Source organism: Oncorhynchus gorbuscha, linkage group LG09 (assembly GCF_021184085.1).
Source record: "Oncorhynchus gorbuscha isolate QuinsamMale2020 ecotype Even-year linkage group LG09, OgorEven_v1.0, whole genome shotgun sequence".
NCBI lineage: Eukaryota > Metazoa > Chordata > Actinopteri > Salmoniformes > Salmonidae > Oncorhynchus > Oncorhynchus gorbuscha.
Window position 1 is genome coordinate 46,417,856 of NC_060181.1, and position 53,655 is coordinate 46,471,510.

The 53,655-nt window shown below is 44.1% G+C and overlaps 1 protein-coding gene and 1 long non-coding RNA gene across 2 annotated transcripts; one reads left to right on the plus strand and one right to left on the minus strand.

Annotated features, from left to right (window-relative positions):
• Nucleotides 1-643: 643 nt before the first annotated feature.
• nudcd1 (NudC domain containing 1) lies at nucleotides 644-45,269 on the minus strand. Its single transcript, XM_046362592.1, has 10 exons — nucleotides 45,059-45,269; nucleotides 41,583-41,737; nucleotides 31,611-31,796; nucleotides 29,256-29,448; nucleotides 27,902-28,093; nucleotides 26,573-26,780; nucleotides 12,881-13,028; nucleotides 12,104-12,229; nucleotides 4,446-4,605; nucleotides 644-1,377 (listed from the first exon to the last, which is right to left on the minus strand). The coding sequence occupies exons 1-10, from the start codon at nucleotides 45,171-45,173 to the stop codon at nucleotides 1,091-1,093; spliced, it is 1,770 nt and encodes a 589-aa protein (XP_046218548.1). The 5' UTR covers nucleotides 45,174-45,269; the 3' UTR covers nucleotides 644-1,090.
• Nucleotides 45,270-45,534: 265 nt separating this feature from the next.
• On the plus strand, nucleotides 45,535-48,590 carry LOC124042847. The gene is made up of 3 exons (XR_006840213.1): nucleotides 45,535-45,606; nucleotides 45,776-45,925; nucleotides 48,535-48,590. It is a non-coding gene; the product is annotated as an uncharacterized LOC124042847 (long non-coding RNA).
• Nucleotides 48,591-53,655: the final 5,065 nt, after the last annotated feature.

The following is a 53,655-nucleotide window of genomic DNA, read 5'->3' on the forward strand; positions in this document are numbered from 1 at the left end:
CATACTGGAACCAGCGCACTTGGCACCGACAATCATATCATCCTCAAAGTTGCTTAGGTCACCCGTTTTGCCCATTTTAATGTTCAATCGAACAGTAACTGAATGCCTTCAAGCCTGCTTTATATAGCAAGCCATGTGCCTCACTGTCTGTAGAGGTGAACCATTTGTACACATTTGTGTACCTAATAAACTGGCCACTTAGTGTATATGGGCACATCCTACATTGATATCACCATTACGCAAGCAATACTTTTTCAATTTATCCTTCTCTTACCCAGGCATGTCAAAATAGGAAAGGAGTAAACAGAAAAGCACAGGTGGATATGATGACACATTTTGGACTTTAGTGAGTTCCTGTGCTCAGAGGCTCTGGATACGTGCCTCGGGGGCCTGGACAAAAGTAGTGCCTTATTAAGGGAATAAATAGGGTGCCATTTGGGAGTCAGCTTCTGACATCACAAGGCTTCCCACCGGCCCACTCCTTCCTTGTTCTTGATTGATCAATTAAGGTAATTGATTAGTTATAAACTGGTTGACTAGGTCTTAAATTGGACACAAATTGAAAGGAAATAACAACAATCTGCAGACACATGGTCCTCCAGGAATTGAGTTTGACAGCCCAGGTATAAAGGTACAAAACTCATAACGTTGTTTGGTTTTAATGGAATATTTTCATTACATTCTGCTTCTATTGGTCAAAGCTTCTGAGGGCATAATTTAATGTGAGAACATGAATCATTCTACATTTGGTCTCCTATACAGTGTCAACACCAGTAGGATATTCACAGAATAAAATACAAATATGAAGACAGACATTTGAAAGTGTAGACATATTGCTGACAGATCAGACCCCTAACACAAATGACATTACACCACCACACTTACTGTAGGTTCTAGATACACTCCTTTTACTTTGTGGAATGGTATAGCTCTGTCTCAGGGGTGGACAGTGTGTATGGTGGATGGAAACATTCTAAGGGGCAGATTCCCGGACACAGATTAAGCTTAGTCCTGGACTAAAATGCTATCTCAATGGGGATTCTCCATCCCGGATGTGTCTGTAAAACTGGCCAAAAAATTAGTCCCCGATCTAATTGTTGATCTTCAGAACAAATAGGTTGTTAGAGGTCAGGACGAACAGTCTCTCATTGGTGGCTCTGAAGCCAAGGACAATGTTGTTTGACTCCAGGCTGGCCACCTGTTGCTTAGCGACCTGGCCCACCTGACGACCCTGCATCCTGTTGAACAGGACTGTGTCCACCTTTGACGGCTGCCGGTAGATGAACACACGGCGAAGACACTCCCCCAAAGCGGCATAGGAGAAGTTTGGGGGGCAGGTGGCAAATTTCTTGTCACGTTTCGATGCCTGGACGTAGCCTAGGAGATCCGAAAAATGAGAAAGAAAATTAGTAAGTTGGAAGAAAATCACGTTGGTAGAATACCTTCTACTCATCTCCAAAGACACTGAGAAACACAGGGCTTGTTGTGACAAACATCAGCCACACAGGAATTAGCATTGAACTAACTCAAGATGGCCCTGAAAGACATGGCAGCTCTGCTTCTAGCTCCTATGCAACTTCGCAGTATTTTCTTTTTTTGTGTTATTTCTTACATTATTAGCCCAGAATTTTGGATATCAGAGCGGCGGTAACCAGCATTACGACCAGCAATACGACTTTCCCGAATTGGATCCTTTGGATCCCCAGGGCAATTTAACTTATCCCAGAGGCTGCACCAAGACACCACCGGCAGAAAAAAGGTATTCGGAGTGGACTTCTAGTCCAACTCAGGAGACGTGCACACCATCCACTGCTTCAGAGTATATTAGTCGCTAATGTTCAGTCTCTGGACAATAAAGTAGACAAACTCAGGGCAAGGATCTCCTTCCAGAGTGACATCAGGGACTGTAACATACAGTTTCACGGAATCAAGGCCCTCTCCAGATATACTGTCCCCGTCTGTACAGAGAGCGGTGTTCAGTACATCGCGCAGACAGGAATAAATAACTCTCCAGGAAGAAGGCAGGTCATGCTGTATGTTTCATGATTAACTATTCATGGTGTGATTGTGATAACATACAGAAACTCAAGTCCTTTTGTTAACCTGATCTAGAAACCTCACAATCAAATGTTGACCGCATTACCTCCCAAGAGAATACCCTTCGGTTATAGTCACAGCCTCGTATATTCCCCCTCACCACGACAGCCCTCAAGGAACTACACTGGACTTGGTGCAAACTGGAAACCACATATCCTGAGGCCGCATTTATTATAGCTGGGAATTTTTACAAAGCAAATTTGAAGAACACGATACCTAAGCTCTATCAACACATTGACTATAGTGCTCGCGCTGAAAAAAAGCTTGGCCACTGTTACTCCCCCTTCTGGGATGCCTACAAGGCCTTCCCCCACCCTCCCTTCGGCAAATCAGATCACTTCTCCATTTTGCTCCTCCATTCCTATAGGCAGAAACTCAAACAGGAAGTGCCCATCGTAAGGTCTATTCAATGCAGGTCTGACCAATCGGAATCCATTTTTCAAAATAGTTTTGATCACGCGGACTGGAATATGTTCCAGGTAGCTTCTTAGAATAACATTGACGTATACACGGACACGGTGACTGAGTTCATCAGGAAGTGTATAGGGGATGTTGTTGCCACTGGGAGTATTAAAACCTACCCAAACCAGAAACCGTGGATAGTTGGCAGTATTTGCGCAAAACTAAAAGCACAAACCACTGCATTTAACCATGGAAAGGTGACTGGGAATATAGTTGAATACAAACAGTGGAGTTAGTCACTGTGTAAGGCAATCAAACAGGCAAAACATCAGTACAGAGAAAGTGAAGTTGCAATTCAACGGCTCAGACACGAGACGTATGTGGCAGAGTCTACAGACAAGATTACAAAGGGAAAACCAACCACGTAAGTTCGTAGCCCGGGGTCTGAACCACGCCCTGTGCAACTGGGTCCTGTACTTCCTGACGGGCCACCCCCAGGTGGTGAAGGTACGACACAACACCTCCACTTCGCTGATCCTCAACACTGGAGCCCCACAACGGTGCGTGCTCAGCCCCCTCCTGTACGCCCAACTCAATCATAAAGTTTACAGACGATATAACAGTATTAGGCCTGATTAGCAACAATGACAGGACAGCCTACAGGGAGGAGATGAGTGCCCTGGCGGAGTGGTGCCAGGAAAATAACATCTCCCTCAAAGTCGACAAAACGAAGGAACAGATCGTGAACTTCAAGAGACAGCAGAGGGAGCATGCCCCCATCCACATCGAAGGGACCGCAGTGGAGAAGTTCCTTGGGGTATACATCACTGACAATCTGAAATGGTCCACCACATAGACACTGTGGTGAAGAAGGCGCAACAGTGCCACTTCAACCTCAGGCGGCTAAAGAAATTTGGCTTGGCCCCGATGACCCTCACAAAATTTTACAGATGCACAATTGAGAGCCTGGTACGGCAACTGCACCACCTGCAATTGCAAGGCTCTCCAAGGGGTTGTGCGGTATGCCCAACGCATACCCGGGGGTACACTGCCTGCCCTCCAGGACACCTACAGCCCACGATGTCACAGGAAGGCCAAATATATAAATCAAGGACATCAACCACCCGAGCCATGGCCTGTTCACCCTGCTACCATCCAGAAGGTGAGGTCAGTACAGGTGCATCAAAGCTGGGACCGAGAGACTGAAAGAGAGCTTCTATCTCAAGGCCATCACTGCTAAATAGTCATCACTAGCCGGCTACCACTCAACCCTGCACCTTAGAGGCTGCTGCACTATATACATAGACACGGAATCACTGGTCACTATAATAATGTTTACATACTTCTTTACTCATTTCATATGTATATACTGTATTCTATTCTACTGTATTTTAGTCAATGTCACTCCGACATTGCTCCTCCTAATATTTATATATTTCTTAATTCCATTCTTTTACTTTTAGATGTATGTGTATTGTTGTAAATTGTTAGATACTCCTGCACTACTGCAGCTAGGAACACAAGCATTTCACTACACCCGCAATAACATCTGCTAAATATGTGAATGTGACCAATAAAATTTGATTCGATTTTAATTACTATTGTGTCATTTCTATAGTAGTTTACATGTCTCCATCTACACTCACTCCTCTTCACACAAAGAGAACATTGCAATAATGGCATCCAGCAATCACAATCATGTCATTGAAATACTTAAACGTACACTCGTGACTGGCAGGATGTAATTAAAAAAAATATTCCACCAGCACACTTTTTGAGTGTTTTGAACATGTTAAATAAACTCAGTCTGAGGCAATGTCCTAGCACAAAGATGCCATCTGAAAACACATTTGTTTCCCTGATTTAGAGTTGTAAGAGGTGTGTCTGAGGTGTTGACAGAACTGCCAGTACTAATAATTACTCATCTAAAAAGTTTCTACACCTACCAAGGGCGTTGAAGGTGGCGATGTGTTCCCACATGTTGCTGGGCTGGTCCGGGCGGGGCTGCCACAGCAGGGCATCCACGTCATGACGCAGGCAGAAACTAGGCATCTCAGATGGGTTCAAGTCCACCGTGAACAGGTACTGATGGCTCCCCAAGTTCACCTGAAGAAAAAGATATACTGTAGTAAGACTTTATTAGTCCCAAATAGATGGTTTGTAGATGTAGACATTTCAACTAACTTTCCACTAACCCTAATCTGTAACCTAAAGATATGCAGTTCTTCATCTGGCATCTCTTCATCCCTCCAATCATAAATTTTAGAGCTCAGTGAATCTCAACTCGATTAAAAAAAAGAAAAAAAGTAAAATAGTTCCCTCAAACAAACCTTTTAATCAATTATGCATTAACACCATCCATGAAACATACACAACATTCCAAATTAAGTGTCTATTAACTGGAGGACAGAAAAACAATCAATAGAGACAGAGAATCAAAGTATTCTAATCAGGAGAGGACATGGAACCAGTGCGTGCAACCATTTTTTCTGAATGCATCAGTCTGCCTTCATTATTCCTCCCACAGCGGAGGCCAGAAGAAGAAAGAGAGCGTGACAGAGAGAGATGGAATCAGAGAAAAAGATCAATTTAGAAAGACAAAGAAAGCCAGAGAATGATTGAGTCCCGTTTTGAAGCACATGTTCAGACAATTTATACTATGACGTTGTTCTCTTTATACACAACCTTGTACTATTATTGTATTGAAAGGTCTGATCATCCAGTGTTTCACATGTGAATCTCTTTGCCAACAAGTTTTATTGGTAGACAGTTCTCCCCTCCAGTTTCCATGCTCACTTGACATCTATTTAACCTTTGAATCATAAACAGGCCTGTAAGTGATTGATAGTTGGCGGTTGGTGACAGTTCCACGGACGTGGAACAATCCTCAAAGCTATAGTTCCCTTTTTTCTGGCTGCGTCCCTCACACTATGCCAAATCAGCCAATTGGGATTTCAGAAGTCTTGTTTGTGTAAATAGAATGACAATGAATGTTGTCGACAATAGCTTTGGCTGTAATTTAAAGTCTGCAACGACGTTCAAACATAATAAATTATGTAAGAGTAGAGTAAAGCATTACCCTCTGCTTGGTTGGATGCCGAGCAGTTGCCATACCAGGCGGTGATGCAGCCGACCAGGATGCTCGCGATGGTGCAGCATTATAACTTTTTGAGGATCTGGGGAACCATGCCAAATATTTTCAGTCTCCTGAGGGGGAAAAGGCGTTGTCGTGCCCTCTTCACCAATTTCTTGGTGTGTTTGGACCATGATCATTTGTTGCTGATTTGGACACCAAGGAACTTGAAACTCTCGACCTGCTCAGCCCCTTTGATGTGAATGGGGGCGGGCATGTTCGGCCCTCCTTTTCCTGTAGTCCACAATCATCTCCTTTGCCTTGCTTACGTAGAGGGAGATGATATTGTCCTGGCACCACACTGCCAGGTCTCTGACCTCCTCCCTATAGGCTGTCTTATTGTTGTCGGTGATCAGGCCTACCACTGTTGTCGTCAGCAAACTTAATGATGGTGTTGGAGTCATGCTTGGCCACACAGTTGTGGGTAAACAGGGAGCACAGGAAGGGATTAAGCACGCACCCGAGGGGCCACCTTGTATAGAATCAGCATGGCAGATGTGCTGTTTTCCACCCTTACCACCTGGGGTGTTCAAATAAACCTACCATTAAAATTCTAGACTGATCATTTCTTTGTCAGTGGGCAAACGTACAAAATCAGCAGGGGATCTAATACGTTTTCCCCCTCACTGTAGCTATTACAGACTCGGTCAGGTTGAAAATGTCAGTGAAGAAACTTGCCAGTTGGTCCGCACATTCTCTGAGTACACTTCCTGGTAATCCGTTTGTACCTGCGGCCTTGTGAATGTTGAACTGTTTAAAGCTACGGAGAGCGTGACCACACAGTCGTCCGGAACAGCTGGTGCTCTCATGCATGCTTTTGTGTTGTTAGGCCCTAATCTATGGATTTCACATGACTGGGAATACAGATATTCATATGTTGGTCACAGATACCTTAAAACAAAGGCAGGGGGCATGGATCAGAAAACAAGTAAGTATCTTGTGTGACCACCATTTGCCTCATGCATCGCAACACATCTCCTTTACATAGAGTTGATCAGGCTGTTGATTGTGGTCTATGGAATGTTGTCTTACTCCTCTTAAATGGCTGTGCGAAGCTGCTGGATATTGGCGGGAACTGGAACACGCTGTCGTACATGCCAAACATTGTCAATGAGTGACATGTCTGGTGAGTATTCAGGCCATGAAAGACCAGACATTTTCAGCTTCTGGGAATTGTGTACAGATCCTTGCGACACAGGAGCGTTCATTAGCCTGCTGAAACATGAGGTGATGGTGGGGGATGAATGGCACGTCAATGAGCCTCTGGGGTCTCATCAGGGTATCGCTGTGCATTCAAATTTCCATCGCTAAAATGAAATTGTGTTCACTGTCTGTAGCTTATGCCTGCCCATACATCACAACCCCAAAGCCACCATGTGGCACTATGCTCACAACGTTGACATCAGCACACCACTTGCCCACATGACGCTATGCCAGTGGTGATCGGTCCCATTTAAGATGAGGGAAGGACGTTTTTTTTACGAGTATGGCCTTATTTGTATTACAGCATATTGGATGAATGTCATTCTCATTCCAATCACCCAGTTCGACATCGATAGGTTTAGGCTACTACATGATACTCACATTTTCCCTATACCCATCATTCATAAGGTTGCTACAACCTAGTCTATGAATGAATGTTTACAATGTAGGTGCACACAGGTCGAGAGAAAAATATGAGGTGACAGACAGTGACACACTCATGACAGCATCTAGGGTGTAATCATCAGTCCAACAGTCCATCAGTCCAACAGTTTCAAACGAGAGTTTCTATTGAACAAATTCAGGGATGTTTACCCTCATTTCAGAAACGTTTTTTCAAAAGAATCAGCAGAATGAATACACCCGTGATAACACGTAAACACAGTTCAATTTCATAGCAGCCATGTTGTATTCCTTCTTGCATCTTGGCCTATCCACAGGGAGTACTAGAAATACCCATGAGACCATAGGCTAACTGGTAAAATGAACATGGAGGGGGTACTTCAGGGGTACTCTGGGCAGAGCAACAGTTTGTGGTACAGTACCCGAAAAATGTTGGGAACCATTGGCCTAAATCATTGTCATCATATTTGCTAAAGTAACGTCATAATCAACATACAGTGCATTCAGAAACTATTCAGACCCATCAACTTTTTCCACATTGTTTTCCATTTACAGCCTTATTCTAAAATAGATAAAATAAAACATTTTACATTTACATTACATTTAAGTCATTTAGCAGACGCTCTTATTCATTAACACACAATACACCATAAAGCGAAAACAGGTTCAGAATTTCTTTATTTACAAAAGGATTCAAGTGCAGCCTGTTTCCAATGAGCATCCTTGAGAAGTTTTTACAACTTGATTGGAGTCCACCTAGGGTAAATTCCATTGATGGACATGATTTGGAAAGGCACACACCTGTCTATATAAGGTCCCACAGTTGACAGTGCAGGCCAGAGCAAAAACCAAGCCACGAGGTTGAAGGAATTGTCCATAGAGCTTCGAGACAGGATTAAGTCGAGAGACAGATCTGGGAAAGGGTACAATAATATTTCTGCAGCATTTAAGGTCCCCAAGAACACAGTGGCCCCTATCATTCTTAAATGGAAGAAGTTTGGAATCACCAAGACACTTCCTAGAGCTGGCTGCCCAGCCAAACTGAGCAATCAGGGGAGAAGGGCCTCACAAAATTCAGAATGAGACTGATATAAGGAAATTATTAATTGGTGACTGATATGATATCTATATATTCTTGATTTAATTCGGGAGACAGTAACTCATTAAACAAACTTTTCCCATGGTGCCCCACATTTCTAATGAGTTAATTGTTACATGATTGATTTAAATTTAGTAAACATTTTACGTAGTAGGTAATTATTCGATAAATAGCAGTCATCACGCGACAGTAGCTAAGATGGGGAGAAATCTGTCCAACTACAACTGGCTCAGAACAGGGTAGCACGGCTGGCCCTTAAATGTACACGTAGAGCTAACAATAATATGCAAGTAAATCTCTCATGGCTAAAAGTGGAGAAGAGATTGACTTCATCACTACTTGTTTTTGTAAGTGAATGCACTGAGGTGTCTGCCTAAACTACTAGCACACAGCTCGTACACCCATGCATACCCCACAAGACATGCCACCAAAGGTATCTTCACAATCCCCAAGTCAAGAAAAGACTATGGGAGGCACACAGTATTAAATAGAGCCATGGCTACATGGAACTCTATAAAACATCAGGTAACTGATGCAAAAAGTAGAATCAGATTTTTAAAAAACAGATAAATATACACCTTATGGAACAGCGGGTAGTGTGAAATGACACACACAAAGGCACAGATGCACATACACATGATAAAGACAGGCACTCTACACACACGCACACATGGATTTTGTAGATATGTGAGTAGAGGCCTGAGAAGCCACACTTAATGTGTTATGAAATGTAATGTCATGTAATATTTTAAATTGGCTGTTGCCAATGTGATTTTCTGGATTTTTTTTCTCATTTTGTCTGTCATAGTTGAAGTGTACCTATGATGAAAATTACAGGGCTCTCATCTTTTTAAGTGGGAGAACTTGCACAACTGGTGGCTGACTAAATACTTTTTTGCCCCACTGTATATGTTTATTATACCTGTTGATACAGGGCTCATATGTGAAACTATTCTAACTGAAAATGTTCTTTCACAGTGGCACTGACTCCGACTGGAAAGCCCTTCCTCTCACAGAAAGCCTTCAGAGAGCAGCTCATCAAGGAGCTTGCTGGCTACAGCAACACTGCACCAAGCCCTGTCCCTTCTGCTCCTGCCACAAGTGTTCATCTGCCCAAATATATTTGTGCAGGCATGGATGTGCCTAAGGGCCAAAAGGGCACAGCATGGAGGCGTTGCTGTGTTGTTTGCAAGATGAAGTCTCCCATCACATGCACCACATGCTCAGTGACCCTCTGCTTTACATCAGAAAGAGACTGCTATAACATCTGGCATCAGCAGCAGAATATTGTCTAGAGTTTTGGCAAAGTTGGTGGGGTTATATGGCAAAGTGGGTGGGGGCTATGGTCAGTATGTTATATCTGGAGTACTTTTCCTGTCTTATCCGGTGTCTTGTGTGAATTTGAGTCTGCTCTTTCTTTCTCTCCTTCTTTCTCTCTGAGGACCTGAGCCCTTGGACCATGCTTCAGGACTACCTGCCATGATGACTCCTTGCTGTCCCCAGTCCACCCGGCCTTGCTGCTGTTCCAGTTTCAACTGTTCTGCCTGCGGTTATGGAACCCTAAACTGTTCATTTTTACTCTTGAGGTGCTGTCCTGTTGCACCCTCTACAACCACTGTGATCTCCACTCGGCACAGTCAGAAGAGGACTGGCCACCCCTCAGCCTGGTTCCTCTCTAGGTTTATTCCTAGGTTTTTGCCTTTCTAGGGAGTTTTTCCTAGCCACCGTGCTTTCCTAGCCACCGTGCTACACCTGCATTGCTTGCTGTTTGGGGTTTTAGGCTGGGGCTATATAAATTGATTTGATTTGATAGAGGACTGAGGGTTTTCCAAATATTGAAAGTGTGTAAATAGTTACCCATGTTATTTTGTAAATGTATATATATATTTATTTATTTTTCTTTTTTTCTTCTCAATTTTTTTTTGGGGGGGGGTGTGTTAGAATACCATTTTGGTATTTTGTATAGTTATTTGTTTCAAAATGTATACCTTCACCAATTTGGCCACTTGGGTACATTTGGGCTACTTGTGTGGGACACCTGGGTGACTTCATGATAAATGTCATGTAGCACACTCATTTTGGAAGTTATCATTCTGACAATTTGCACAAGTACTGTTGCCCTCGTATACTTTTCACTGAAATTCTCCCCATCATCCTATCTGAATGTTTATTTTATCTTGTTCATTTTAAAGATGATACAAAAATAAAATGTTTTTTTTTCATTGTTTTATCTAAACCAGATCTATTGTGTTATATTCTCCTACATTCAATTCACATTTACACAAACTTCAGAGTGCAGTCTTTCAAATGGTACCAATAATATGCATATCCTTGGTTCTGTGCCTGAGCTACAGGCTGTTAGATTTGTGTATGTCTTCAGGCGGAAATTGCACAAAGTAGGGGGGTAGCTCTAAGAGGTTTTAATGGAGGCCTACTTAAATCTGTTTTACCTAATTTCTACCAGCATGTCACATGTGTAACCAGAGGGAAAAAAAACTCTAGACCACCTTTTCTCTACACAGAGAAGCTCTCCATCGCCCTCCATTTGGCATATAATTAATTTGGCATATAATTCTGTCAGATGTCAGATGATGCGACTACACCTGTAAGACCCTGTAAGACCCACATAGGTCTCAGCTCTGGCATAAATCCAGAAAAAAAACATTAACGCAGGATTCTACCAGCAGCTTGCTAAGCCAAAAAATTCTTACGTGTCTTTTCTGTGGCCTGGAGTTTTTCCTTATCTCATGACCTGGTCAGGTAAAACTTTGGGTCCTATTTATAGGATATGACAGTCCAACGTTTTTACTAATGACCCGACCGGGCAAGTTGGCCAAATATCTACTGGCCGAACAGAATGTGTTTAATATAATTTAGCAACGTAAGTCATTACTCCATTCTTAAGAATTGCATAGTCTTAATTGCATTCATTTTTGTTTCTAAAGTATGTAATTTTGAGAATATCCCCCCCTCTCAAAATAGAATACTGCCCCTTTAAGACAATTCCGTTTCTGAAAGAGATATCGACCTGGCTGCAGTAGGCTAGCCAATGCTAAAGTGTAAAGAGTGACTATCAACAGTGGCCAGCATATTGCTGCTATGTTAAAACTATTGAAGGTTTAACTTTTGTAAATCACTTTCCCTAAAATAAATAATATCAGGGAGTAGATTGATGGGTGCTGCTTTTTTGCTCAGGACAGCTCGCAGGTGCTGTGTGAATGTAGCTATCAACTTCTGTACTGATTGAGAAGTTGTGACTTGCAGTAGAATGCTGTATTTGAATGAACGGCCAATCATATTGCTCAAATACAAAGAGCACGACTATTCTTCGTGTAGTCTTCAATGGTTTTCCATGGTAGACCGCGACAGAGCATGTAAATGTTAGCCCGGTCGCTGCCACTGCTTTGAAAGTGGTGTGGCGGCGCATCACCAAATATAAAATTACTGAGGCAAATGCTGTCTCGCCACATGTTTTCTGGTGGCTCTGAGGCAATGCCAAGTGTACTCAATTGGTTCTACTCACACAGCAGCCTGAGAGACATTCTAGCCATCCTAATTGAGCCCAATGGATAGCTCTCTTCATTTCAAATAAAGAACCCCAAGATATGTGTGGTCAACTCCATGTTCATTAAATCAAGACAAGCGTCACTGACAACGCAAATGGAGAAGGTGTGCATGTCTACTGCGCCACTGTGGATGTGACCAATAGGGGCTCGCTGATAACAAGGAGGGAGTGGAGTAAAGGTGGGTGGTGAAAAGGGTCTCACCACGTGAGTGGGCTTGAGCGACTCTCCATCGAAGCGTGTCAGGTTGGAGCTGTCTTCTGGGAAGCCATCGCAGTCCTCCAGCTCCTGGGCGTTGCACGGGGGCTTGCCCTTGTCTGGGTTGGCATTCTGAACTCAAGAGAGATGGAAGCAGAGAGATTGGGTAGCGTTAACAGTGAGAGGATGCATTGAATTCATTCATTAGAAGCTAATGGCGATGGGAACACTAAATCCCTAAATGAGCAGTGAGTGGTTAAACAAGTTGGGACTGAAAATATCATAAAAAATAGGAAGCTGAGACTGACGCAGCTCAAGAGAACTGGACATGATGGTGTGAGGGAGAAGTTGAGCTGCTTTCGGAAACTAAAGAGGGAGGGGTGAGAGTGAGGAGAAGACCTGAAGGTAGGGGAAAGGGGCAACAAGAGGCTAAAAGTGAGGGCTCAGAGAGGGGGTTGGAGGGGGGTCAATTTAGGGGAGATTAGATGCATAGAGGCACAGAAAGTAACATCAAGACTGGAGGTAAAAAGGAGAATAGAGAGATGAACAGCAACTGAGGCGTTCATAAAGGATAAATAAAGACTGAGGGGGTTGAGGAGAGCACAGGATTGGATTCATCATCAGTAACCCAGGGTCATGTTCATTAGAGCAATGGAAAATGGAAAGATGCATTTCAGGTAAAGAAATCACTCCCTGTTTCACTCCTTTTTTTTTCCATTTTATGACTAATGAACACAGCCCAAAATTAAAAGACCAGGCTCAGCGTATGTCAGTGAGTCTCACCATGTCCTCAGTAGTGAGGTATGTCAGTCTCTCGTGGAGCAAGGCCGTCTGCTCCTCACTCATCAGGAACTCTCCTCTACCGTCTCCTCCAGTCAGCAGCTCTGGCCACATGGGCCCCTCACACCTCTTCTGGAGAGTCACCTCCAGGCTAGGAACACACACACACAGAGACAGACAGGGCGGTAGGACTATACTGGGTGAGGGGTATGGTGGAAAATTGCAAGATTATGTTATAATACTTTTATTGCATCAAATGGTTGTTTTATGCAACAGAATAGAGGATTCTCATAAATATTGTGTGTGTGTTCTACTGAGGATTGACCTCTGGGAGATAACACTGACAGGAGATTTAAGATGTCTTTTGGGTGGTAAAACCTAAAGAGCATTCCAGAGCATGAGTTAATGTTTCTGTTTTATATGGTACCAGGGAGAGATGACCCCAGGGCCAGACTCTGGTCTATACACAAAGATGACTGTTTTTACAGCAGAAACAGTCTGCTATGAATTATAGGTATCTTTCATACAAATCTTAACCTTGTGACCCATTCTATGCTAACCTTGTGACCCATCTGTTGTTTGTCATGTACAGTTGAAGACGGAAGTTTACATACATTTAAACTCAGTTTTTCACAATTCCTGGCATTCAATCCTAGTAAAAATTCCCTGTCATAGGTCAGTTAGGATCACCACTTTATTTTAAGAATGTGAAATGTCAGAATAGTAGTAGAGAGAATTATTTATTTCAGCTTTTATTTCTTTCATCACATTCCCAATGGGTCAGAAGCTTACATACACTCAATTAGTATTTGGTAGCATTCCCTTTAAATTGGGTCAAACGTTTCAGGTAGCCTTCCACAAGCTTCCCACAATAAGTTGGGTGAATTTTGGCCCATTCCTCCTGACAGAGCTGGTGTAACTGAGTCAGGTTTGTAGGCCTCCTTGCACACATGCGCTTTTTCAGTTTACCCACAAATTGTCTATGGAATTGAGGTCAGGGATTTATGACGGCCACTCCAATACCTTGACTTTGTTGTCCTTAAGCCATTTGACACAACTTTGGAAATATGCTTGGGGTCAGATACTTTTGTACCCGTTTCCTCCAGCATCTTCAAAAGATCATTTGCTGTTGTTCTGGGATGGATTTGCACTTTTTGCACCAAAGCACATTCATCTCTAGGAGACAGAACACATCGCCTTCCTGAGTGGTATAACAGCTGCGTGGTCCCATGGTGTTTATACTTGCGTACTACTGTTTGTACAGATGAACGTGGTACCTTCAGGCGTTTGGAAAATGCTCCCAAGGATGAACCAGACTTGGAGGTCTACAACTTTTCTTCTGAGGTCTTGGCTGATTTCTTTAGATTTTCCCATGATGTCAAGCAGAGGCACTGAGTTGGAAGGTAGGCCTTGAAATACATCCACAGATACACCTCCAATTGACTCAAATTATGTCAATTAGCCTATAAGAAGCTTCTAAAGCCGTGACATCATTTTCTGGAATTTTCCAATCTGTTTAAAGGCACAGTCAACTTAGTGTATATAATATTCTGACCCACTGGAATTGTGATACAGTGAATTATAAGTGAAATAATCTGTCTGTAAACAATTGTTGGACAAATTACTTGTGTCATGCACAAAGTATATGTCCTATCTGACTTGCCAAAACTATAGTTTGAAAGGGGTGTATTCTTGGCTATAAAATACCTTTGTACTTTTGTTTCGGGGCTCTTAACGAATCATCTGAGCGTGAATCGTCGACCAGCCATCATTATCGTAGAGCACTCAATTGATTAACTTTATATGTGTGCGTTGTATTGACCTGCTCCCTTATTAATAAGTGATTAAATATTTAGTGAAAGTATAACTCTGACTTGTGTGATAAGTTTGTCTCTCCTCATTTGATAATAAAGAAATTAGCCATCACAGGGGGAGGACTGTGAGCTTTTGTTCTCTGTGGCAGACATGAGTAAGACATTTAAGAGTGTTAACCAATAGGGGCTCACTGGCCCAGCTTCGTCCGGGTTTAGCCGGCGTAGGCCGTCATTGTAAATAATAAATAGTTCTTAACTGACATGCCTAGTTAAATAAAGGTTAAATAACATGAATAAATAAAAAGCCTTGCAAGGCTGCCAGCCCAGACAGCATCCCAAGCCACGTCCTCAAAGCATGTGCAAAACAGCTGGCTGGTGTGTTTACAGACATTCAATCTCTCCTTAACCCAGTCTGTTGTCCTCACTTGCTTCAAATGTCCACCATTGTTCCTGTACCCGAGAAAGCTAAGGTAAGTGAACTAAATGACTAGCACTCACTTCAGACATCCCTGACCCACTACAATTTGCATAGCTCCCCAACAGATCCACGCACTGCACACTGCCCCATCGCACTGCACACTGCCCTATTCCATCTGGACAAGAGGGATACCCCTATGCAAGAATGCTGTTCATTGAATACAGCGCAGCCTTCAACATTACAGTGCCCTCCAAGCTCATCGGTAAGCTCAGGGCCCTGGGTCTGAACCCCACCCTGTGCAACTGGGTCCTGGACTTCCTGACAGGCCAACCCGAGGTGGTGATGGTAAGTAACAACACCTACGCTACACTGATCCTCAACACAAGGAGTAAAAGTACTCAAAAATATGAATAGTAAAAGGTACAGATAAGTAAAAATACTACTGTAGTATTTTTACTGAAGTATTTTACACCACTGCAATGACATAGCCACCCGAGCCACGGTCTGTTAACCCCGCTAGCATCTAGAAGAAGGAGACAGTACGGGTGAATCAAATCTGGGACAGAGAGGCTGAAAAATAGCTTCTATTTCCAGGCCATCAGACTGCCGGCCTCCGCCCAGTAACCTGCACTGAACTAGTCAGTCACTGTTACCAGCCTGCTACCACCAGGTACTCTATCCTGCACCTTAGAGACTGCTGCCCTATGTACATGGTCATTGAACACCTTAATGTTTACATACTGTTTTACCCACTTCATATGTACAGTGCATTTGGAAAGTATTCAGACCCCTCAAATTTTCCACATTTTGTCACGTTTACAGCCTTATTCTAAAATGGATCAAATAAAATCCACAATAATCTACACACATTACAACATAATGACAAAGCAAAAACTGCAAATGTAGAAATAACTTATGTAAATAAGTATTCAGACCCTTTGCTATGAGACTCGAAATTGAGTTCAGGTGAGTCCTGTTTCCATTGATCATCCTTGAGATGATTCTACAACTTGTTTGTGGAGTCCACCTGTTGTAGATTCAATTGATTGGACATGATTTGGAAAGGCACACATCTGCCTATATAAGGTCCCACAGTTGTCAGTGCGAAAACCAAGCCACGAGGTTGAAGGAATTGTTCGTATAGCTCCAAGACAGGATTGCGTCGAGACACAGATCTGGGGAAGGGTACCAAAACATTTCTGCAGCATTGAAGGTCCTCAAGAACGCAGTGGCCTCCATAATTCTTAAATGGAAGAAGTTTGGAACCACCAAGACTCTTCTTAGAGCTGGCCAAACTGGGCAATCGGGGGAGAAGGGCCTTGGTCAGGGAGGTGACAGAGCTCCAGAGTTCCTCTGTGGAGATGGGAGAACCTTCCAGAACGACAACCATCTCTGCAGCACTCCACAAATAAGGCCTTTATGGTAGAGTGGCTAGACAGAAGCCACTCCTCAGTAAAAGGCACGACAGCCCGCTCTGAGTTTGCCAAAAGGCACCTAAAGGACCCTCAGACCATGAGAAACATTATTCTCCAGTCTGATGAAACTAAGATTGAAGTCTTTGGCCTGAATGCCAAGCGTCACGTGTGGAGGAAACCAGACACTGCTCATCACCTGGCCAATACCATCCTTACAGTGAAGCACGGAGGTGGCAGAATCTTGCTGTGGGGACGTTTTTTAGCGGCAGGGACTCGGAGATTAGTCAGGATCGAGGCAAAGATGAACGGAGCAAAGAACAGAGAGATCCAAGATTGAAAACTTGCTCCAGAATGCTCAGGACCCACGTTCTGGGGCGAAGGTTCACCTTCCAACAGGACACCGACACTTAGCACAAAGCCAAGACAATGCAGGAGTGGCTTCGGGACAAGTCTCTGAATTTCCTTGAGTGGCCCAGCCAGAGCCCGGACTGGAAAAAAGCTGTGCAGCAACGCTCCCTATCCAACCTGACAGAGATTGAGAGGATTTGCAGAGAAGAATGGGAGAGAAGAATGGGAGAACCTCCCCAAATACAGATGTGCCAAGTTATAGCATCATACCCAAGAAGACTCGCTGCCAAATGTGCTTCAACAAAGTACTGAGTAAAATATTCTGTATACTTGTGTAAATGTGATTTCAGTTGTAATTTTTGTTTGTTCTTTGTCGTTGTGGTATTGTGTTTTTATTTAACCTTTATTTAACTAGGCAGATTGATAGATTGATGTGAAAAAAACTAATGAATACATTTTAGGCTATGACCTAACCTCAAGGGGTCTGAATACTTTCCAATGCACGTTCAAAAGCACGTTCTTCCTATTTCCACTTAGTGCTACAACAAGCACTGCAGCAGTAATGAATGAGTAGGAAAGTATCTATAGGCGTGTGTTGTTATTATTAGCGGCTTGGGTCTTTTTTAATATCAAGGAATATTTAACTTTCTCTGTTCATAGGAGTAACATGAATTTGTGCACGAGGCAGAAATAATGAAGCCCCATAAGTTGGAAGACGCTGTCCCTTTTTGGTCAGTGTCAGTGGAGGAAAGGGGACAAGGGAGGGATGTTGAGAAGTGGACTAGCAGTGTGCTGCTAATACGCTAATACTAAGCATCAGATGCAGGCTGTCATGTTTTGTCATTGATTATCATGTCTTGTCCCTGTGCTTCCCTTCTATTCGTTTCCCTCTGCTGGTCTTATTAGGTTCTTTCCCTCTTTCTATCCCTCTCTCTCCCCCTCCCTCTCTCCCTCTCTCGCTCTCTCTCTCTATCGTTCCGTTCCTGCTCCCAGCTGTTCCTCATTCTCCTAACTACCTCATTTACTCTTTCACACCTGTCCCCTATTTTGCCCTCTGATTAGAGTCCCTATTTCTCCCTCTGTTTTCCGCTTCTGTCCTTGTCGGATCCTTGTTTGATGTTTGATGTTCTGTGTCCTTGTTCCGCCCTGTCGTGTTTTTGCCTTCTTCAGATGCTGCGTGTGAGCAGGTGTCTATGTCAGCTACGGCCTGTGCCTTCCCGAAGCGACCTGCAGTCTGTGGTCGCGTCTCCAGTCGTTCCTCTCTACTGACGAGAGGATTTCAGTTTTCCTGTTTTGTATTTACCTAAGATAATTTCCAGGATTATTGTTTTGTTTAAGACTGGAATAAAGACTCTGTTTCTGTTAAGTCGCTTTTGGGTCCTCATTTACCAGCATAACAGAAGGATCCGACCAAGAATGGACCCAGCGACTACGGATTCTCGCAACACTGCCGTCGAGATCCAGGGAGCAATGCTCGGCAGACACGAGCAGGAATTGTCTGCTGCTCGTCATGCCGTTGAGACCCTGGCCGCTCAGGTCTCCGACCTCTCAGGACAGTTTCAGAGTCTTCGTCTCGTGCCACCAGCTACTTCCTGGTCTTCCGAGTCTCCGGAACCTAGGGTTAATAACCCACCATGTTACTCTGGGCAGCCCACTGAGTGCCGCTCCTTTCTCACCCAGTGTGATATTGTGTTCTCTCTCCAGCCCAACACATACTCAAGAGAGAGAGCTCGGATCGCCTACGTCATATCACTCCTTACTGGTCGGGCTCGGGAGTGGGGCACAGCTATCTGGGAGGCAAGGGCTGAGTGTACTAACGATTATCAGAACTTTAAAGAGGAGATGATACGGGTTTTTGATCGTTCAGTTTTTGGGAAGGAGGCTTCCAGGGCCCTGGCTTCCCTATGTCAAGGTGATCGATCCATAACGGATTACTCTATAGAGTTTCGCACTCTTGCTGCCTCCAGTGACTGGAACGAGCCGGCGTTGCTCGCTCGTTTTCTGGAGGGACTCCACGCTGAGGTTAAAGATGAGATTCTCTCCCGGGAGGTTCCTTCCAGCGTGGACTCTTTGATTGCACTCGCCATCCGCACAGAACGACGGGTAGATCTTCGTCACCGAGCTCGTGGAAGAGAGCTCGCGTTAACGGTGTTCCCCCTCTCCGCATCTCAACCATCTCCTCCCATCGGCTCAGAGACTGAGCCCATGCAGCTGGGAGGTATTCGCATCTCGACTAAGGAGAGGGAACGGAGAATCACCAACCGCCTTTGCCTCTATTGCGGTTCTGCTGGACATTTTGTCATTTCATGTCCAGTAAAAGCCAGAGATCATCAGTAAGCGGAGGGCTACTGGTGAGCGCTACTACTCAGGTCTCTCCATCAAGATCCTGTACTACCTTGTCGGTCCATCTACGCTGGACCGGTTCGGCTGCTTCCTGCAGTGCCTTGATAGACTCTGGGGCTGAGGGTTGTTTTATGGACGAAGCATGGGCTTGGAAACATGACATTCCTCTCAGACAGTTAGGGAAGCCCACGCCCATGTTCGCCTTAGATGGTAGTCTTCTCCTCAGTATCAGATGTGAGACACTACCTTTAACCCTCACAGTATCTGGTAACCACAGTGAGACCATTTCCTTTTTGATTTTTTGTTCACCTTTTACACCTGTTGTTTTGGGTCATCCCTGGCTAGTATGTCATAATCCTTCTATTAATTGATCTAGTAATTCTATCCTATCCTGGAACGTTTCTTGTCATGTGACGTGTTTAATGTCTGCTATCCCTCCTGTTTCTTCTGTCCCCTCTTCTCAGGAGGAACCTGGTGATTTGACAGGAGTGCCGGAGGAATATCATGATCTGCGCACGGTCTTCAGTCGGTCCAGAGCCAACTCCCTTCCCCCTCACCGGTAGTATGATTGTTGTATTGATCTCCTTCCGGGGACCACTCCCCCTCGGGGTAGACTATACTCTCTGTCGGCTCCCGAACGTAAGGCTCTCGAGGATTATCTGTCTGTTTCTCTCGACGCCGGTACCGTGGTGCCTTCTTCCTCTCCCGCCGGAGCGGGGTTTTTTTTGTTAAGAAGAAGGACGGTACTCTGCGCCCCTGCGTGGATTATCGAGGGCTGAATGACATAACGGTTAAGAATCGTTATCCGCTTCCCCTTATGTCGTCAGCCTTCGAGATTCTGCAGGGAGCCAGGTTCTTTACTAAGTTGGACCTTCGTAACGCTTACCATCTCGTGCGCATCAGAGAGGGGGACGAGTGGAAAACGGCGTTTAACACACCGTTAGGGCATTTTGAATACCGGGTTCTGCCGTTCGGTCTCGCTAATGCTCTAGCTGTCTTTCAGGCATTAGTTAACCTGTTAAGACTCTAGGGGCAGTATTTCATTTTTGGATAAAAAGACGTGCCCGTTTTTAGCGCAATATTTTGTCACGAAAAGATGCTCGACTATGCTTGGAATTGATAGTTTTGGAAAGAAGACACTCTGACGTTTCCAGAACTGCAAAGATTTTCACTGTGAGTGCCTTAGAACAAAACCTACAGGCAAAACCAAGATGTTTGAGCGACCAGGAAATCAACAGGATTTCTGATGGCACGTTTTCCATGATCGCCTTATATGGCTGTGAATGCGACAGGAATGAACGGACACTTCCTATCGTTTCCCCAAGGTGTCTGCAGCATTGTGACGTATTTGTAGGCATATCATTGGAAGATTGACCATAAGAGACTACATTTACCAGGGGTCCCGCACGGTGTCTGTGTGGAAATTGGTGCGCAAAAGTCACCTACCAGTATTTTTCCATCCGAATCTGAGAACAATGCAGGCTTCCAGGAATGGCATTTCAATGAAGAGATATATGACAAAACACCTTGAGGATGGATTCAAACGTTTTCCATGTTTCAGTCGATATTATGGAGTTAATTCGGAAAAAGTTTGACGTGTAGGTGACTGAATTTTCGGTTAGTTTCGGTAGCCAAATGCATAGTAACAAAATGGAACGTTGTGTCCTACACAAACATCTTTCAGGAAAAACTGGACATCTGCTATGTAACTGAGAGTCTCCTCATTGAAACATCTGAAGTTCTTCAAAGGTAAATTATTTTATTTGATCCCTTTGCTGGTTTTTGTGAATATGTTGCGTGCTAAATGCTAACGCTAAATGCTAAGCTAGCTATCACCACTCTTACACAAATTATTGATTTTCTCTGGTTCTAAAGCATATTTTGAAAATCTGAGACGACAGGATTGTTAAGAAAAGGATAAGCTTGAGAACAGGCATATTTATTTCATTTCATTTGCGATTTTTAGAAATCGCTAACGTTGCGTTATGGTAATGAGCTTGAGGCTATGATTACGCGACCGAATGCGGTGTGGGTCGGCCTAAGAGGTTAATGATGTACTGAGAGACATGCTGAACATCTTTGTTTTCGTTTACCTTGACGATATCCTGATTTTTTCACCGTCACTCGAGATTCATGTTCAGCACGTTCGACGTGTACTCCAGCGCCTTTTAGAGAATTGTCTCTACGTGAAGGCTGAGAAGTGCGCCTTTCATGTCTCCTCTGTCACATTTCTCGGTTCTGTTATTTCCGCTGAAGGCATTCAGATGGATCCCGCTAAGGTCCAGGCTGTCAGCGATTAGCCCGTTCCTAAGTCACGTGTCGAGTTGCAGCGCTTTCTCGGTTTCGCTAATTTCTATCGGCGTTTCATTCGTAATTTCGGTCAAGTGGCTGCCCCTCTCACAGCTCTTACTTCTGTCAAGACGTGCTTTAAGTGGTCCGGTTCCGCCCAGGGAGCTTTTAATCTCCTCAAGAAGCGTTTTACATCCGCTCCTATCCTTGTTACTCCTGACGTCACTAAACAATTCATTGTCGAGGTTGACGCTTCAGAGGTGGGCGTGGGAGCCATTCTGTCCCAGCGCTTCCATTCTGACGATAAGGTCCTTCCTTGCGCTTATTTTTCTCATCGCCTGTCGCCATCGGAACGCAACTATGATGTGGGTAACCGCGAACTGCTCGCCATCCGCTTAGCCCTAGGCGAATGGCGACAGTGGTTGGAGGGGCGACCGTCCCTTTGTCGTTTGGACTGACCATAAGAACCTTGAGTACATCCGTTCTGCCAAACGATTTAATGCACGTCAAGCTCGTTGGGCGTTGTTTTTCGCTCGTTTCGAGTTCGTGATTTCTTATCGCCCGGGAAATAAGAACACCAAGCCTGATGCCTTATCACGTCTCTTTAGTTCTTCTGTGGCTTCTACCGACCCCGAGGGGATTCTCCCTGAAGGGCGTGTTGTCGGGTTGACTGTCTGGGGAATTGAGAGACAGGTAAAGCAAGCACTCACTCACACTGCGTCGCCGCGCGCTTGTCCTAGTAACCTTCTTTTCGTTCCTGTCTCTACTCGTCTGGCTGTTCTTCAGTGGGCTCACTCTGCCAAGTTAGCTGGCCACCCCGGCGTTCGGGGTACGCTTGCTTCTATTCGCCAGCGGTTTTGGTGGCCTACTCAGGAGCGTGACACGCGCCGTTTCGTGGCTGCTTGTTCAGACTGCGCGCAGACTAAGTCAGGTAACTCTCCTCCTGCCGGTCGTCTCAGACCACTTCCCATTCCTTCTCGACCATGGTCTCACATCGCCTTAGACTTTATTACCGGTCTGCCTTCGTCTGCGGGGAAGACTGTGATTCTTACGGTTGTCGATAGGTTCTCTAAGGCGGCACATTTCATTCCCCTCGCTAAGCCTCCTTCCGCTAAGGAGACGGCACAAATCATCATTGAGAATGTGTTCAGAATTCATGGCCTCCCGTTAGACGCCGTTTCAGACAGAGGCCCGCAATTCACGTCACAGTTTTGGAGGGAGTTCTGTCGTTTGATTGGTGCTTCCGTCAGTCTCTCTTCCGGTTTTCATCCCCAGTCTAACGGTCAAGCAGAGAGGGCCAATCAGACGTTTGGTCGCATATTACGCAGCCTTTCTTTTCGAAACCCTGCGTCTTGGGCAGAACAGCTCCCCTGGGCAGAATACGCTCACAACTCGCTTCCTTCGTCTGCTACCGGGCTATATCCGTTTCAGAGTAGTCTTGGGTACCAGCCTCCTCTGTTCTCGTCCCAGCTCGCCGAGTCCAGCGTTCCCTCCGCTCAGGCTTTTGTCCAACGTTGTGAGCGCACCTGGAGCAGGGTCAGGTCTGCACTTTGCCGTTACAGGGCGCAGACTGTGAGAGCCGCCAATAAACGTAGGATTAAGAGTCCTAGGTATTGTCGCGGTCAGAGAGTGTGGCTTTCCACTCGTAACCTTCCCCTTACGACAGCTTCTCGCAAGTTGACTCCGCGGTTCATTGGTCCGTTCCGTGTCTCTCAGGTCGTCAATCCTGTCGCTGTGCGATTGCTTCTTCCGCGACATCTTCGTCGCGTCCACCCTGTCTTCCATGTCTCCTGTGTCAAGCCTTTTCTTCGCGCCCCCGTTCGTCTTCCCCCCCCCGTCCTTGTCGAGGGCGCACCTATTTACAAGGTACGGAAGATCATGGACATGCGTTCTCGGGGACGTGGTCACCAGTACTTAGTGGATTGGGAGGGTTACGGTCCTGAGGAGAGGAGTTGGGTTCCATCTCGGGACGTGCTGGACCGTTCGTTGATTGATGATTTCCTCCGTTGCCGCCAGGGTTCCTCCTCGAGTGCGCCAGGAGGCGCTCGGTGAGTGGGGGGGTACTGTCATGTTTTGTCATTGATTATCATGTCTTGTCTCTGTGCTTCCCTTCTATTCGTTTCCCTCTGCTGGTCTTATTAGGTTCTTTCCCTCTTTCTATCCCTCTCTCTCCCCCTCCCTCTCTCCCTCTCTCGCTCTCTCTCTCTATCGTTCCGTTCCTGCTCCCAGCTGTTCCTCATTCTCCTAACTACCTCACTAACTCTTTCACACCTGTCCCCTATTTTACCCTCTGATTAGAGTCCCTATTTCTCCCTCTGTTTTCCGCTTCTGTCCTTGTCGGATCCTTGTTTGATGTTTGCTGTTCTGTGTCCTTGTTCCGCCCTGTCGTGTTTTTGCCTTTTTCAGATGCTGCGTGTGAGCAGGTGTCTATGTCAGCTACGGCCTGTGCCTTCCCGAAGCGACCTGCAGTCTGTGGTCGCGTCTCCAGTCGTTCCTCTCTACTGACGAGAGGATTTCAGTTTTCCTGTTTTGTATTTACCTAAGATAATTTCCAGGATTATCGTTTTGTTTAAGACTGGAATAAAGACTCTGTTTCTGTTAAGTCGCTTTTGGGTCCTCATTCACCAGCATAACACAGGCACCATCACCCCAGTAAAATAAAATAAAAAATATTGAAATGTATGCTGACTCTGCTATGCTTCACAAATAATACAACAATGGATCTATTACCGGTTTGATCATATAGCCTAACTCAAATTAAAAAATATATATACACTGCTCAAAAAAATAAAGGGAAAACTAAAATAACACATCCTAGATCTGAATGAATGAAATATTCTTATTAAATACTTTTTTCTTTACATAGTTGAATGTGCTGACAACAAAATCAGACAAAAATTATCAAAGGAAATCAAATTTATCAACCCATGGAGGTCTGGATTTGGAGTCACACTCAAAATTAAAAGTGGAAAACCACACTACAGGCTGATCCAACTTTGATGAAATGTCCTTAAAACAAGTTAAAATGAGTCTCAGTAGTGTGTGTGGCCTCCACATGCCTGTATGACCTCCCTACAATGCCTGGGCATGCTCCTGATGAGGTGGCGGATGGTCTCCTGAGGGATCTCCTCCCAGACCTGGACTAAAGCATCCGCCAACTCCTGGACAGTCTGTGGTGGATGGAGCGAGACATGATGTCCCAGATGTGCTCAATTGGATTCAGGTCTGGGGAACGGGCGGGCCAGTCCACAGCATCAATGCCTTCCTCTTGCAGGAACTGCTGACACACTCCAGCCACATGAGGTCTAGTATTGTCTTGCATTAGGAGGAACCCAGGGCCAACCGCACCAGTATATGGTCTCACAAGGGGTCTGAGGATCTCATCTCGGTTCCTAATGGCAGTCAGGCTACCTCTGGCGAGCACATGGAGGGCTGTGCGGCCCCCCCAAAGAAATGCCACCCCACACCATGACTGACCCACCGCCAAACCGGTCATGCTGGAGGATGTTGCAGGCAGCAGAACGTTCTCCACGGCGTCTCCAACTCTGTCACGTCTGTCACGTGCTCAGTGTGAACCTGAATTCATCTGGGAAGAGCACAGGGCGCCAGTGGCGAATTTACCAATCTTGGTGTACTCTGCCAAATGCCAAACGTCCTGCACGGTGTTGGGCTGTAAGCACAACCCCCACCTGTGGATGTCGGGCCTTCAAACCACCCTCATGGAGTCTGTTTCTGACCGTTTGAGAGACACATGCACATTTGTGGCCTGCTAGAGGTCATTTTGCAGGGCTCTGGCAGTGCTCCTCCTTGCACAAAGCCGGAGGTAGCGGTCCTGCTGCTGGGTTGTTGCCTTCCTACGGTCTCCTGATGTACTGGCCTGTCTCCTGGTAGCACCTCCATGCTCTGGACACTACGCTGACAGACACAGCAAACCTTGCCACAGCTCGCATTGATGTGCCATCCTGGATGAGCTGCACTAACTGAGACACTTGTGTGGGTTGTAGACTCCGTCTCATTCTACCACTAGAGTGAAAGCACCGCCAGCATTCAAAGGTGACCAAAACATCAGCCAGGAAGCATAGGAACTGAGAAGTGGTCTGTGGTACCACCTGCAGAACCACTCCTTTATTGGGGGTGTCTAGGTGGTACCACAGACCACTTCTCAGTTCCTATGCTTCCTGGCTGATGTTTTGGTCACTTTTGAATGCTGGCGGTGCTTTCACTGAGTAGAAGCACTTGTTTTGAGATCAAAGTGAGAGCAGCATTTTGTTCAAATCCTTTGCTAATTATTGCGTTATCAGCCCAGTTTTAGATCATTTGCAGTCAGCAATAAGGGAGTGATTGCTTCCAACAAGAGCGTTTCTAGACATCTTTGAAAAAGTAACAGTGTTGTATTTTAGTAAAGAGCTTTGTTTGTCTTAAAGGGACAGTGTTGTATTTTGAGACAGGCTTGAATAAACTAAGTAGACAACAGGCAGAGGGTAGCATAAATTGTCTGATTCTCTGTAATAATGGTATGAGAATATTAATGCATTTGTTAGTCACAGTAGCCTACACTGTTAAAACTGTAACTTAAAGCGGGTACAGCCTGTGTTCACAGTAAACGCACACTAAATACTGACTTCAATTACCTTGTACCCCTTGCACATTGACATTGTACTGGTACCCCCAGTATATAGCCAAATTATCGTTATACTCATTGTGTATTATGTTATAACTTTTCCTTTATTGCTCTATTTTCTCCTCTGCATTGTTGGGAAGGACCCGTAGAAGGAATTTCACTGTTAGTCTACAGTTTGTTTACGAACCATGTGATGAATAAAATCTAATTGTATTTGAATGGTATCTAACAAATAGAGAACAAAAACTAACTCTCATATGAGTCAAACTATAGTTTCCTGTTTGTTTGTAGATAGTGGTAATGCTCTGATATTTTCACAAAAGCGAATTCACCATTAAAGGAAATCCGACTCATGACTCTGGGCTGAGTAAAAGCAGATGTGTGCCTGCATCTGAAATTGCACCCTATTCCCCATGTAGTGCACTACTTTTGACCAAGGCCGCTAACCTTTTCTCGTCTTTGATGATCCAGGCACTGGCTTCGGGGTCCACAGGGGCATGCAGCTGCCCCTCCAGCAAGGGGGCAAAACCCTGCACCCCCACACTCACATTTTCCATGGAGAGCTTGAAGAGCACGTCGTCTTTGGTGATGCCCTCGGGCATACGCACAGATACAGTTATATCCTCTATTGTCTGCTGCCAGAAGTAGATTGGATCTGAATGGCATGGGGGAGAAATAAAAATGAAATGTCAATCATGTTGAGTACATTAAGATTTCTACAGACTCGTATCTGATTAATATATAAATTAAACATGTAATACAAAGCATGAACTGTATCAAATTACCCTGAAAACCAAGTCCGAAACTAAAACTATAATAAAAGGTCATGTTGCAGTTTGAGGTTATTTTTTTCCTTGGGGAGGTATTCTCTCATGAGCTCTGAGGCTCTTATCATCACTAGCCTAATGGCCGACCGTCCGCACCACACCAGCATGAGAAACACATTACTCTTATTAAAAAGGGCAATCTGCAGTTCAAAGCAACAGCAAAGCGGACTCCCTGCCACTATTTTGGTAAACCGCTGAGGGATGGGTCTAGAGAAATGTATGTAGCAATCACAGACTACCCTATTAGAGGGGTAATAGCTGGAACAGGCCGAGAATCAGACAGATGTTGTAATTGTAGCCCATCCCTTTAAGGAACATTCAGGCATTACCCTCCTCTATTTGAAAATGATTCAACAGCTAGGCATATGCGCAATGACAGACCTCAATGCCACACCCGTCCTGTCGGCCTCTGACAAACTGACAGTTCCATAATAGTCTACATCAGTCTCTCTGAATCATAGCTGATTAAAAGGCAGTGTATGTTATAAATGGAACCATATATCCAAATATACATCACATTTTTCTAAAATTGATTACATTGATTCCACCTCCCAAAAAATAGAATGAAATATCTTATTTACATAAGTATTCAAAACCTTTGCTATGAAACTCAAAATTGGGCTCAGGTGTATCCTGTTTCCATTGATCATCCTTGAGATGTTTATACAACTTGATTGGAGTAAATTCAATTGATTGTACATGATTTGGAAAGGCACACGTCGGTCTATATATATATATATATATATATATATATATATATATATATATATATATATATATAATGTTCTATCCAATCCTGAGCAGTGGAAACAATGGCACCCATATGTAGAATGTATGCACACATGACTGTAAGTCGCTTTGGATAAAAGCGTCTGCTAAATGGCATATATATTATATATTATACTTAAAAGTTTCTTCATGTTATATTTCCTATGTAGCATTGACCCACCAGCGCTCGACTCCACCTCCATGGCCTGTGCCGCAGGCTGCTCCAGCAGTGCCCCGTCCACATGTGTGAAAACAAAAGGTTTCTCCGAAGCCACCATTAGCCCTTTCCCTTGGGGCTCCAACGCTGCATAGTGGGGCACTGACTTCCCCCTCAGCATCTTCCTCTTCCTTACCTTGTACTTCTTCTCCTGACCTGAAAATGGCCGATACAGCACACACAGAATACATGTGCAAGCATTATTAGACTGATTTGATTGCAATTTACAGGTTTAATTCTCATACAGAATACATGTATTTTCTCTGCAACTTCACTATTACCATTACACGTTTTTATTATTATTCAAGTTATTACCTCTAAATATTTGTCTAGTATACAAATTAAGAAAAAACTTGTTACAGAGAGGATTGTTACATTTTCGTATTGACAAAAATGAATGCATAGGCTATCGGACTCAAAAGAAACATGCAATTTCAGAGGTGTGGACTCGAGTCACATGACTTGGGCTTGAGTCTCACATTTGATGACTTGAGACTCGACTTTACTTGGAGCCTCAAGACTCGGGACTCGTCTTTGACTTGAGACTGATGACTTGAAATTATTTGGCCAGGTTTTGTAATGTTTTGTCACTCATTTTGTGGCACAGAGTCTCAGTGGATTACTCTTCCCCACGCAGCCAGAGACAGTAGCCACAAAACACCAGTCTCAATATCAACAGTGAAGAGGCGACTCCGGGATGCTTGTGGCCTTCTAGACAGAGTTCCTCTGTCCAGTGTCTGTGTTCTTTTGCCCATCTTAATATTTTATTGGCCAGTCTGAGATATGGCTTTTTCTTTACAAATATTTCAGGTCGAATGCACAGAATTTTTATGAAGATTCTCCTTAGCAACATTTATTTTGGAAGACACAGATCTACAGTTGAGATATCAGAGCAAATTAAAGTCAATTAACGCACATTTCGTTTTCCCAAACCCTAAGTAAATGTCGTTTCTGTAGGTCAACCTTTGATAATAGAAATTATGGGCATTGATAATAGAAATGATGGGCATGAAGGTGGTAAACATGCCACAAATGCTCACATAGCTAATCTGCTAATTAGCTAGTCGTCATCAACTTATTATGCTCTTTCACTGAGAAACAAAAAAAACAATGAAGTTATCCATCTCCACATGAATAAGATGTTTAATTTAACTGAGGCACAAAATTATCCTGAATGACTTAGTTACTATTCCCAACTCCTTCATTATACCATCATCCATATAGAAGAGTTAGGTTTCGTCATCCCCTAGTGTTATGAGCAGTATATGGAATATAGGGTGCCATTTGGGACGCAGACACAGTGCCCCACCCCACTCACCCTGTTCTGCAGTGTTAGAGACTGTGATCCATTCCAAAGAAACAGAGTAGCCACTTCCCTTTGCATCAGAGTCCGATGATGGGTCTTTCTGGATGCGGAGGAGCAGGACCTCCATGGAGTGGACCCCAGCCTGGACGTGAGATATGCTGTGGAGGATGGTGAAGGGCTCCCCCATCTCCTCACTGAACAAGGGCTGACAAACACACAAAATCAAAAGTCTAGTTAGTTCACAGACAGAAATGTGTTCTAAGTTTTAAGATCAATCCATGCACAGTGGGTACGAAATGTAGTATCTATAAGAACAAGATATTAGGTACACCCGTTTATTAGGTATACCCATCTAGTACCGGGACGGACCTCACATCGCCTCCAGAACAGCCTGAATTTATCGGGGCATGGAAACGTTGCTCAATTGGTATCAAGGGATCTAATGTGTGCCAGGACACCAGGCAGGATGGCACCATGGACTCATGCTGCTTACGCCAAATCTTGACTCTGCCAGCAGCATGACGCAACAGGTAGCGGGATTCGTTAGCCCAGGCAATGTTTTTCCACGCCTCAATTGTTGGTAATTGTGTGCCCACTGGAACCACTACTTCTTGTTTTTAGCTGATACAAGTGGAACCCGGTGTGTTCGTCTGCTGCATTAGCCGACCCGTGACAAGGACCGACGAGTTGTGCGTCCCCGAGATCCCATTTTGCGCCGTTATTTGTCGGTTTGTGGCCCGCCTGTTTGCTTGCACAGTTCTTGTCTTTCTCCTTCGACCTCTCATCAACGTAACGTTTTCGCCCATTGGGCTGACGCTAAATGGATGTTTTTGGTTTGCCGGTAAACCCTAGACACTGTCGTACGTGAAAAGTCCAGGAAGCCGGGCATTTCTGTGATACTGGGACTGGCGCATGGTACCGACGATCATACTACGCTCAATGTCACTTAGGTCACTCGTTTTGCCCATTCTAACGTTACATCGAACAGTAACAATGTCTTGATGCCTGCTAAATATAGCAAGCCACGACCACGTGACTCACACTGTAGGAGCTCATCATTTTTCATGAATGGGGTGGTGTACCTAACAAACTGTCCACTGAGTATGTGACATAGCGTTAGTAAAGCTTCATATAACAAGCTACAGCTTTTGTACATTTATACCATAAATAATCATGTCAAATACATTATAAAGCTTTTATAGTTCCTGTAGGTTCATGCTCTACAACATCCGCAGAGTACGACCCTGCCTCACACAGGAAGCGGCGCAGGTCCTAATCCAGGCACTTGTCATCTCCCGTCTGGATTACTGCAACTCGCTGTTGGCTGGGCTCCCTGCCTGTGCCATTAAACCCCTACAACTCATCCAGAACGCCGCAGCCCGTCTAGTGTTCAACCTTCCCAAGTTCTCTCACGTCACCCCGCTCCTCCGCTCTCTCCACTGGCTTCCAGTTGAAGCTCGCATCCGCTACAAGACCATGGTGCTTGCCTACGGAGCTGTGAGGGGAACGGCACCTCAGTACCTCCAGGCTCTGATCAGGCCCTACACCCAAATAAGGGCACTGCGTTCATCCACCTCTGGCCTGCTCGCCTCCCTACCACTGAGGAAGTACAGTTCCCGCTCAGCCCAGTCAAAACTGTTCGCTGCTCTGGCTCCCCAATGGTGGAACAAACTCCCTCACGACGCCAGGACAGCGGAGTCAATCACCACCTTCCGGAGACACCTGAAACCCCACCTCTTTAAGGAATACCTAGGATAGGATAAAGTAATCCTTCTCACCCCCCCCCCCCTTAAAAGATTTAGATGCACTATTGTAAAGTGGCTGTTCCACTGGATGTCATAAGGTGAATGCACCAATTTGTAAGTCGCTCTGGATAAGAGCGTCTGCTAAATGACTTAAATGTAATGTTAAATATAAATTATGATGTATAATGTTAATTTAATGTGAATTTCTTGTCGCTGGGTAACCTATGTTATTAATGCGGATAAAGTTCATGTAACGCTTTACCCAAATGTCTAACTGGCTGGAATTGCTGGGCTTGTGATTAAGTAGAGGTTATTAATTTCTTTCAAGCTTATCAACATGCTAAACCTGATCTTCAGAATGGTATATAAAAGAGGACTCAAGATAAAACAGGCCTGGATTAATATATTCCACCATCGGTTTATGGTAGGTTAATTTGACAAACACAAACAAGTAACATTGAGATTGATATCTCTTTTTCAAGCGAGATATAACTGCTGACCTTTATTAAAATGGGATGTAAAAATAATCTGGGGAAAAAACTAAAGTGGAAAGTGGATGCAATGTTGTTGGCAAATATCTGAACATTGATTATGAGTATATTGCATGTCCAAGTCTTCTTACCTCCCACTTCAGACTGCAATTCTCCCTTCTCATGCTGGTTCTGAGGAGGTAGAGTCTGCCCGCACCGTCAGAGAGAGATGCCCAGGTGGCAGAGGTGAAGCTAAGAGAGGCACAGAGATGTTCCTCACACACAGTGGGGTCAGAGGGCATGTGGAATACCTCTATGGGCTTCCCCAGTGCCGTGTCCTGTCAACAAAATGCAAAGACCTGTCAGTCTCCTGTCATCAATGGAGGATTTCTACAGAACCTCATCTCTGTTATGAATTCTGTTTATGAATGAAATAGTATAAGCCAGGGTTTATTTGGCCCCCAAGTTTTTTTTGTTTTACCCTCTTGCACATCGTAAGTATTCAGACCCTTTGCTATGAGACCCGAAATTAAGCTCAGGTGCATCCTGTTTACATTGATCATCATTGAGATGTTTCTACAACTTGATTGGAGTCCACCTGTGGTAAATCCAATTGATTGGCCAAGATTTATTTGGAAAGGCACACACCTGTCTACATAAGGACCCACAGTTGTCAGTGCATGTCAGAGCAAAAACCAAGCCACGAGGTCAAAGGAATTGTCCATAGAGCTCCGAGACAGGATTGGGTTGAGGAACAGATATGGGGAAGGGTACCAAACCATTTCTGCAGCATCGAAGGGAACACAGTGGCCTCCATCATTAAATTGAAGAAGTTTGGAACCACCAAGATTCTTGAGAGCTGGCCACACGGCCAAACTAAGCAATCGGGAAGAAGGGCCTTGGTCAGGGAGGTGACCAAGAACCCGATGGTCACTCTGACAGAGCTCGACAGTTCCACTGTGGAGATTAACTTTCCAGAAGGACCAATATCTCTGCCGAACTCCACCAATACAAATCAATCTTATTTATATAGCCCCTCAGCTGATATATCAAAGTGCTGTACAGAAACCCAGCCTATAACCCCAAACAGCAAGCAATGCAGGTGTAGAAGCACGGTGGCTAGGAAAAACTCCCTAGAAAGGCAAAAACCTAGGAAGAAACCTAGAGGATCCAGGCTATGAGGGGTGGCCAGTCCTCTTCTGGCTGTGTCAGATGGAGATTATAACAGAACATCGCCAAGATGTTCAAATGTTCATAAATGACCAGCATGGTCAAAAAATAATAATCACAGTAGTTGTCGAGGGTGCAACAAGTCAGCACCTCAGGAGTAAATGTCAGTTGGCTTTGTCGTGGAAATTTCCTCTATTTACTAAATCAAGAGCAGTGGTGTCAGGCCTCTCATATTTTTAAGTGGGAGAACTTGTACAATTGGTGGCTTACCAAATACTATTTTGCCCTACTGTAGCTCCTGTGAACCTGTAGCAACTAGTACTATCCATTTTTAAAAGCCTCCCTTGGAGGATGGAAACACAATTGGACAAGGAATTAGGGCTCCCGTCAGCGGTAGTCTTCACAAAGCCAGGGCAAAGGTGTCACTCTAGATATCCTGCAATGTCTTGGCAGATAGGAACGTCGTTGAGACAAGTCCAATGGCTCTATTAAACAAGGACAACCATATTTACACGCTGCTAGCGTGATCGTGCAATCGGCAAAAAAAAGGCCACAATAATTGCTACAAAACATGGCTCAATCAACTAATGACGTCCTTGGGTGAACTCTCACGACGCAAAAAATTGAAAATACCGCTATGATGTCATGCAGGTGAAAGAGGACCCAAAAGCGACTTAACAGAAACAGAGTTTATTTAAGTCCAAACAGGGAATAACAGAAATCCTCTAGACTTGTAGAGGGGAAATAACTGGAGAAGCGGCCACAGACTGCAGGTCGCTTTTCGGGTAAGCGCAGGCCGTAGTCGACAGAGACACCTGCTCACACGCAGCATCTGATGAAGGCAAAAAAAACACGACAGGACAGGGCGATACACAATCACAGCAAAAACACGACAGGACAGGGCGAAACGCAATCACAGCATGGTGAATACAATACAAGGAACCGACGGGACAGGAACGGATCACAAAGGAATAAATAGGGACTCTAATCAGGGGAAAGGATCGGGAACAGGTGTGGGAAGATTAAATGATGATTAGGGGAATAGGAACAGCTGGGAGCAGGAACGGAACGATAGAGAGAAGAGAGAGCGAGAGAGTGAGAGAGGGAGGGGAGAGAGAGGGATAGAAGGAGGGAAAGAACCAAATAAGACCAGCAGAGGGAAACGAATAGCATGGGGAGCACAGGGACAAGACATGATAATAAATGACAAACATGACAGTACCCCCCACTCACCGAGCGCCTCCTGGCGCACTCGAGGAGGAATCCTGGCGGCAACGGAGGAAATCATCGATGAGTGAACGGTCCAGCACGTCCCGAGACGGAACCCAACTCCTCTCCTCAGGACCGTAACCCTCCCAATCCACTAGGTATTGGTGACCCCGTCCCCGAGAACGCATGTCCATGATCCTATGTACCTTGTAAATAGGTGCGCTCTCGACAAGGACGGGAGGGGGGGAGGGAAGACGAACGGGGGTGCGAAGAAAGGGCTTAACACAGGAGACATGGAAGACAGGATGGACGCGACGAAGATGTCGCGGAAGAAGCAGTCGCACAGCGACAGGATTGACGACCTGGGAGACACGGAACGGACCAATGAACCGCGGAGTCAACTTACGAGAAGCTGTCGTAAGAGGAAGGTTGCGAGTGGAAAGCCACACTCTCTGGCCGCAACAATACCTTGGACTCTTAATCCTGCGTTTATTGGCGGCTCTCACCGTCTGTGCCCTGTAACGGCAAAGTGCAGACCTCACCCTCCTCCAGGTGCGCTCACAACGTTGGACAAACGCTTGAGCGGAGGGAACGCTGGACTCGGCAAGCTGGGATGAGAACAGAGGAGGCTGGTAACCCAGACTACTCTGAAACGGAGATAACCCGGTAGCAGACGAAGGAAGCGATTGTGAGCGTATTCTGCCCAGGGGAGCTGTTCTGCCCAAGACGCAGGGTTTCTGAAAGAAAGGCTGCGTAGTATGCGACCAATCGTCTGATTGGCCCTCTCTGCTTGACCGTTAGACTGGGGATGAAACCCGGAAGAGAGACTGACGGACGCACCAATCAAACGACAGAACTCCCTCCAAAACTGTGACGTGAATTGCGGGCCTCTGTCTGAAACGGCGTCTAACGGGAGGCCATGAATTCTGAATACATTCTCAATAATGATTTGTGCCGTCTCCTTAGCGGAAGGAAGTTTAGCGAGGGGAATGAAATGTGCCGCCTTAGAGAACCTATCGACAACCGTCAGAATCACAGTCTTCCCCGCAGACAAAGGCAGACCGGTAATGAAGTCTAAGGCAATGTGAGACCATGGTCGAGAAGGAATGGGGAGCGGTCTGAGACGACCGGCAGGAGGAGAGTTACCCGACTTAGTCTGCGCGCAGTCCGAACAAGCAGCCACGAAACGGCGCGTGTCACGCTCCTGAGTCGGCCACCAAAAGCGCTGGCGAATAGACGCAAGAGTGCCTCGAACACCGGGATGACCAGCTAACTTGGCAGAGTGAGCCCACTGAAGAACAGCCAGACGAGTGGAAACAGGAACGAAAAGGAGGTTACTAGGACAAGCGCGCGGCGACGCAGTGTGCGTGAGTGCTTGCTTAACCTGTCTTTCAATTCCCCAGACTGTTAACCCGACAACACGCCCATAAGGAAGAATCCCCTCGGGATCAGTAGAAGCCACAGAAGAACTAAACAGACGGGATAAGGCATCAGGCTTGGTGTTCTTGCTACCCGGACGGTAAGAAATCACAAACTCGAAACGAGCGAAAAACAACGCCCAACGAGCTTGACGGGCATTAAGTCGTTTGGCAGAACGGATGTACTCAAGGTTCTTATGGTCTGTCCAAACGACAAAAGGAACGGTCGCCCCCTCCAACCACTGTCGCCATTCGCCTAGGGCTAAGCGGATGGCGAGCAGTTCACGGTTACCCACATCATAGTTGCGCTCAGATGGCGACAGGCGATGAGAAAAATAAGCGCAAGGATGAACCTTATCGTCAGACTGGAAGCGCTGGGATAGAATGGCTCCCACGCCTACCTCTGAAGCGTCAACCTCGACAATGAATTGTCTAGTGACGTCAGGAGTAACGAGGATAGGAGCGGACGTAAAACGTTCTTTTAGAAGATCAAAAGCTCCCTGGGCGGAACCGGACCACTTAAAACACGTCTTGACAGAAGTAAGAGCTGTGAGAGGGGCAGCAACTTGACCGAAATTACGAATGAAACGCCGATAGAAATTAGCGAAACCTAAAAAGCGCTGCAACTCGACACGTGACCTTGGAACGGGCCAATCACTGACAGCTTGGACCTTAGCGGAATCCATCTGAATGCCTTCAGCGGAAATAACGGAACCGAGAAAAGTAACGGAGGAGACATGAAAAGAGCACTTCTCAGCCTTTACGTAGAGACAATTCTCTAAAAGGCGCTGTAGAACACGTCGAACGTGCTGAACATGAATCTCGAGTGACGGAGAAAAAATCAGGATATCGTCAAGATAGACAAAAACAAAAATGTTCAGCATGTCTCTCAGAACATCATTAACTAATGCCTGAAAAACAGCTAGCGCATTGGCGAGACCGAACGGCAGAACCCGGTACTCAAAATGCCCTAACGGAGTGTTAAACGCCGTTTTCCACTCGTCCCCCTCTCTGATGCGCACGAGATGGTAAGCGTTACGAAGGTCCAACTTAGTAAAGCACCTGGCTCCCTGCAGAATCTCGAAGGCTGATGACATAAGGGGAAGCGGATAACGATTCTTAACCGTTATGTCATTCAGCCCTCGATAATCCACGCAGGGGCGCAGAGTACCGTCCTTCTTCTTAACAAAAAAGAACCCCGCCCCGGCCGGAGAAGAAGAAGGCACTATGGTACCGGCGTCAAGAGACACAGACAAATAATCCTCGAGAGCCTTACGTTCGGGAGCCGACAGAGAGTATAGTCTACCTCGAGGAGGAGTGGTCCCCGGAAGGAGATCAATACTACAATCATACGACCGGTGAGGAGGAAGGGAGTTGGCTCGGGACCGACTGAAGACCGTGCGCAGATCATGATATTCCTCCGGCACTCCTGTCAAATCGCCAGGTTCCTCCTGAGAAGTAGGGACAGAAGAAACGGGAGGGATGGCAGACATTAAACACTTCACATGACAAGAAACGTTCCAGGATAGGATAGAATTACTAGACCAATTAATAGAAGGATTATGACATACTAGCCAGGGATGACCCAAAACAAAAGGTGTAAACGGTGAACGGAAAATCAAAAAAGAAATAGTCTCACTGTGGTTACCAGATACTGTGAGGGTTAAAGGTAGTGTCTCAAATCTGATACTGGGAAGATGACTACCATCTAAGGCGAACATGGGCGTAGGCTTATCTAACTCTCTGAAAGGAATGTCATGTTTCCGAACCCATGCTTCGTCCATGAAACAACCCTCAGTCCCAGAGTCTATCAAGGCACTACATGTAGCACCCGAACCGGTCCAGCGTAGGTGGACCGACAAAGTAGTACAGGACCTTGATGGAGAGACTTGAGTAGTTGCGCTCACCTGTAGCCCTCCGCTTACAGATGAGCTCTGGCTTTACTGGACATGAATTAACAAAATGTCCAGCAACTCCGCAATAGAGGCACAGGCGGTTGGTGATCCTCCGTTCCCTCTCCTTATTCGAGATGCGAATCCCTCCCAGCTGCATGGGCTCAGTCTCAAAGCCAGAGGAGGGAGATGGTTGCGATGCGGAGCAGGGAAACACCGTTGATGCGAGCTCTCTTCCACGAGCCCGGTGACGAAGATCTACCCGTCGTTCTATGCGGATGGCGAGAGCAATCAAAGAGTCCACATCTGAAGGAACCTCCCGGGAGAGAATCTCATCCTTAACCACTGCGTGGAGTCCCTCCAGAAAACGAGCGAGCAGCGCCGGCTCGTTCCACTCACTAGAGGCAGCAAGAGTGCGAAACTCAATGGAATAATCCGTTATGGACCGTTCACCTTGGCATAAGGAAGCCAGGGCCCTAGAAGCCTCCCCACCAAAAACTGAACGGTCAAAAACCCGAATCATCTCCTCTTTAAAGTTCTGGAATTTGTTAGAGCAATCAGCCCTTGCCTCCCAGATAGCTGTGCCCCATTCTCGAGCCCGGCCAGTAAGGAGTGAAATGACGTAAGCAACCCGAGCTCTCTCTCTAGAGTATGTGTTGGGTTGAGAGAGAACACAATCTCACACTGCGTGAGAAAGGAGCGGCACTCAGTGGGCTGCCCGGAGTAGCAAGGTGGGTTATTAACCCTAGGTTCTGGAGGCTCGGCAGGCCAGGAAGTAACAGGTGGCACGAGACGTAGACTCTGGAACTGTCCAGAGAGGTCGGAAACCTGAGCGGCCAGGTTCTCCACGGCATGGCGAGCAGCAGACAATTCCTGCTCGTGTCTGCCGAGCATGGCTCCTTGGATCTCGACGGCAGTGTAACGAGCGTCTGAAGTCGCTGGGTCCATTCCTTGGTCGGTTCCTTCTGTCATGCAAGTGAAAGAGGACCCAAAAGCGACTTAACAGAAACAGAGTTTATTTAAGTCCAAACAGGGAATAACAGAAATCCTCTAGACTTGTAGAGGGGAAATAACTGGAGAAGCGGCCACAGACTGCAGGTCGCTTCGGGTAGGCGCAGGCCGTAGTCGACAGAGACACCTGCTCACACGCAGCATCTGATGAAGGCAAAAAAAACACGACAGGACAGGGCGATACACAATCACAGCAAAAACACGACAGGACAGGGCGAAACGCAATCACAGCATGGTGAATACAATACAAGGAACCGACGGGACAGGAACGGATCACAAAGGAATAAATAGGGACTCTAATCAGGGGAAAGGATCGGGAACAGGTGTGGGAAGATTAAATGATGATTAGGGGAATAGGAACAGCTGGGAGCAGGAACGGAACGATAGAGAGAAGAGAGAGCGAGAGAGTGAGAGAGGGAGGGGGAGAGAGAGGGATAGAAGGAGGGAAAGAACCAAATAAGACCAGCAGAGGGAAACGAATAGCATGGGGAGCACAGGGACAAGACATGATAATAAATGACAAACATGACATATGATGCATAATTACGTCTGAAACACCTTTCACTACTCATAATTATGTACAAAGACTCGGTTAAAAAAACTAAATAGTGTCTCGCGGTAAAATGTCCCTTTCCTAAACATTGTCTTTTTTTTGTTAGCTTAAACTTCAATGATCTAAAAACGCATATGTTGTAGCTTAAGCCCTACTTGACATCTGATGTTTTTTTGTGTTGTGCCTGTCATCGGTTGAGACAACATGCTCTTGAATACAGGGTGGGTGTCATGTTTCGGCTGATAAACGTACTAAAATGGGAATAAAATTGAAAATGTTAACTTTTAAATGGTACCACAAATATGGTTGGAGGCTCACACATCAGAGAATGTTGACTTGAATGGGATTATCGCTGTTTTAAAGTATACTGTCAATCCACCATAGGAAACCATAGAAATATAGATAATAGAATAGACATGACCACTTAAGTTGACAGTGGGAGGACCGGCAGCCATCTTTGTGGTAGTAATTAGAAGTAAAAATGTCAATTCAATTTACATTTCAATGGTGTACCAACTAAATTGCAGTGGTTTGAAGGGATAGTCAATTCTGTGAATTATATTTCTATGACTGAAATGAGACCCACCCTGTTTTCAAGAGCATGTTGTGTCTCAACCGATGGCGGGCACAATACAAAAACCTCCGATGATGTAAAGTAGGGTCTAAGTTTCAACATATGTGAATTAGTTTATGCTTTTTTAGATAATTGATGTTCAAGGTTCAAACGATTCATTCTTTTTTTATGGAAAAAAAAAGTTTAAATAAGGACAACCCTGTTTGTAAGCTTATAAATTATATAAAATTCAACTGTATCCCTTTTCCAGTGATGAAGACATGGAGCTCAAAATATGGTGGGGGTGTGCAAAATGGGTCAAATTTGAACAGCTTTATCTAATGAATGTTTTGGAATTCAGGTACAAAAAGTCATTTTCTGACCACTTCTTCCATGGGAAAACATGGAAAGTGTTGTTGGAATCAAAAGGGATACTGTCAAAAAGTGGTTAAATTCAAATGGATTTACCCAAAACAAATTGTATTGGTCATGTACACATATTTAGCAGATGTTATCTCAGGTGTAGCGAAATGCTTATGTTCCTAGCTCCAACAGTGTAACTCCGACAATAACTAACAAAACAAAGAAATTAAAAAATATAGAAATATTAGAACGAGCAATGTCAGAGTCCGGAATATAAATATATACAGTGCATTTGGAAAGTATTCAGACCTCCACTTTCTCCACATTATTATGTTACAGCCTTATTCTAAAATGTAATAAACAGTTTTTTCTCCTCATCAAATCTACACACAATATCCTACAATGACAAAACAAAAAAACAGTTTTTAAAATTGTTTGCAAATGTAAGTATTAAGACCCTTAACTCAGTACTTTGTTGAAACACTTTTGGCAGCGACTACAGCTTTGAGTCTTCTGGGTATGACGCTACAAGCTTGGCATACTGTATTTGGGGAGTTTCTCCCATTCTTCTCTGCAGACCCTCTCAAGCTCTGTCAGGTTGGATGTGGAGCGTTGTTGCACAGCTATTTTCAGGTCTCTCCAGAGATGTTCGATAGGGTTCAAGTCCGGGCTCTGGCTGGGCCACTCAAGGACATTCAGAGACTTGTACCAAAGCCACACCTGTCAGAGTGACCATCAGGTTCTTGGTCACCTCCCTGACCAAGGCCCTTCTCTCCCGATTGCTCAGTTTGGCCGGGGGGGCTGCTCTAATGAGAGTCTTAGTGGTTCCAAACGTCTTCCATTTAAGAATGATGGAGGCCACTGTGTTCTTGGGGATCTTCAAAGAAGCAGAATTTGTTTTGTACCCTTCCCCACATCTGTGATTCGACACAATCCTGTATCAGAGCTCTACGGACAATTTCTTTGCTCTCGAGAGCTCTACGGACTATTCCTTCGATCTCATGGCTCGAAGATAAAGGCCTGATTGGGGGAGAGCTGCAGACATTTTTCTCCTTCTGGAAGGTCCTACCACCACAGAAAATAACTTTGGAGCTCTGTCAGAGGGACCATCGGGTTCTTGGTCACCTCCCTGACCAAGGCCCTTCTCCCCTGATTGCTCAGGTTGGCTGTGTTCTTGGGGACCTTCAATGGTGCAGACATTTTTTGGTACCCTTCCACAAATCTGTGCCTTGACGCAATCCTGTCTCGGAGCTCTATGGACAATTCCTTCGACCTCATGGCTTGGTTACTGCTCTGACATGCACTGCACTGTCAACTGTGGGACCTTATAGACAGGTGTGTGCCTTTCCAAATCATGTCCAATCAATTGAATTTACCAAAGGTGGACTCCAATCAAGTTGTAGAAACATCTCAAGGATGATCAATGGAAACGGGATGCACCAACTCTAAAAAACTGTTTTTGCTTTGTGTGTAGATGAATGACGAAAAACATTTAATCAATTTTAGAACAAAACGTAACAAAATGTGTAAAAAGTCAAGGGGTCTGAATACTTTCCGAATGCCCTGTATGTATATGATGGTGTGTATAGATAGACATGGGCAGTATAGGAATATAAAAAGGTATGTACAACACTAGTTATATAGGATAGGCCTTGACTAGAATACAGTATATACATATTAGGTGGGTTACCCATTTGCTGTTTTACCAGTGCATTGCGTGGACAAGTCAGAATATTAGTATCAGATAGACTTTGCTCCACTAATAATACTTCTCAAAAGCTATGCATTATGGAGGCATCAATTTCAAGTTGGATGGAGGTATAACTGAAGCAATGTCCTGAGAGGTGTTGGGCTCTTGGTATAAAAACAAAAAAAAACATTTCCACTGTGAAGCAGCATTCATTTTTCAGAAGAAATTTACAAGATACCCATCATGCATTTTGAGAGATACTTACCAGGGTAACCGTAAGATTCAGCAATCGCCCTTTGCAGTCAACAAAGAAAACACTGTCCTCATACCAGGGGTCTATATGCAGGTAGTTGTACATGCCAAAAGCACGCACATGGTCCAGGGTGTATTGACTGTCCTTCAGTTTCACCTCCGCCACAGCTATAGAGAGGAGGTAATGTAAATTTGTGAGATGTCATTTAAAAAACTGGATGCTATACCATTGATGAATATTATCTAGGCTAGTGTTTTTATGGCATAACCTATAAAAGGTACAATCATTCTGCATAGATGATGTTGCAAATCTTAGCTGTGAAACACAAATAATTTTCCTGCATACACTTCTTATTTTTTGAGTATATGCCAAATAGTGTGAGCAATCTGAAGTGAATAAACCCCCAATACTTTGCCATTGACTTAAAGGGATAGTTCGGGATTTTGGCAATGAGGCCCTTTATCCACTTCCCCAGAGTCCGATGAACTCATGGATACCATTTTATGTCTCTGCATTCAGTTTGAAGGAAGTTGCTAAGTACCTTTAGCTCCTATTGACGATCTTCTGGCTGGTGGAGTTTTTGTTAAGAGCCCCGACATTTGATTTAAACATTAAAACGCATTGCTTGCAGCACGGTTTTGGAAACATCTTTCATATCAGTGAGGAATAATATTTAAAAAAGGTTAAATTACTACACATCTTCATAGGGATAGTGTTCCCGCACAGCCATATTTCCACGTTACAACGTTTGTTTATGCAAAACAGACAGAAGACAGAGACGACTACCTGTGCTATCAATAACCTCTTTGGGCTGACATCCCGTTACCGGGATGATATCTGCGTCTCTGAACACCTATGTATGAATAGAAGACAGACACCTCAAACGTGTCATTACGGAAAAAAAAAAATACTGTCAAAAAAATTTAAACTGTGTACAGTAAGTGTATATTTTGCATTTGTGAAATTATTATCAGTTAACATGGCCTTTATGGATTATTAAGCCTGCGTGCTTTATGTGCTTGCTTTTATTATATAAATGCTTCATCATTCGCTAAAAGTGACTAGCTGATGAAAATTCTCAGAACAAAACGTCGAAAATCTCTTAAGGCTGTTTACCGCAGATCTTATTTTTGCCATTAATCCAACAACAACAAAACATGATTTCCATAGGCGTTGGCCAATGAGCCATGGCGGAGTGGGAGCCTATAGTCGCCATTGATCTCTATTGGCTCGTGAAACTACCTCCTACTTCCTTTAAACCGGACTCAGATGCATACAAGTGGCTCTGGGGAAGTACTCTTAAATAAAGGGCTTCATTGTTGAAATCACGGACTATCCCTTTAACATTGACAAATGATTTTCAAAGACCATGTCATTAGTGTGCATTTATTGTAATACTGTATATAGTCAAACAATGGGAAAAAAATTGCCAGCTATAGAGCTGCCGTGAGATACGCATTTGGGGCGGCAGGGTAGCCTAGTGGTTAGAGCGTTGGACTAGTAGCCGGAAGGTTGCAAGTTCAAACCCCCGAGCTGACAAGGTACAAATCTGTCGTTCTGCCCCTGAACAGGCAGTTAACCCACTGTTCCTCGGCCGTCATTGAAAATAAAAATTTGTTCTTAACTGACTTGCCTAGTTAAATAAAGATTTTTTTTTTAAATTTACCCTCTTCTCACAACATACCTCATATTGAAAAGTACTCTTTTTATTTGTCCATTGTACTGTATAGTCAGAGAGTTAACTTTTCAACTGTGCTCCAAATCATTTTGAAATTGCAGCATCTGGGCCTGCAATTTAACATCACGAGCGGAACTTTTATCATTGTCCTGTCTTGGGGCGGAACATTGACACCATTATGATTGATCTAGTTATGTAAGGAATCATGTGGTAAAGAAACACCCCTCAAGATTAGAGTGAAACTGAATGGCGAGCTAGAACGTTCTCCACTGAGTTTCTAAAACTGTAAAAAGAGTAGCACGGTAGCGCTGTTTTATGTACAATGTTGTCGACAAAATTAGGTTGCTTTTACTCCCGTCCTTATTGTAGAATGGCAGCCCTTTGTCAGCATGTACTAAAGTTGTTCCACATTTACATTAGTCCCCTCGTTTGGGGATTGACATTTAGCTTGTGATGAAAAGGCAGCAGACAGACCTACAGTATGTTTTAGCAGGGAGGTTTGGTAGGGTGACCTGATTTGTAACTATGAAAATAATTTTGTTAAACAGATTGTGAACCCAAAAGTGTACATTTGATTCTAGATGGGGGACAATAGGAAAATAATTTGGTTATGTGTAGGGGCAGATTTGTCATCAATGGATGTTATTATCCATTTACTATATTTAGTCTGATCAGTGGAAAAATGTGCATTCCTAACAATGGGCTAACATATAGGGTAATTACTGTGCTTGTCAGCAAGAACACTGCTGTTATTCCCCACGTGTTTTATTATTCCACTTCTTCCCAATTTTGCCAGTGTAATCACATATTAGAAATCTCATATGCCTACTTGTGTCTTTGGAAATGAATTATGAGGCCATGTATTTTTGCAGCCATTCATGAACAAGTCATACAAATAAGCATTGGATAGTAAATGCTCCAAGAATCAAATATAATTTGACATTTTACTATTGTGCACATTCTAGGCAACTCATAAAGCATAATATTGTGTCTAGGTAGAGTAAGATGATGTCAAGGATCTTCACCTAGTAGGTATAAACCACCCAAATTCATCAGATTTTTCTTCAAGGTTTGGTGATTTTGAGAAATTAATTGTAATAAGAAAAACATTTCAATCACCCGGCACTTGGGAAACATAGATCGGGGGTGGTGGCCAACCCTCCTGGAGAACAAGCAGGATTTTCTTAGAGACCTTTCTTCAAGAGATTTCACCCAAATTACAAAATGTTTGTGTCCTTATCTTGAAAGCAGTATATAGAAAAGTCAACTGCAATCTATGATTTGGTTACCCACTGCCATTAAACATGAATGTTTCCTGTGCAGAGCCTTGGTGTATTGGTAACACTCCCTGACACGTGTTGCATAAGAACAGGGATCAATCTCTGCTTCCAATCTTCCCACCGTTTTTAGTATTTAATTACTGCCTGAATAGTGTAAAACCACATAAAACAATTGAAATAATATTAGCATACTTTATTAGCAAATTGCATCCCCCCCAAAAAAATCGCTAAGTAACAAAGTCATCCAATTTTGAGTGTTAATTTAATGTTGAAAGCACCCTGAACACTCCTGACATGTGATTTTTATTTTTTATTCCACCCTGGTTTTAGGCTTAAGCCATGTAAGAATACATAGAATTGCAGGAAATTCCATTTAAAACATGGGTTGTGTTAGGGGAAATGAAATTCACATAGCTTGGCGTGAGTGAGATTTGCTTTCTTCAAAAGTTAGCAGACCTCTAGCTAAATAAAAAATAATGGCAATATTAGCATGCTCTAAGGATAATGCGACGTGGCGGGCAGTTTCTCACCAGCATCTAGCTCTACGTTGTAAATTGGTATGGGCTCCAGAGACAGTCTGTAACTCTCAAAGCTGGGATCCAAAAGCTGTCTGTTGACCTTCAATGAATAATTCGATACAGCCATGTTTCAGAATTATTGATAAATTGACAATATGTTTAAGATTAAATATATAGGAGCTGAACTGCACACAACTTAATGTGCTTCCTGTATGAATCAGTCGGAATATTTTACGGACGGACATATAGGGATATATAGGAAATTGAAATCTCGCAGGACGTGAAAAATTATGAAAATAATTCACTTATAAATGAATAAAAAGTGTCTGTTGAGTTTTAGACATTATTAATGGATAATGACTGAAACAACGAATGCAAACAACCATGCGTGGTTCAACACTCTCGAAGGCAGAACCTTCGCGCTTTCGTGTTCTTCACCGGAAGGTTTATGTGTAGGCACTGCTTGCTTCGTTAGTCTTTATTAGGGTCATGGCAGCAACATTAAAACTTCCGGTTTTCCGATTTGCCTTCAAAATAAACATCTGTTGTTTAAACGCTGTGTATGATAAGAAATCAATATTTTTTGCAGTTTTGCATAGTCATAGTGCACTAAAGAGAATGACAACTTTACATAAGATAAATAATATTGTAAGGTGGAGCACATTGAAAAATGGCTATGTTATGTGTATGAGTGGTTCTGTGCTTAAAGGTGTTTCTTGGTTCTTACAGATCCTATCACAGTTTAAATGTCTTTCCAGTTTTCTTGAGATGTATTCCTGGATGTTTATATGGCCCTAGTGGTGGGACTGAAGGAACCCTAGTGGTTGGAACGTTGGGCCAGTAACAACGGTTGCTGGATTGAATCCCTGAGCTGACAAGGTAAAACAAATCTGCAGTTCTGCCCCTGAACAAGGCAGTTAACCCACTATTCCCAGGTAGGCTGTCATTGAGAATAAGAATTTGTTCTTAACTGATCTGCCTATGTAACGGATATGAAATAGCTAGCTATTTAGCGGTGGTGCCGCGGCCCTTGCAGAGCAAGGGGAACTACTACTTCAAGGTCTCAGAGCAAGTGACGTCACCAATTGAAACGCTATTTAGTGCGCACCACCGCTAACTAGCTAGCTATTTCACATCCTTTACACCGAGTTAAATAAAGGTTAAATTAATAAAATAATAGTGGTTATCTTTATCCTAGTGGCTTAAAGCCTCGTGTCTTATCCTAGTTCTGTGAAACCATAACACTATGTACTGTGTCCAGCAGTTGTCTTACTATCTTTTGCTAATAAATGCTAATTATTTGGTCTTTCAGAGTGTGTGACTATTTACCCATGCAACAGAACATAGAACATAACAATGGAACACATATTGAACTGTAGAGCGCTAAAGTGAGGTGGAAAGGACTCCGAACGGTCTCTACTAACCTAATCTCAGTTACCGAGAAGTAAAATTCTTGCAGAAGTGTCACTAACCATTAATCTGTCCACTAGAGATTACTACTAACCAAATATGTTTAGTTTTGCAGGGGGACTGGCTTTTATTTCGCCCCCCTCCATACATGCTAATGCAATATACAGTGTATTGGACTGTCTATTACCTGTCTCAGCTAAAGTGGGGTGAAAAAGACTCAGTAGGGTCATAGGAAGGGTTGCTGGACTTTTACTGTGGTCAAACAGCTTAAAATAGAGTGCCTGAACACTATGTGGTTCAAATATAGCACTGTGTCATGGGAAGCATATATTGTCTTACCAAAATAAATTATAATAATGTAAAAGACAAATACATCTACAAAAGTATGTGGACACCCCTTCATATAAGTGGATTTGGCTATTTCAGCCACACCCGTTGCTGAAAGGTGTAAAGACCAGGAAGTTGGTAGCACCTTAATTGGGGAGAACAGACTCGAGGTAATGAGTGGAGCAGAATCAGTGGAATGGTTTCAAATACATCAAACACATGGTTTCCAGGTGTTTGATGCCATTCCATTTGCGCCGTTCTGGCCATTATTAGGAGCCATTCTCCCCTCAGCAGCCGTCTGTGGTGTTTAAAATCAAGCACACACATTTTACAATCTCCATAGACAAACATTGGCAGTAGAATGGCCTTACTGAATAGCTCAGTGACTTTCAACATGGGACCGACATAGGATACCACCATTCCAACAAGTCAGTTCGTCAAATTTCTGCCCTGCTAGAATTGCCCCCGTCAACTGTAAGTACTGTTATTGTGTAGTGGAAACATCAAGGAGCAACAACAGCTCAGCTGTGAAGTGGTAGGCCAAACAAGCTCACAGAATTGGACTGTGGAGTGCTGAAGTGCTTAGCGTGTATAAATTGTCTGTCCTCGGTTGTAACACTCACTACCGAGTTCCAAACTTCCTCTGGAAACAACGTCAGCACAGTTCGTCTGGTTTCCATGGCCGAGCAGCCGCACACAATCCTAAGCTCCCCATGCGCAATGTCAAGTGTTGGCTGAAGTGGTTAAAAACTCACCGATATTGGACTCTGGAGCAGTGGAAGTCGTTCGCTGGAGTGATGAATCAAGTTTCACCATCTGGCAGTCCTACGGACAAATCTGTGTTTTGGGAAATCAAGGAGAACACTACCTGCCCGAATGCATAGTGTCAACTGTAAAGTTTGGTGGATTAGGAATAATGTCGGTGCTGTTTTTCATGGAGGGGGCTAGAGCACTTAGTTCCAGTGAAGGGAAGTCTTAACGCTACAGCATACAATGACATTCTAGACTATTCTGTGCTTTCAACTTTGTGGGAACAGTTTGGGGAAGGCCCTTTAACGAGCTAAATTTTTGGTCTTTTAACGAGTTCCATTTTTATGAAATGGTCTGCCGACGCATGTGAGAGACGCAGACTCAGTTTAAGTCTTTACTGAAGACTCATGTCTTCAGTAGGTCATATGATTGAGTGTAGTCTGGCCAAGGAGTGTGAAGGTTAACGGAAAGGCACTGGAGCAACGAGTCGCCCCTGCTGTCTCTGCCTGGCCGGTTGCCCTCTCTCCACTGGGATTCTCTGCCTCTAACCCTATTACAGGGGCTGAGTCACTGGCTTACTGGTGCTCTTCCATGCCGTCCCTAGGAGGGGTGCGTCATTTGAGTGAGTTGAGTCACTGACGTGGTCTTCCTGTTTGGTTGGTGCCCCCCTTGTCTTGTGCCCCCCCCCCCACTTGCCTTGTCTCAGGATGGTAAGTTGGTGGTTGAAGTTATCCCTTTAGTGGTGTGGGGGCTGTGCTTTGGCAAAGTGGGTGGGGTTATATCCTGCCTTTTTGGCCCTGTCCTGTCGGATGGGGCCACAGTGTCTTCTGACCCCTCCTGTCTCCTGATCCTCCATTATTTATGCTGCAGTAGTTTGAGTCGGTGGGGCTAGGGTCAGTCTGTTATATCTGGAGTATTTCTCCTGTCATATCCTGTGTCCTGTGTGAATTTAAGTATGCTCTCTCTAATTTTATCTTTCTCTCTTTCTTTCTCTCTCTCAGAGGACCTGAGCCCTAGGACCATGCCTCAGGACTACCTTGCATGATGACTCCTTGCTGTCCCCAGTCCACCTGGCCGTGCTGCTGCTCCAGTTTCAACTGTTCTGCCTGCAGCTATGGAACTGGTCATTTGTGAACATTTGAACATCTTGGCCATGTTCTATTATAATCTCCACCCGGCACAGCCAGAACTGGACTGGCCACCCCTCATAGCCTGGTTCCTCTCTAGGTTTCTTCCTAGGTTTTGGCCTTTCTATGGAGTTTTTCCTAACCACTGTGCTTCTACACCTGCATTGCTTGCTGTTTGGGTTTTAGGCTGGGTTTACTGTACAGCACTTTGATATATCAGCTGATGTAAGAAGGGCTATGTAAATACATTTTATTTTATGTTTAAGTATAACAATGCTCCCATCCATACAGACATGGTTTGTCTAGATCGGTGTGGAAGAAGTTTTGTTAAGCACACGAGAAAGAAGAAAAACACGAGAAAGTAAGCTATAACTCTATTTTTTCTTTGTAGTTATGGGATATTGTGTGTAGACTGACGAAGGGGGAAAAAAACAATTTAATCGATTTCAGAATAACGCTGTAACAAAATGTGGAAAAGGGGTTTGAATACTTTCCGAATGCACTGTATTAACATGATAACCATACATAATGACTAATAGTTATTGATAATTGATTTCACATAGTGGTAACCACAACTGGTTACCATATAAAAGGGTGTGTGAACACTTGCAATTTCTTTCAATATGGAACAGGATAGATGGCAAGGGAGAGGAAGAAATCATAGAGCTCATGGACAAGGGGCCTGTTTATAAGGTGAGCATGGGCCCCATCATATAGTTGGACGTGGGCCATATCAAAGAGGTGGCGATCAGAAAGAGCGAGGCAGGCGGCAGGGAACTGTTGTGTCTAATGAAGTCTGGGCCATCGTTGTTGACCACGTAGCAAACCGAGGCCTTACCATGAACTAACCTAAATATATTTTTAGAGATTGATGGTGCTTGATGCAGCTGTGAACCATCAACCATGAGCGTATCTTTGAAGCAGGCTTCAACCTGGCCAAAACTCATTGCTGTGGCAGAACCTCATTGGCCAATGGCTGACCGTCCAAGTGCCTAGACAATATGGGGAAACATCTCCATGTGCGCAGCTATCTCTGAAGATGGTGTGGTAGGACGTAGGCAGTGTAAAAAGTACCCAATTGTAATACTTGAGTAAAAGTAAACATACCGTAATAGAAAATGACTCACATAAAACTCACTCAGTAAAATACTACTTGAGTAAAAATCTAAAAGTATTTAGTTTTAAATATTCGTATGTAGCAAAAGTAAGTGTAATTGCTCATCTATAATGAAAACTTCCTCAGGATTGGTGGTTCCCCTTAGGGACGGTTGAGCTAATGTAGGCTAATGCGATTTGCATGAGGTTGCAAGTAACAAGAACATTTCCCAGGACATACACATATCTGATATTGGCAGAAAGCTTAGATTCTTGTTAATCTAACTGCTCTGTCCAATTTACAGTAGCTATTACAGTGTAAGAATACCATGCTATTGTTTAAAAATATATATCTATATTTCACATTTATTTAACCAGATAGGCTATTTGAGAACAAGTTCTCATTTACAGTGATAGATGTGCAGAAGCTGATGTGCAAGTAGAAATTTTCGAGCTCTCCCTGTAGTTTTTGCGGTGACGTTGTGTCTCCATGAACACTGAGCCAATCACGTCACAACTAGAGAACATTACCAACATGCTCTGTATTTCCACTGGCTGCCCCACCACCATATAAAGTACTGATCAAGGCTGAAACACCTGCATTTTGGAGCTGCCTTACCAAAGAAAGCAAAAACAAGACCATGTTTGTATGAGGCTCTATTAACTCAATATATATATTTTTACATTGTCTGCAAACTGATATGTGACATGTATTAATGCCAAAATAACATGCAAAACAGGCACCAAAATGTTTTTATTTTATTGAATTATTTTGTTAAACAGGTGGGGCTCAAAACAGGTAGGGCTCTGCCCCCGCCTACCCTGAATGACTCGTACCCACTGAAAGGGGCACAGTAAGCTAATCACTATTAGGATAATCTAGGTCATTTACAGGTATGACAGTCCATCAACGTTTTCATTGTGTCTTTGAAGCAGTTAGCATCCAAAGGTTTAAGAAGCTATCTACCATAGTGCCCTTAGTTTAGTTAGAGGTGACAGTTTTGATATTCATCACTGCATCCTGTATCAAAAGGTTGGCTGAACTTCGCTAAAGACCCACAGATATTACTCTCTTTTTATTAAGGCCCTACTTCAAAAACTTCAGTCTTATTTAACTTTGCTGTTGAAGTATAGGCACCTGAGTTGCCTAACCCGTTCCACAGGATTGGTTATCTCTTGAGGTTCCTAGGGTCTCCACTGAGCTAGATAAATCTGTTTTTAGTTTTAATGCACCGTATTACTTAAACAAAATTCCAAATACATTTCATCTTGATGTCCTGGTGTCGTTCGAGCAATTAAAGTATTGACTGGGGACTTATTTGTGGAGGAATGTAACTGTTTTCTGGGTGATTTGTGATATTTTATTTGCGTGTCCCATATTTTTTATAATATGTTGTATTATACAGGGCATTTTTGAAAAATGAACCTAGGTTTCAATATGTCTTCACTGTTAATAAATCTGAAAATAAAAAATGTATTGTCTACACCTGTCAACAAAAAAATTATAGACTACCTGACATTCCACAGAAGCATTGGAATTTCATCATGAATCCACACTGACTGAATCCACTTAATTACCAAACAGATAGTATAAACGTATCAAAAACAGTTTATATGTGGTCAGAGCGCTAACATGAAGGAAACACATATTAAAAGATTAGAATCCTCTGTTTTGACTTGACTCATGAAATCATTTACACTTAAAAGGACAAGGTTCGTAAAGTCTATAAGGTGCTTTAGTCTGTTTATGAGGAAGGCATCCACCGATCCCTCACCTCGGATTAGACAAACATTTTTTTCTATAGGAAGGAGGACATTCTCCAAACACCCCACAGGGCCAACATCCCAGTTATTTGCAAGAAGAAGCAACACTGTTACAGAGGACAAAGAATCGGATGCCTGGTCAGGACCTTGAAAAGGCGAGTGGGAAAGCTGCCGTTACCGTCAATACTACTCGCCAACGTGCAATCAATGGATAATAAATTAGACAAGGTATGATCATGAATATTCTACCAACGGGACATCAAAAACTGTAATATCCTATGTTTCACAGAATTGTGGCTGAATGACGACATGGATATTCAGCTGGCGGGATATATGCTGCACCGACAAGATAGGACAGCACACTCCGGTAAGACGAGGGAGGGGCGGTCTGTGCATATTTGTAAACAACAGCTGGTGCACAAAATCTAAGGAAGTCTCTAGATTTTGCTCGCCTGAAGTAGAGTATATTGTGATAAATTGCAGACCACACTACTTGCCTAGAGAGTTTCAGCTATACTTTTCGTGGCTATTTATTTACCACCACAATAAGACCGCACTCAGTCAGCTGTATAAGGAAATAAGCAAACAGAAAACCACTCACCCAGAGGCGGTACTCCTAGTGGCCGAATACTTTAATGAATAGAAACTTAAATCAGTTCTACCAAATTTCTATCAACATGTTAAATGTGCAACCAGAGGAAAACAATTCTAGATCCCCTGTGCTCCACACACAGAGATGCGTACAAAGCTCTCCCTCGCCCTCCATTTGGTAAATCAGACCACAATTCTATCCTCCTGATTCCTGCTTACAAGCAAAAATTAAAGCAGGAAGCACCAGTGACTCGGTCTTTAAAAATGTGGTCAGATGAATCAGATGCTAAACTACTGGATTGTTTTGCTATCACAGACTGGAACATGTTCCGGGATTCTTCCGATGGCATTGAGGAGTACACCACATAAGTCACTGGCTTTATCAATAAGTTCATTGAGGACGTCGTCCCCACAGTGACTGTACGTACATAACCAAAACCAGAAGCCATGGATTACAGGCAACATTCACACTAAGCTAAAGGGTAGAGCTGCCGCTTTCATGGTGCGGGCTCTAACCCGGAAGCTTACAAGAAATCCTGCTATGACCTGCGACGAACCATCAAACAGGCAAAGCATCAATACAGAGCTAAGATTGAATCATACCATACCGGCTCCGATGCTCGTCTTATGTGGCAAACTATTACAGACTACAAAGATACAAAGAGAAGCACAACCGAGAGATGTCCAGTAACACGAGCCTACCAGACGAGCTAAATAACTTCTATGCTCTCTTCGAGGCAAGCAACACTGAGGCATGCATGAGAGCATCAGCTGTTCCGGACGACTGTGTGGTCATCCTAACTGACCTAAAACTGAATTGTCAGGAATTGTGAAAAACTGAGTTGAAATGTATTCGGCTAAGGTCTATGTAAACGTCTGACTTCAACTGTATTTTGGTGTGTATTGAATCTGCATCTTATCTTCTTAACTTCTTCGAGATAGGGGGCGCTCTTTTAATTTTTAGATAAAAAACGTTCCCGTTTTAAACAAGATATTTTGTCACGAAAAGATGCTCGACTATGCATATAATTGACTTTGGAAAGCTTTGGAAAGAAAAAACTCTGACGTTTCCAAAACTGCAAAGATATTATCTGTGAGTGCCCCAGAACTAATGCTGCAGGCGAAACCAAGATGAAGTTTCATACAGGAAATGCCCCAGATTCTGAAGGTGCTGTGTTCCAATGTCTCCTTATATGGCTGTGAATGCGCCAGGAATGAGCCTGCCCTTTCTGTCGTTTCCCCAAGGTGTCTGCAGCATTGTGACGTATTTGTAGGCATATCATTGGAAGATTGACCATAAGAGACTACATTTACCAGGTGTCCGCCCGGTGTCCTGCGTCGAAATGATTGTGTAATCCCCAGGTCCATGCGCGTTCCATTTCTTCAGAGGATTAACTAAACTGCCACGAATGACTTATCATCGTATAGATATGTAAAAACACCTTGAGGATTGATTCTAAACAATGTTTGCCATGTTTCTGTCGATATTATGGAGTTAATTTGGAAAAAAGTTCGCGTTTTATTGACTTAATTTTCTTTTCTTTT

Bases quoted from the DNA above. Each gene is read 5' to 3' on its own strand.
- nudcd1 (XM_046362592.1), bottom strand. From the start codon at position 45,173: ATGGCTGTATCGAATTATTCATTGAAGGTCAACAGACAGCTTTTGGAT. The intron at 28,094-29,255 runs GTGAGTGGGGTG...GGCCATTTTCAG, and splicing joins CTCTAACACTGCAGAACAGG to GTCAGGAGAAGAAGTACAAG. The intron at 12,230-12,880 runs GTGAGACTCACT...TCTTGAGTTCAG, and splicing joins ACCTCACTACTGAGGACATG to AATGCCAACCCAGACAAGGG.